We start from the raw sequence: 72,089 nt of genomic DNA, 5'->3' as shown, positions 1-72,089 counted from the left end.
TGCCATCAAGCAGTGGTAAGTGCTACTACTTCCAAACCTCTGTAAAAGTGGCAAATGCCATCATAAATACCAAACTATATTTAATATATTTAATATTAGGGTTTTATATATGAATTTTAATATTTCATATTTGGAGAAGGAAAAACAAAATTTGTGCTTTTATTTTTGTTAACTAGATAGCTTTGATATTTGCAACAAAGAAAATATATGTGGGGCTGGGAAGGGTGAGAAATCAATTTGACTCAGTATTGCAGCAACCCCAAAATTCCAGAGAATGGTAAAATGGATTAGTAATCTCCCTGGTTCTGTTTATTTCCAATCATTAATTTGGTCTGATCCCTATACTTTAGGCTTGATGATAGAAGTCCACCTCAGCAAAAGTTAATTTTATTTAAGAAATAAATAAGTTCCTGAAATTTGAGTAGGCCTTGGCTTAGCTGTTGGAACTTTGCCAGGCTTGACAAACAACCTACCTGCATTGTTTTTAGGCATTTTATTCTACAAAGATACTGCCTGGGAATATTTGCATTGAGGAATAGAGAAGTGACAGCAGCAACACAAGATTGTGCTCAAAACCAGGAGACTTAAATGGACTTGAGTAAACCAAAAGCTCATCCAAATTCCAAAGTCTCCTCACAGGCCACAGGATGCCATCAGTAGACAGCAAGCCCCTTCTGAGAGAAGGTTAAAGACATTTGCAGACAGTCACTTTCTGCCACTGGCTGACAAAAGCAGAGAAAGGAGATTGTGGCAGAAGGAAGTGAGAAAGAAATTATATTTTGTCTCAGTCCTTTGACCTCAGAGATTTCCATGTAATTAAAGCAGGAATATGGTTCCCAGGGATTTTGGGAAATGAATGGTTGCCAAAGCAAATACCACCCCCATGACACCCTCCCTCCCTCCCTCCATGTAAACAGTCTGTAATCACTTCATAATAGGCTGCACCGATGGGAAATGGTGATTAATACTGTTTACCACGAAGAAACTCCTGTTGCTTTTTTACCAAGGAGTCATTAGAGCCTGGTTATACTATGGATGTAGGGCTACCTTCCTTGGAAATCCCAACTCAGGGAGTGTTCTGCCTTCAGTTACTGCTCTGTCATGGGATTAAGGTGAATGAAGCAAGGAGGAGGAGGTTTCCTGCTCTCTGTGGCTCTTCCTTTCATAGCTCCACAAGCTCCTTAGAGATTAGTCAGCATTTGCAGGAGCAGAGGTGTGGGACAGATAAAGCTCTTTCATTTGTTCAGTGCTCATCAGTGAACCTTCCCTCTCTTCTGGTGTCTGTTGGAAACAATGACACAGAACATTTCTTAATTGACATTGTAAACTGGGGAACTGGAACTAAAAACCACTTTGGTAAAATATTTCAGTTAAAGAAAGTAATAGATTCAAGAGGATTTTTTTTCTTTTCTGTGATAGGATTAAGCCCAAATTAACTGGGCAATTCAGAGGCTGTGACTAGAGGCTTGTGGAACATAATCTCGGTGCCCTGAACAGACAGAAGGCAAATTTGCTCAAAGATCCCTTACAGTGCCAGCACTCCTCCAGGCAAGTAAGCTCCTGTTTCTATGTGTCATATCAGCCCTTAGGAAACACTCTCAAGCTGGGCCGCTTGCTCTGTCTCATTTTTCCAAATCAGTAGGATTTAGGCTGAGCTCATGGAGAGAACCAAACAAATATGTTGTTGGAAACATCATCGCAGACTCAGACGGGTTCCAGTCTGAGGCAGAAACCAGGAGCCCAGTCTCAATTTGTGCCCAAGCAACTGTGATGCCAATGGAAAGTACCCATCTGCTGGACAATTGTATTTGCCTGCTCACTGAAAATCCTGCAAGCCTGTCTTGTGAGAATGCTGAAATATCTTTAGACCTTTCAGTGACCATTAGAACTCATAGGGTCTTACTTCCTGCATAACACTAAACCACAAAATTTCATGGGGAAATCCCCTCTTCAGGCCCATAACCTCTCACTGAGAGTTAATAAATCTTATGATGGCAACATTTGGCCCTTGCAGTAACACATCTGAGAGAAAAAGGCTCACATGTTATCATGCACCATCTCTTCCTTCTCTCTCTTTCTTTTATTTTTTTTTAATCTTTTTATTACTTTATGGATGGTGGGGGAGCAGGGAACAAAAATGGTCCCACATATCTTTTTTTCCCCACACCTTCTGTAGCACTTTTCTTAAATGACGCAATTGACTCGAGCCACAATAGGAGAGCAGCGGTGTGCAACATGCTGAAATACACACAAGATCAAAGCTGAGATGGTTCCGAGCCAGAGAGTGGGAACGTGGGTCTGAACTTTCCCAGAGTCTGAAGAAGCTGGTTCAGCCCATTGTGAAAGTTCTGGGTAGATTCCAGGTGCACATTTTCCTAAAATGTGGAGATATTTAGATCATTATCTCTCATTTGAACTTATTACAATGAAACGTCTTCTCTGTTCACTACTTCTGTAACTGGTTTCATGATTTTATTATATTTTTTAAAGAGACTTTTATGGCAGTGTGGTATTTGTTGAATGTGAATGGGAACATCATGTTTAAAGATTGATGATGCATAACACAAGGTGAAGAGGGGTTCATAACCTTACATGGGATCTTACTCTTCTCTGGCAGCTCCAAACAACACAGCAGTGTCTGCCCAGCAGATAACATTTCTTCCAGCAGCTGCTATGAGAGAGAGAATTCCTAAGGGGCAGTAAGCCAAATCCACCTCTGTGAATAACAACCCCTACCCGTTCATTAATACATTATGTAATTAACATTGAGAATAACATTATGGGAATTAAACTTTTCTTAACGGTCTCCAGTGGAAGTTCTTGTCTTCATGGATTTATAGCTTTGTCAAATTTTAATTATTTGGACTGAAACTTTCCATGTTCATGCTCTGCCTCAGGCTGGCATTTGTATTTTTTTTTAGTGGGGGGGATTTTTTTTTTTTGTGGGGTATTTTTTTTTTGTAATTAATGTTTTAACAGTCTGGCCATTTCTGAAAAAGGAGATGGAGGAAAATAAATTACTCTTCTAAGCCAGACATTTTTTCCCTAACTGTTTTTCTTGAAACAGTGTAAAATCTTAGGGCTTTCAGGAGGAAACCTGAGAGGGAATGAACTGGGAAAGAAGGAGGTGCTGTTATATTGAGTTTAAGCCCATGGACATGGCAATGTGCATGTGGTCCAGACAGCAAAGTCTCTGCACTTCTGAAAAATGCCAGTCTGTACTACAAACTTTTTACATGGCAGGCAGATGAGTTGAAATCCTAAACAGGAGGGCATAACCACAAAAAAACCCCAGCAGTATAGGTGGTCACAGCACTATTTTTCTTTGAGCTATAGAAAAGTGCAATGAGCTGCCAGCCTTATGGAAGGTCATGGTTGTTAGTCTCAACTCCTCATTTTTTCAGTTTTCCATTTAAGTCAGCCCAATATCATTGCCTGTGGAGACAGATAGAGACCATTTACACATTTAAAAAATAAGAGTTTAGAAAGGTTTTCTGAAAGATGTGTAAAAGTTAGAATCCCTTTTAAGATAATATGCCTTTTAGAAATATTACACACTAAATCTAAGTGATTGATTGTGTTGAGTGTACTGGCTTAAGCCACATTTCCTCCCAGAATCAGGAAGAGGAGCCAGGATTTTGAATTTCCATATATTTTTCCTGGCTATCAGAGACATGTATGTATCACATCTCCCTTTAACCATCTGTTCTTGTACAATAACATACTACCTCTGCCAGTTGCTCCTTCAGTTCCCATGGCAGATAGCAATGTACACCCAAAGGTAGTGGAGTTTGGCTGATGCATAAGGTTCTTGCTCACCCTCCCATCTCACCTTTTCCCTTACTAGTGTGAACTTACCTGGAGTAATTAAAGAGCCAAGTCTACTGTATGGTTGGCTCCAGCTAAGTTTGCCAGGCAGCACGGAGGAGAACTCTCTGAAATGCTCTCACATCCATCCTGAGTTACCTCTGCAACATGTTATCCATGGGCTCCTCTTTCCAAGTACTGGTTACTCACAGCCACTGTCTGAAAACCATGAGGAAGCCACTCCCAATACAGGCTCGTTCCCTCTGCTGTGTCCTCTGCTGTGTTTCTTATAGGAAGACTTGAAATAGGAGGGGGAAGAGGGTAATCCAGACTGCTTCAAGAGTGCTTTTGTTAATATGCTTATTATAGAAATATTTCTTCTCTTGAACATCCAAAATTCCTGAAATCTTATTCTCTTAAAAAGCAAATGTTTGTAGTAGCTGAAAATAGCTCTATGCCAACTTAGATGGCTGGGACTAGAAAGGCTCACACTTGATTCTTCCCATGATTTCCTGTCACAGTCCCCAGTCGGTGGAGCTGGAACATCACGAGAGGCCTTTCTGCAGATCTGCAGTGACAAATGACAGTGCAGCTCTGGAGACGTACCAGGATGTGGTAGTCTCTAACCTGCTGTGAGCAGAACAGGTGCAGCTGCTTTTTTGGGGTTTTTTTGTTGTTCTTTGTTGTTGTTGTTGTTGTTGTTGTTTGGGGTTTTTTTTGTTCCAAATTGGTTACCTCAATTATTTATTATATGAAACCTAAGGAAAAGATAAAGGGCACTAACTTCTGTTGACCTGGCAGTTGCAGCTCAACCATCTGAAATTAGAAACTGATGTATGTATTGTTCCACGGGAAGATTTATGTCTTTATGTAGCCAGTGCTGATGGAATAAATTAAACTGGGCATGTAAAAGTAATCGAGATTTACTTTTGCATTTGAAAACTGGCTTCAATGTCTCATGGAAGAGTGTGGCAAATATTCCATAGACATGAAAATATAGCATGCTAGCAAAGAAAGCCTGGGTAACTTGTCCTTAAAGACAACATTTCACCCCAGGGCCCTCTCATTCACAGAAGTCTTCTAAGCTGCTGGGGAAAATTTTCCAATGAAGAAAATAAAAGCATACTGGGCTTCACAGACCATCAGATTTTAGAAATGGACCTAAAATAAGACTCAGCCTCTATCCCATCCTTCTTTCAAGATGAGCTATGTTGCCCCAGCCAAGGATAAACTGGTTTTGATTTGCTCCACAGTTTGCTTTCATGGGAGTAATGTGTTTGGTTGAAATCTAGACTGCAAGTTTTTGGGCCCATAGGGCCAGAGACTCTAAGAGGAGCATGCAGACAGTGTATGGTGCTGGAAAACTGCTGTGGCTTTCCTTGCAGACTCTCTGGCAGCGTCACCTAGACTGCACTGTGCTTACACCATGCAGGGCTTTTCAGTAAACATATTGGCACACTGGTATTATTTTAATTTTAATTTTGAACAAGGGACTGCTCAAGGAAAGAGACTAGACTTAAACAGATCATCTTTCCTCCAAGCTTGCTGCCAGCAGGAAGAGAAGTTGGTTTTCATCCATGCCCATTTGGCAAGCCAGGTCTGTGACTTAGCCTAGATTATGTGTTCAGAGCTATGTACAGGATTTTAGTCATTCTTCTTGCACTGCTTGTACAGCATTGGTCATTTTTGCCCAGACATTCCCCAGGACATAAAAAGGACAGCAATTTTCCAAAACTGTCAACATTCCAAAAAAGTCACCAGACAAATCAGGGAAAGGACGGATTTAATGCTCATGTCTTGCCCAAAAAATATAAAACAGCTGAAGGTATGGCAGGGGTTTTTTTCTGCATTTTACATTAAGGGTCCATTCAGAAGCTTTAGTCCCATGTAAGACTTGAACCTGAAACATGCTGCCTCATGCAAGAATTTTGCTATTTGAGACTCCTTGTTGCAAATACATTTCTTTGTCAATGATTCATAGCAGGTTCTTTCTTGGATGACTTGCATTTCAATTTTTGCTTTCAAATGTATATATTGTGTGAGTCCAGCTGTGAAGTCATTGAAATAAATAGTCCTTTTCCCTTCTCTGTTCATGGGCAATTTGTTGCTGGGATTTATATCTGTTCTCATTGGGCAGCTTGGCCACATGATTAATTTTAAACTCACTCTTTGTTAGGTTCTTTCTAAATTTACTAGTTTCCAGCCTAACACTGGTTTCATCCTTTCAACAGGTAAAAGAATGCCAAAACTTGCAGGATTGGATAAGCACAGGACTGAATGCAAAGTCATTGGCAGGAACATTTAATGAGGAGCAAAGAGAAAAGGACTGAATCAAAGGGAAATTACTGATTAATACCAAAGTGTATGCATAAAAATACATGTGCATGAGTCATCCACAAGAGAAAGAGAGATTCCAGATAAATCCAACTTGCTCTCTCTTTAAAAAGCAAAAAGTAGAAGGACTGTTCTGGAAAATAAACTAACAATCACTTGGATGCATTCAGATCAATCTGACTCCCACCATCTGCTGAGGCTTTGTGGGAAATGCATCAAATTCTCCTTCCTTACACCTTAATTTTGTAATCTTCCTGCTCATAACACTGCTCCTTAGATATGTCCAGTGTAATCTGTGCTTAAGGATCAGGACCTGCCAATGCCCAGACCATCCATTCAGTGTCCTTGCTGAAGAAATAACAGGGACAAGCCACCCTGAGGCAGACTTTAGTCCCACTGGATTGCAAGGTTATTACAAATTTTGAAGACCACGAGAACTTTAGAGATAAAAGCAGAGGCTACAGCATGAGTGCACTAGAATCGGTTGAGTTTTAAGACTGATATGAACTTGTCATTTACAAGCTTGCCCCACTAATAATAAAATAGAAAAGTGTACTGGAAGAACAGATAGAAGAACAGATAGATGTATCTGCTACCTACATTCTAGTCTCAAGCCCATTTAAGTAGCAAAAGTGCCAAAAGACAGCTACTGAAAAATATCTTAATAACCTGGTAATTTCTTATGACAACTCTTAGGGAATCTGAGGAGGAAGAGGATAGCCATGTTTGCTGACTCTTAGACTGCTCAGTGAATTTGGAAATTTTGATCAAGATGGGCATTCTCAGCCTTCCTAACAGTTATCTCACAATTCAAGAAATGGTATCACTTGAGAGTGACATCAAGGCTAAAGGGACAGAGAGAGGAAGAAATGAGGGACAGGACATGACATAAACAAGGAGAAGAAAGCTGTCCTCTCTTTTACACTTTAGAATCTTGTTTTAGAGAATATGTAGGTCTTGTCTGAGGACTGTAAAATTTCTACTGCCTGGCAGTGGGAACAGGCAAACTACTTCCATGGAAAGGCCATGTTCAAAGAAGAGGTCATGGGGTCACATTACCTTCTCCTTCTACCTCTTCTCCAACAACTCAAATGGAAATTTTCATCAAATCTGGAGATGTCACCATCCAGTGACATAATTTCTTCAGTTGTAGCATGACTGCACATATTATATGATGTAAGAGACTAATAAAGACTCACTTTTTGGGCAGCAGAGGGTCTCAGGCTCTATTCTGATGTGAAGACATATAAAAGGTGGTGCAAAAGTCAGGGGCATGGTCTTGTTTACATGAGAAGCAAATACTAAATGTGATGATGAAGTGAAGTGTCCATGACAGAACCTTTCTCAAAAAGTCATCTCATTGACTATAATAAGTCTTCAGTGAGACTCCAGAACTGCAATGGGTATTTGAGTGAGAATTTGAATGGAGCATTTACATGGAGGCCTAATCTCCTTTTATGTCATAATATAGAGTTAGTCATCTCAGAACAAGTTGAGGGAATGCATAACATATATGGCAAAGGGCACATTCTGATATTTGTCCCAAGAATAAGCCTCACAAAACTACCAAGTGTCACTTTTCCTGTAATTTTCTTTGTTTTACTATTATTCCATTTTCCCCTGAGCCATCCTTGAGCTGACATTAACGGGATGCACTCCATTAACCTCCATGAAGCCAAGGCCTTCAAAGCTCTTAATCTGACATTGTTTTACTTTACTATGGGGTGTAAATCAGCTTTAATGCCAGGACTGGAGGCACTGTAATCTAAGCCTGGAAAAGTTCAAAGGGTGTTGCAATGCATGTAAAATCTATATGAAATAGAAGGATGCTTTTTTCCCCTGAAGGAAAGAAAATGCTTTATTGGTTAAGCACTCTGATGTTCCCTTGGAAAGGCTGGTGGTGGTTTTTCCTTTTTTTAAAAAGGAAAAAAAATAAGTACAAATTACTTCTGCTAGGAAATACCAGCCAATAATTGGTAGATGTAATTCTGCAAAGTGTTAGTGGCGAAATCTTTCTGCAAGATTCATCAAGCCAGTTTTGAGGCCAGTTTCTTCTGGGTAACCCAACCAAATCCCACAGCTCAATGCTGCAGACCATTCAGCCTGTCTCCTGCCTCCTGCCTCAGAGACTGGCTTTCATAGGAAAGTGTTTTACTTCTCTCACCCACCTCAGAAACTCAGCTCCTGCCACTAAATGGCCAAAGTGGTTTTGACATATTCCGTTAAGGCCTAAAGCCACTGACATCAGTGCTACTGAATTTCAGGCAAGATGTACCTTCTGGTTTTACCTCTCTCGAGCAGCCTGAGCTCAGAGGCTGTAATTGTGGGTTACAGGCATAGAAACAGTGAGCACAAGAGCAGATCCTTGCAGAAGGGAGGCTTTGAATGTGATAGGAAGGGAAATGTCTGGATTGAACTTGGTTTTAATTTTTATAGCTGGCACCAAAGTGAATTTGGATTCTTTTATTCTCTTATAAAGACTCCATTTGTCCACTGAGTTGGGGGAGGAAGAGAGATAATGAGTGACTTGGAACATCAGCACTAGAAGTTGGAAAGAAATGGTGTCCAGCCCCATTTTAGAATGGCTGTTTAAAGAAATGCTGCAAAGGATTAGCTTTGATATTTTAGACTTCCAGGGAGGAAACCAAATTAGCATCAGAAAGGAAGATGTGTGGGTTGCCTCAAGTACAACTGATGGGTTTAATGTTAACATTATGAGAGTCATGCCAGAAATTTTCACTGCCACAGAAACCCTACAGCAGGAATAGGTAGGTGCCCAGGAAAATGGCACTGAGAATTTGAACTGGAGTCCAGATGGCTCTTCCAAAAGAGAGACTGGGAAATCATCCTGGCAAAATACAATCCCTGTCTTTGCTGCCTCTTTACAGACAGGGCTACAACTAATAATCAATGCAATTAGCTGGATGACCTAGAAAAAGGCAGAGAGAGCCTCTCTTTTCAGAGAGTTTCTTGTGGTTGGACCAAAGTCCCATTCAGGAGAAGCATCCAGCAAGAATTTCACAGCTTACTGAAAAGTGGTTCAATGCAATGTGGTTGAATTGAATACAATGTTTCACATTAGTCCTGTGCTCAATTGGAGCCGGTCACTTTCCACCCAGTGACTCCAGGGAGTCCTTAAATTAACGAGGTAGTGAATCTTGATTGGGATTCTAAGGAATGGCAGCCACACAACACAGAGTAACATTCAAATTGCTGAATTTCTTAAAATCTATGTAATGAATGTTAATGACACAATATGACAGAATAACTTTCCACTACCTGTGGTCTCAGACAATGACCCACAGTTCAGAGAAATGTTTCCAATTATGACAGCACCCACAGGGTTAAGATGCCAGTCATCTTAGAGTTATTTGTAGCCCTGAATCATTTCCCTCTTTTAAGAACTATTCTTTCTCTTTCAAAGTTTGGCATAAAAAGCCCAGCATCTAGATCCCAATCTCTGCTGTCCAAAAAAACCCCTAATTCCTTGCCCTTGTTTCCCTTCGTGGTCTCATCAACTCATATCCTTTTGCCCAGCCAAGAAGGCACATGCAAATGAGACACAAGGGAGCCTGCTGTAACAAGACTCCATGAATCTCTTATCCCTAAAGAGCTTTAAAGCCATTTTCCCTCCTCCAGGGACTCAAATGCAGCATCTCCAAAAAGTACTTAGCCTCTGCCAGCCTAGGTCCTGGGAACTTGAGTTTATTCACAAACTCACATGTTCCAGTTGACAGCATTAAGCAGTGGCTGCCAAGCTAACAGGCCAGTGAGTGTTTTTTATTAAAAATAAATAACATTTTTAAAGCAAAACTCAGTGAATTACATCTTCACCTTTGAAATAGGATGGATATCAGATCTCTGGGCTGGAATTCACGCTTTACCTGTTGGACCTTCCAAAATTGACAGAAATCACCCCTCTGCTTTAATGTCTTTGATGTTTTTTGATTTTTCTCTCCTAATGGATATGGAAGAGAAAACTTCGTTTGTTTTTACATAAACTCTAGAGAATTGTTTTTAAGTTTGAGTACAGTAATGCAGACAGGTTTCTAAGATACGTGCTTCAAATACACGTTAATGTTCTTATTTGAACGCCTACAAAGTTGGCCTGATATATGAAGATACAAGATGTACTGATACATGTGCCAGTTGTGTTTGATACAAATCTAGAAATCAAGCTGCAAGCATTTTGTTTTGAATCTCTGGGCCAAAACATAAAGACCTTATACCTAGGTGCAAATGAAGCCTGTTTCCATTCAAGTCTTTTTTTAGTACTTTTTTTTATTAAGCCATTAAGAGCATTCTCAGACAATAAAAAAAAAAAATTAATTTACCTAAATAGGGTCTTGCACTAGTAATTTAAGAACCTGAACCAAATTTCTACACATGAATAGGAGAAAGAATGGTTTTACTTAAATGAAGGATTTTGGTTAGTCTTACACTGAAAATTTGCATTAAAAGGTGAGTATTATTTCTAAAAAATAAATCCTTACCAATTATATGTTTTTAATAATTTTTGAAAAATGTTTTAAGGGTAGTTTCTGGTCATTCAAAGCATTTTACTTTAAGAACATCTAAAATACTTTTTTTCACTTTGGAACCAAGCAGATACCTGCTGAGAAAGCTGTCTGTCTCCACTGCATTCAAAGGAGCTGGATTTTTCCTTCCTGTGAGATTCTAGCCCAGGCTTTCCTGAACCAGAGAGTGTGAATAGCCAAGAAAAAAAGTGTTCCTGGTAATGAAGAGAGGAAACAAAAAGCTTTTTAAAAAAGTTTCTGCAATCTTGTCTTGCTGACTGTTTGTAAAATGTAATAGAGTTTTTAAAGGGACTTTAAAGGAAGTCATTCAACCAGGTTTGCTGAGTCACTTTCCACTTCATAAGTTTTTCAGAAAAGTCTGAGGACAGCTGAGTAAAACATAGGAGTGAGCTTTGAAGGATGTGTAACCCATCACAAGAAGGAAACATCTTCGCCATCCAGTTCTGAACTCATAATTTAGCTAATTTCACCCTGTTTGGAAGTTTCCAGATGAGGTGTGACCATAGCCAAATTTTACCTGCAACCCCCTTTGTACCAGCACAAAAACTAAGTGACTCTTGCACATCCAGCATGCTGATAAACCTCCCAGGAGTTTCAGAAAAAGCATCAAAGATGAGATGTGCATATCACACAGATCCTTGTATATTAAACTGTTATTCTGAGGTGACCTGGTAAAATTGTGGTGGAGCTGAATAGTGATGTAGGATTTCTGAAATCTTAGGGCTAAACTTAAAGGGCAGAGTGATTGGTGCTGGAGGAGGTGTTCTTGAACTGAAGTTGTCAAGATCAAATTGATGTTCTGCAGTTTAACTTCCAATCAAATGTTACTGAGTGTATTTGTGTGGGGGTGTATGTAACTGTTTAAATGCAATGCATACACATAAATATGACAGATTTCTAATTAGAAATCTATTAATTAAGATTACTAACTTCCTACTTTCTTAAGCAGTTTGGGACCATTTACTGTGAGGAGGAAGGACAGAGTTTGAAGCCAAGTTAGGTTTTCTTCAGTTAATATGACTGTGTAAGGTTTTCTAGCTACAGAGCTGGAGTAAGATCTAGAAGTTGCCCAAACACTGCAGAGGCCTTCCTAAAAAAAGAGAGAAATACCAGGCAAGGAACAATAATATCAACATAAAACTCAGCTGATGGCTTTTATTAATGTATATCATGAATATTAATTCAGAATTGAAAATCCTTCCCTCCACTGTTTGTTGCTTCTTCAGGCGTGGGGTTTGAGGGGAAGAGGTATTATATCTATGTCAAATAGAGCCATTTGAAGGCCTTGTGGAAGGGACTGGTTTGTCTCCTTTCCATTCCTCTTCTGTTTATTCATTCCTCTATATTCACTCCCTTCCTCTATGTTATCATCAGTGAACATAAAATCATAGAATAATAGAGTATGCTGAGTTGGAAGGGACCCATCAGGATCATCAAGTCCAACTCCGGGTCCTGTGCAGGACACCCCAAGAGTCACACCATGGGCCCGAGAGCATTGTCCAAATGCTTCCTGAACTCTGTCAGGCTGGGGCTGTGAACACTTCCCTGGGGAGCCTCTTCCAGTGCCCAGCCACACTCTGGGTGTAAAACCTTTTCCTCATATCCAACCTAAGCCTCTCCTGACTCAGCTTCATGCTGTTTCCTCTAGTCCTGTCACCAGCCATGAGAGTGAAGAGATTGGTTCCTGCCCCTCCACTTTCCTTTATGAGGATGTTGAAGCTTGATGTCTTTTTTATATTGTGATGCCCAAAACTGCTCACAGCACTAAAAGTGCCCTGTACTGGCCCCACTGCTGTAACCAGAAAAAGATATGCTCCCAGGGACCCTGTGAAAGTCCTAATAAGAGTCCTTGGAGAGAGATAGTGAACTGATCAACGTCCTTGCTGATAAGCGGAGAATCTGTAAGTCTCTTGCCAGAGAGGAGCTAGAGAACTAGAACAGCTTTCAGCTATGTCAGGTCAGGCAACTCAAGTCTGAGTATCTTCAGATATTCCTTGGCTTTCCAAGTAAGTACCATCTAGTCTCTGCAGCTTCTGAGGATTGTTAACTCAGATTCTGACCTTAGGCTAGGTTCTTTTCAGTCCTGGTCCAAAATAACTCTGCTGATTTCACTAAAGTGACTCTGGATTTGTGCCACGCAGTACAAAATTGGAATTTGTCCTCTTAGAGACTAGCTGTCCCAGCAGAGTTTATGTGTGGTGCTCATTCAATCACTGTGAATAAAGCACAGCAAGCTGGGGGTGCCATGACCTTCTTACTGCCTCCCTTGTGTCACCCAAATCAAAAGAGGTCCTGCAAAGTCAGCCATCCAAAGCACAGAGTGGGCTATAAACAATCCAAAGGACCCTGTTTTCCCAATGCAAGGGAAAATGCCTGGGCAGCTCAGAGATCTATGGATCGTGTTTAGTCTACATGCTTAAAAATAATAATAATAAAAATATTGTTCAGGCCAGAAGGAATTTACAGGCTTAGAACACCATGGAAAGCAACTACCTTAGTCTGCAGAGTAAAAATATTCCAGAGAAATCCAAATAAGCTGCTTCTCATCCTATTAATTCATCAAACTTGGCCATGCATTGTTGTCCATCACAGCACCCACTCCTAGGCAATAATCTTCCTCTTCATGGTCAGTCATAAGCTATGAGAGATTCCTCCCAGCCTGTGTGAACTCGATTGGCATGGGACATTAGCCAAACAGCCAAATTTTCCTCATGAGATTAAAGTTCCCAGATACTAAAGACCCTCTTCCAGCAGTATTATTCATAGGGGGCTGTACTGTTATTTATATGAGGCTCAGATCCTCAGTTTCCCTTTCATGGGGAAGGGGATATGTCTGAAATCACACCCTTAGGAGGATCACATCGCTCTGGAGCAAGGCATGAAGATAATTAGGCCAGACACGTTTCAATGGCAAATCATATTTTTCACAGTCCGGACAGCCAGACATGTTTACCTCAATTCCCAGGATAAGCAGAAGTTAGAACACTGAGACACTCACCATCATTCAGCTTAGAGGCTTAAGCTCTTTGCTGGGAGCTAATTTGGGAACACTAGGCAGCATATCAAGGCCGTCTCAGCACCACCATGTGCAGCTGCAAAAAGCCATTCAGAATTGCAGCTGGACGCCTTTTGCATCATCTTAACAGCTGCCATAAATATTCCCATCTGATTTCCTTCATGTTGGGACAGCAGGCTAAAGATTTAACAACATTGATGGCAAGATCTGGACTGGAATGTTGGATAATCTTTATAAGAATGATAGCTTTGATTCTCTGCTACTTATCTATTGAATCTTGTGTCTGTTTGCAAAAGGAAATTCCTGGATGGAAACTTCTATTTGTGATTCTACATAATCCAACCATTCCACAGCATCTGTCACAATTGTTACTAGACAGACCACATTAAGTTTTGGACATGTCTTTGAAACTTTCAGGTGATAGGACCTCATTATTTATTCTGGAAAGAAAAATGTACTGACTCCACTAAATTCACTTTATGGATGCTCACTCATGAATAAGGAAAGTCCAGGTGAATTCACTCTGGGATTTGTACCTCTATATGCATAGAAAGATACTCACTGCTGAAGAAAATGCGAAAACCTCCACTGAAATCAATGGCTCCACCACCACGGATTCTAGAGCCTGGCTGCATATATGCAAAGAAAGTGTCAATCATTCTCATTTTAGAAACCTACACCCATTCCATAGCCAAAAAGTATAAAGTAAGTCAGCCAAAGGAAGTCATGCCCCTCCTTGAGTGTGGGTTAAGTGGCTTTGCTAAAGAGGCAAGCACAGCTTATCGAACAGAAGCCATTGATTTTTACTGAACATAGAGTTTCTGTTTAAATGGATGCATGTTCATGAACAGTATGGACTGCCCTACAGTTTTCTGAAGCACACGGAGTTGGAATAAAGCCCCTTTAATCAGGGGTTTGTTGTGATCTCATTGTTCATACATTGTCTAGGCCCACCACTGGGCACATCCTCCACAGCTGAGCTGTTCAGCACCAAGGGGTGTCCTGCTGCTCTGTCCTAGGTAGGTCTCCAGACTGCCCAGAGGCAGAAGAGAGAAGTAACCTGAGAGAAGATTCCTCTGGGGAACATATTCACTTCATTAGTCATTAATGTTCTGCCTTGAGATCAGAGTGGCTGTCAGTCAGCAGAGAAGACAGCAATGCAAGCAAATAAATTATAACATTCACCCCAACTCAGTGGGTAGGGAAGCAAGGTAAGACCCTGTGTTTCCCGTTCACTCCTAGCTCAGCCCTATTGTTTATTTCAGAACCACAGCTATGACCAGTGAACAGGACAGGGATTGTTTTCATTTTATCATGTTGAGTATTTCACTCAGGCACCAGCTGAGAAGTTGTTCCTGAGATTTTTAGATCTGCTGCATGAGCCTGGGCTAAACAAGTCATGGTTCATTTGCATAAGAGCTAGAGTCATTGGCATTTTCTGTGAAAATATGTATCTGGTTTTACCTTCTTTTCAGATAAGAGTCCAGAACACTAAATCTGATGCTTGATAGCTTCACAGAACATGCAACCAGAGTATACACTTCCTTGGATGATGCCTGATTTTTTTCATTTGTTGGGTTTTTTTCCCCCAAAAAGCCCAACACATCTATGAGGGTCAAAGATCCATGATGCTGGAGATTTCAACCAGCAGTGTGATGTGCAGGGAGGCATTAGAAATGTGTTCGCCTGGAAAAATCTGTGTTCACTATAACGCTGGAGACAGAAAATGCTTCAATTTTACTCTTAATCTTTCATCTGACTATCTCATTCTCCTGTGCTGGGGTAAAAGTAATCCCAACCACAAACAAAGCCAGTCTTCTCCCAAAAAACCTATCTCATCTTGTCCCACAGTTGCTCCTCTGGAACTGAAACCCAAGATAGTTTCCAAGGAAGGTGTGGGTGTGGCTGTAGGTATCTGAGTGTGGAGGGAAGTAGCCACAACTCAGAGCTGTAATCTCAGCAATTCAGATACTAATTTTTGTTTATCATGGATCCTTGCATATACCTATCAGGACCAGCTCAAGCATCTTAACTTCAGTATACAGAGCAGCCAGGAGACATGCTGTGACTAAATGCAAAAGACTGTGCTCTAAGGACTTCTTTTGACCCTGGAATGGTGGCAGAAGATTATTTTGACCTCTTCATTTGTCCCAGCCTTGGTGCTGTAGAGCATAAGATAATACTTTGCTACAGATTATAGTTTCAGACTATTTGATAAACAGGAGTCTATTTTTAGGCAATAGAATTGCCTGGGGCTCTTGTAAAATCTCCATCTCTGAATGGTTTTAATAGCAGGTTAGACAAATCATTTCAGCAGAGGCAATCTTGCCATCAGGCAGGCAGATTCCCTCATCTCTGTTTTATGTGACTCAGTATACTATAAAGAGAGAGGAAGAAAAGAAACTTAGCATAAATTGGCAATACTTGCATCTATTTTGCAGCAGGCAAACAGTACTGTTTGGGGACAGATGGAGAGAAAGGAAACAGGAACGAAGCTGAAGAAATGATGCACCAGTGAAAAAGAACTAACAAAGAAAAAATGGGTAGAAATTAGATTCCTGACAACAATTTGGAAGCAAATCAGTGGTGCCTCTCCCAAATTTAAGAGACTCAGCAAAGGCAGGATCTAATGAATACTAAATTTTAACACACTGATTCAAGAAACATGTTAGATCCCCCTCCTTTGAACCAGCCACCTCCATGGAAAAGTGAGTGAGCAGCTAATGCTGGGTTGACACAGCTAGTGCACTTTTAACATGTAATCCATATACCTACTGAGTATTTATGCTCTCTCATCCGTCCCCAGTTCTGTTCCCTTTAGCTTTTTCTTGATGGTGAATATCAGCAAAACCATAGCTACAAAACTAGCTGGAATCCTTGTGCCCTCCTATTTCTGCATACACCTGTTTGCTATGTTTAATACTTTGTTCTTGGGATATTTCTGGATCTGAGCTTGTGCCACCCTTGGGACAAATGAGAGGAGAGATCAGCAAATGGCTGATCATGAAAGTCATACAAGCAGGTAGGACTCTTTTTGCAGGTAATATTCACCTTGATTTTCAACTCTTTTTTAGCCTGATGTGGGAAGACACATACTTTCCAGATCAAGGGTGGAGCAAAAAGCATAGTAAAATTTGAAGACAGGTTGTTAGCCTGCTCTGACCACGCTGTGGGGTGGGAAATAGGACTCTGTTTTAGCTGTTTTCCTCCAGGTTTGGCTGCACTGTCTGAGCTGTCTTTGGTGAGGGCTTTACCAGCAGTCTCCTGCTCTGTCCCACTGTGTTGACAGACCCTGCTGCACCTAATTAAGAGCTAGACACTGCAGACAGCAGCATAGCAGTCCCCAGCAGTATTACAAAGGAGCACATGTGTAAGGGAAAAGAGAGCATTTCCCATGCAAACCAGGGTTTGCATGCTCTGCCAGGTCAATTACAAGCTTTTTCAGCCACAGAGGAAACAGCTCTTTCTCCCTTTTATTAAAATGGCTGCTCCATCCCATTGTGGATTGAAAGAGCTATTTGGCTGCCCTTGCATCCCAGCTGACCTCCAACCACAAGCCTAGGTCTTTACCAGAAAGGAGGGGGAACCATCACTCACTAAATGAAGACATTGTCCTCCTGATTATCTCTTTGTTGCCAGTGTTATGTGAGGTTATAGAAAGGAATAAAGCAGTTCCAAGATGGCTGTGGGTGAAACAGTGTGTCCCAGTATGCATGAGCATTTTCTTCTGGCTCTGCTCCGCTCTGTCAGGAAGAGCTGTACCTATGAGGCATGAATTTTCTGGAAAAGACTGTAGTCCCCATCTTCTCCTGCCAACACCATTTAGTGTAGCACACCGTTCCAGCCCGTGTGTCCCAATATCATGTTGTGTCTGGAGACCTCTACCAGTTTATTTCCTTGTCTGGGTTTGGATTAACCTGGCCTTATCCATCTAGAGAATTAGTTTGGAGGAGGTTTTGACCAATACAGGAAGGAAACAGCTATCAGTGACTGGGGTTCACTGAAGTAAGGAGAAAATAGGACATTCAGAGGTGCCTGGGTCAGGGGTCAGGATAATGAAGGGGACCCTATAGGAAAGAAGGCATAGATTACATGGTCTGGTCTTCTGCTAGTTGCCTGCAATGACAAGAAAGAAGTTTGGTGGATTAGTTTGTATGGGAGGGCTTCAGTTTGGAGACCAGGAGGATCTGTCAGAAGCAAGGTTCAGATCAACAGCAAGACTGGAAATTTTGCACCAGTGAAGTCTATGGCAAAGCTCCAGCTGGTCTCACTGAGCGCTGGACAGTATTTTTGGTCTTTCCTTTCCTAAAAAAAAGGGTCTAATCTGTCTAGTGAAAGACATGTTCTTAGCATCATCTACTGACTTACCTACCAGCTGGGAATTCAGTGCTAAATTTTTGGAGAACCAGTTCATCCGAGAGGAAAATCCTTTACTTGGTTGGAGCTCTTGACCCTGGTGTATAGAATTTCTGTCTGTGAAGGCTAGAGGATGGGGGGTTATTTTGGCCTAAGCAACTGGTCGTTTCTTTTTATATGTATATTTCAATTTTCCTTCTTATCTCCATGTCATTCCTCCTGACTTTGGTGTCTTCATTGCAACAGCCTGTCCATTTAGCTAGGCACTCTCTTAAATGAGTAGTGTATCCATCTTTTGGCTGGGAGGCTCTGCTCTTTGTGGGATGCAGGATGTGCTCTCTGGCTCAGTGGTCCCTGAGTTAGCAAATCACCTCATCCTCATGAAAGTGTACCACAGTATTGGACTACTCCACTTTTTCTGGAGATGTATCATAAAAAGAGGACTTTCTATTTCTGTCACTTCTGACCTTCCCGAATTTCAGAATACTTGGGGGAAGATATCATGGGTTCAAATTACTTTTTGCTGTCAATTTGCATACCTTCTGCCAACACACACTATCTCTCAGTGTCCAAACACAGTGAATCATACCTTGCAAAATGCCCCTTCACTTCCTAATTAGCACATTCTGTCTGAGCAGCCTCAAGATTTTCAATTTATCTTGTAGGAAACAGGTTAATGATAGTAAGACAGACACTGTAGGGGAACAGAGCAGCAAGAAAAGGCCTCCACTTTGCCAGCTGTTGAGTAACATGACCTTAAGAGTGAAATAAATTGTTCTTACAGTTTCTGTGATGATTTGGTTGTTTTGGGCTAACCAAAGTGTAATTTATTACACAAAGTATAGTTTATAATTTTACTTTGATGTGATGCTTCTTGTTCCTTCCCTACAGAAGTTCACTGTGCTGGTCAGGCCATCTTCTCCCCACTAGGTGTTTCCTACAATTCCTTCCATTGTCATCCATGTCTTGCTATTGTCAGCAACGGTTCCCTACAGCTTCAAAACATGAGCTTGGCTTTTAGGACTTCAGTCTGAGCCAATTATACTAAGGAGTCCCTTTTCCCCTCCACTATCCCAGGCCCATGATGAAATGCAATTTGCATTGGAGGACAATATCTGGAGTAAACATTCCCCATTGAGTATTTTCAAAGAAGCTTGGATGTACCCCTTGAAAGACAGCAGTGGTTGCTCCAGGGCTTTCCAGTCTGTCCTCTGGAACGGATCTACACACACAACAACATGGTCCAGAAACATGGGATTAATTGAATATGTTGGTTTCCATATGCCCACAACACAAAGGGACCCAGTGTCTGTCATATGCATGATGATCCCTGTATTAAGCTCCTGTCATTACAGACACAAGCTATTTACTCCAGTGTCACTCTGAGGCTCCAGCAGCTGCTCAATTTCTTTTTGGGCAGGCCTGTCTTTGCTTTCCACTGCTATTTCATCTCCAGTCCTGCCCATGGGTGGGATGAGTAAGTGATGGGGAGGAGGTAGGCAGCGATGGCTCTGACAGAGGCATGTTTATGCTGGACTTTTGTGTTGTTCCTCTGTATCCAATGGAGAATCGTCCATCTCCCCTGCACAGAGAGAGCTGCATAAAGCATCTCTGTGTGTTTGGAGGGAAAGGCTGAGTTGTGCTGGTATTCCAACTGGTTCATCATGTGCAATTGGGAGGCTCTGATGTACTCATTCCTTTCTACCACCCTCACTGACTCAGATCCCCTGCTTGCCTGTGATGGGATTGAGCAGTCATGGCACAGTTCTGATGCAGAAACCCATATTCAGGCCTGAATCACTTTTCCTTTTGTTAGTACTTCAGCACCTCCAAGGTATTGTCCATGTTATGACAGAGCACTGGCTTAAAATCTGAAGAAATTCCTCTGTGCTATTTATGTCCTCTCAGCATAGCTAGGAAAATTGCTTCTTGTGGCACCCACTGGGATCCAAGAAGGGAAAAAAGAGTGGTGCTGACACCCACTTTCCCCAATACACAAAGAAGGATTAAAACACTCTGTCCCCAGCTTTTTAATGTTTTTAAACTGTGGAAATGTAATTTTTTCCCCAGAGAAAATTTTTCACATGGGATTTTTTTGCAAGTTTACACATTTCTTTTTGGCTTTGCCACACTGTTCATTTGTGGTTGTTGTGTATTAACTAAAAATCTACAAAGATAAAAATTAACATTCTTTGAAACATTTGGATTCTCCTGTTCAAAAGAGCTCTTCATTTTGAATTTTCTGTCCTGTCTTATGCTTTAAAGTACTCAAGAGTGACACAAGTTGACCTATTTCAGAAGAGATAAAATATTTCATTGATACAAAGTGTGTTTTCCCATGTTTTGCACAGTAACTGGCATGTAATTTTTCTTCTTCTTTCCTTGATCGTTTTTCCTTTGTGCCAGAGTCTCCAGGAAATAAGTAAATCCCCAGAGTACTCTCGAGCCTTTGCTGCTGACACACACATGTTTACTAGATTGCAGTGCATTTCAAGATCCTATTGAAAACTGTCTCTTTTCTGAAGAGTGGATCCACATAGTGGAGGCACTCCAGCCCACATCATGGCTTCTTACACATCTCTCCCACCCCAAATTGCCATTATCTGGCCTCTCCTTTGCTGCTGTTACTACTGTGAAAGGGAGCTGCATAAATGACAGGTTTTCTGTCCTTTCTCCACATTGCTTTCCTTGGAGCTCTGTTCCAGCAGGGCTGCCACTGGAAAGAGTTCCTGGTCCCTTTGTTTCCTTGTCTTTACCCACAATGGAGGCTGGAAAGTATCTTGTATTATGTTCAGCAAAGTTTGGGGGAATAAAGGCAACAAACCAGTCACTTCTGGTCACAAGGGATAGCCTCATTTGCCAAAAACAACCAGCTTAGACGGGATTCCCATTCCAAGCTGGTTGTGATGATTCAGAAAATGGAGTAGATAATGAGCTGTTTGTGACCAGATCCTGTTTGTTTACTTTGCTGCAGAGCTCTGAATGGCCTGTTCATGAGAAGTGTCCTGGATTCTGACCTTGTAGAGGGAACCTACCTGAGATAAGCAGAGCAGAACCCAAACCTCCACCTCTGCAAAGAAAACACTGTTTTCTTTCAAAGGCCACCTGACAATTGCCCATCCCACGAAGCCACACAGAGGACATTTGGCTGCATGGCCATCAAATGAGTCCCTGTTGTTAGAGCACTGCATGGAATATCCCCAAGCCCTAACACATCAACTGGCCCAACACTGAGTTTGATGAAACGCAGAGCAGATATTTTCCTTGAAACCAGATTTCTAGCTGGAGTGAAAGAAAAAGAACATGTTTTCCCTTTCCTCCTCTGTGCTGGCATCTATCCAGACAGCAGCCAATGAAAGCTGAAAGTCATGATGCAGTTTTGGGGAACTGAAATACTTCCTACACGAGAAGTTGAAAGAGGCTACTTTGTTCTAACACAGCCTTTAAGAGTCTTCTCATCTAATTCCAGTTTGAAATACTCTTTCTTCAGGGAATATCCAGCCTTGAATTAAACCTTCCACAGGATGTAGATACCTTCTCTTTTAAATTATTCCTTATTTTCTCCTTATTATACCTTGTTATACTTGTGGCAACTTGACTGAAAAACCCTCCACTACGATGTTAGCATATGGAGTTTATGGCCACAAAATACGAGAAAGGACAAGCACTTAGCAGGATTCAACCATGGGAAATATGGCATATCTTCCCGTAATTTCTTTGTCTTCAGTGGTACATTCTGGGGGGGGTTCTTCCATGGAGGGACACAGTTCATTTCCTTCAAAAAAATACCCTGGAGTCAGGATAGTTTTTCAGAGGCTAATTCTACAAAATGAATACATTACATTGCTTGAAAGAAGGGAAGGTGAATTGCCTTTTATGAAAAGAAAATGAAACTGGGGAGACCTCAGGGTTATGACATTGTGAGATTCTGGAGAAAAATTAGGGAATTTTCTTTGGATATTGAGGAAAATGGGGAGGAAAAAGGAACCAGCAGTAAAATATATAGGAAAAAGAAAAAAGAAGAATTCTGAAGGAAATTCAAGTGGGGGTGGTCTAATAGCAAAGCAAGGGGTTTTACTTTGAAGACTGAGTGTTCTGTTTTATGCTTGTGAGAGCTGATGAAACAGGCTCCAATACTAAGAGATTCTAGTACTGATTAGTGAACTTATACATTAAAAGAGTGAATTTACAAGAAATTTTTGATTATTTATCATGTTCTATATACCTAAGTGTACACCTACAACTACTTACAGGCAATATGTTTTATAGTAACTTGGAGGGGTGGGCAGGGTCAGTGCTGTGAGACTGGGAAAGAGTGGCTTGAGACCTGCTCAGCAGAAACAAACTTGTAGTGCTGGTGGACAGCCAGCTGGATATGAACAGTGTGCCCAGGTGGTCAAGAAGGCCAAAGGCCTCCTGACCTGTATCACAAATAATGCAGCCAGCTAGACCAGGGCAGTCGCTGTACTCGGCACTGGTGAGTTCACACCTTGAGTCCTGTGATCAGTTTTGGGCCCCTCACTATGAGAAAGATGTTGAGGTGCTGGAGCACGTTCAAAGAAGGGCAATGGAGCTGGTGAAGGGTCAGGAACACAAGTTCTATAAGGAGCAGCTGAGGGAGCCTGGGGTGTTTAGCCTGGAGAAGAGTCTCAGGGGAGACTCCATTGCTCTCTGCAGCTCCCTGAAAGGAGGTTGTTGCCAGGTGGGGTTTGGTCTCTTCTGTCATGTCTCTAGAAAAACAATGGAAGGAAATGGCCTTAATCTGCACCAGGGAAGGTTCAGATTAGATATCAGAAGAAAAATTTCCCTGAAAGAATGGTCAGGCATTGGAATAAGCTGCCCACAGAGGTGATGAAGTCACTGTCTCTGGATGTGGTGAAGAGGTGTCTGAATGTGGCATTTGAGCATATGGGTCGGGATCATTATGGTGGTGCTGGGTTGGTGGTTTGCAGTAGATAATTTGAAGGTCTCTTTCAACGCTGATGATTCTGTGATTCTGTAAAAAAATAATATCCAAATGGGCATGTTTTGTTTGCATGGGCTAGGTAGGGGATATATAAATTTACTGAGTATTTTGCTATTTGATTTTGCATGTGACAATGCTGGCTCTCCAGTCAGTTCACCAGGCACTCCAGTCAGTTCACCAGGCACTCCACCAAGCACTCCAATCATTCAGGAATTGCAGGAAAACTTCAGGCAAGACACAACCCCCCCCCCCCCCCCCCTTACAATTGATAGCTGGCATTTTAAACTTGTTAAATTTTGCTCTTTTGTAATGACAGGAATGCTCTATTACTATGCTTTTCCCCTGAATAATCTTTAAGATCATACATTTGTGGATGCTACCTTATATAACGTGGAAATGGAGAACATCAGTTTATGTTAAAATATAGAACATGCATTGACTGCTGCTCACAATGGAATATTCCATGGCTTTCTCAACCCTGCTTTTGTAAATTAATTGATAGGTTCTTGGAGATGGATCAAAGCCAAACAACTTGGATATTGGCTTGAACCCACCACGAGGCAGATCTGAGATATTTGTTTGTTCTATTATAGGGAAGCAGTTTGAGTACAAACAGCAGGACAGGGTATAGGTTCTAGTGTCTGTAGGTAATGAATCACATCCACGTACACACAGACAGTGCTATGGGAACAAAACGTGGCAGCCATGACAACAAAAACACAAGCCTTTGTTACATGACTTAAAACAAAAACTCTGTTATCTGTGCATAGAAGGACTTTATTTTTTCTCCAAGGCTAGCTACAAGAGAAGAAAACAGAATTATAAGGCAAATCAAGGCAGCACGAAAACATCTCCACAACAAAAAAACCTGGGGTTTTTCTAGTATATGATAAGTTGGTGATGATGATAGGCTGGCAGTAACAAGGATAGAATGATGAGTTCACTAGATGAGAACCTCTACCATAGAAAGCATTGTTACAAAAGCTATTCCAAGAACTTAAGGTAAACCAAGACCTTCCCTAGCTGGTCCATGGCTATTTAGTGGGACAAAAACAGACCAAAAGGTAGAAATTCATTACTTAAATGCTTTACATTTCAAGCCCTCTATCTTTCAAGAAGACAGAATTTAAATTGACTGAAAACTGGGTAAAATTTTTTCACGTAGGAAATGCAGAAAGCTAGTATCGACGGTTCCCAGTCAGCAGGAAATAAAACTTCAGCATGAAGGACTAAGAACAAATGCAAAAACTACTTTTAAGACTTGCATTCCAGAGGTTCATACTGGTACTGGCACCAGCATGCTAAATGAAATATAAACACAAATCAAGACCTAATCTTTGCACCAAAGCGGGTACCATCTCTGGCTTTGGCAGGACAGCCTCATTCATGTGGCACCAAAAGCTTTCTTAATTCTTTGCCCCACTCTGATCCAAATTCCTGGCCTGAAGTGATGCTTTTCAACAAAGGCAAATATCTTACTATGGGTCACTGGCATTATGGATCAGTTATGTCAACATTCCCCTGTCAAAGTCCAAAGTATCCAAAGGAGGGTCACGAGGATGGTGAAGGGCCTGGAGGGGAAGTTGTTTGAGGGGAAGCTGAGGCCACTTGGTCTGTTTATCCTGGGGGACACTGAGGGAACACTTCATTGCAGTCTGAACTTTCTCATGAGAGGAAGAGGAAGGGCAAGTACAGCGCTCTTCTCTATCATGACCATTGACAGGACTTCAGAAAACAGCATGAAGCTGAGTCAGGGGAGATTTAGGTTGGATATCAGGAAAAGGTTTTCACCAGAAGGTGGTTTGGGCATGGGAACAGCCTCCCTAGGGAAGTGGTCCCAGCCTCCCTGTCTGGTGAGGAATAGAGACACTAAAATCTGTAGAAAAACTGTGTTATGAACTTTATACTCCCCACATCCCACCCAAAAAAAAGAAAACAAAACACTGATCAATAACCAGCTCTGGATTAACAAGCTTGCTTGATTCTTCTTATTCAACTGCATGTCAAGATACAAGGCACAGCTTGATCTCTTGTGCAGTGCAGCTGCATGGAGAACTGAGTAGCTGCTACAGCTCAGGGCTAGCTGGTGTGAATTCCCCCCTATGGTCTCATTCATCTTCAGCCCCAGATGTTCCCTGGTGGAAGTGCCCTGCTTACCATAGAAGACAAGTATCTTACAGCACCACAGAGCCAACCTTGGGGATCTTCCCTAGGATGTGTGCTAGCCAGCTTTCAAGGCACAGCTGAGCAAGGAAGTACAAAGGAGGACTCATGCACTGCTTTGTGGTCTCAAAGGAAGTCACGAAATAGGATCAGCACAGAAAGTCCTCCGGGCGTTCACACATGTCCCCCTGCTTTGTGTGAGAAGCCCATGCTCTGTGCTAGCCATCTGGGACAGCATCACCCACATTCATGCTCTGACATTTGAGAGTGATTAAATATATTCCACAAAAGTCAAAACCAAAAGAGAAGCCAGTGAAGCAGCAGAGATAAATAGATACATTTCTAATCTTACCCTGCAATGCCTCTATAAACTATTGACCTTCTAATTTTTGTTCTTTTTCACCCGCTGTTCCTTCTCACTAGGACTTCTTTTAAAGCCGCTGTAGAAGGAATTATGTTCCAATAATGCCAAAATCAGTGGGATTTAAGTTAACTTGGTGTTGAGTGTCAAAAATTTTAGAACCCTATTTCCCAACAGAAATGCTTCACAGATATGAGCCTGCCCGGCCTGAAGATGGAGTGTGAGTTTCTAAGTCACCTAAATACAATCTGGAAATGCTACTTTCCAATGCTGGGGGGATTTGCCATCATTGTAGGCAACTGCCCAATTCATTTCTCAAGTGCTGGCCCACCACAATTTCATACCTGCAGCATGTCCAAGGATTGTGGAAATTGCTGCAGTGGAAATCCCAGGTGCTGCTGGTTCTTTCATCCAGGGTTCAGACTAGTGCAGCTGCAGAGCTGACTGGTCATGCTCTTTGAGAGCCACTGAGTCCCTACATTGTACCCTGCAGTGGGTCTCTGCCTCAGAGCAGCAGGAAAAACATGACCTAAGCTCAACCACCAGTACCTTGAACACAAAGCACTGTAAATCTTGGTGAGGCCTTGACCTTCATTTTTTACATAAGCTCAGTTTGGCTGCTGTCTCCTGCACCTCTCCCGTCAACCCTGGGTGCACTCGGAGCTCACTGTGATGCCCTGTATTGGGAAAGGCCATGGCTCTGGCTGCTGGCAGCACACAGAGAAGATCACTGAAAACAAACAGAGAGCAAGCAGCTTGGTTTTCATAACCTCGGTTAAACACAGGGGGTGAAGGATCCGAAGCAGCAAAGTCATGTGAATTCAAGAAAGGCGGAGGGTAACCTCTGAGGTGCTCTTTTCTTTGGCAGCACAAGGGAGGATGGTGCACAGAGAAGGGGGGAAAGGAAAAATTATGGAAATTTTTGGCCCTCCGTGCACAGCACTTCTGTCTTTTTCTCCTCCTGGGGCTGTAGTAACAGAACTGACCTTCATTACTGACAGTGACAAAACCACTCTTCTGGGCTCATGTGACAAAATGGTCCATCACAGCTGCTCCCTGCCCACAGAGCAGAGCAAATTAAAACTGAACTTATCCCGTGGACTAGCTCACTTCTGCCTACCTTCAGAGGCCTTGAATCATCTTTCTTCCTCACTTCACCCGAACCATAATTTAGCTTATTTCTATTTGGAGTGGCAGGGAGAGATTTCTCCTCCCCAAATCATGCTGGGATGGCAGGAGGTCTGCCCTCCTCCACTGCCTGTGGCAGGGATTGGGTGACAGCTGGTCACTGCAGCCTGTGGCACACAGGCTGTGGGGATGGTACCTTCCTGTGGGTAAAGGTAGGACATAGCTGGGTCTTCTGTGGCTGCCAGGGAAACAAAAAGTCTCTATAAATCACAGGAGTAAGCTGCCACCCCCAGAGTGTTTTGTATCGATGGAAGAAAGCACCAGACTCAAACGGGGTCAAAGAATATGCTTGCAGACCTAGAGCTTCCCACCACTTAGGAAACAATGCAATAACTGAACCCACACCTCTCAGCAAGGACCGGCTTCCAAGTCTCAGCAACCCTGAAAGGTCTCCAGCATGCTTTCAAATGGTTCTAATACAGCATATATCATTAAATGCAGTATAGCAACTGATTACTATTACTATATTATTCTATTACTATTCTATTACTATAGTATAGAGATTACTTCCATAGAATAAATCAAATAAATGCCCAGACAGGGAGCCTGGATGAAGATTTTAGTAGTTCCTCTCCAACCTGAGGTATTTACCCCAAAAGGTAAATGCAGTCTACCACTACCTTGGGCAATGCTGGCAACCTATGCACCTTTCAGGATCCTGTCCATAGCCTGGTGACACTTCCAATGTTAGCAAGCATAAGATAGGGACCTATGAAGATGGTCTCTGGTCTCTCCCAAGACTCAGGAAATACAGTTTTCTGTCCACAGGGGGGTGGTTTTTTTGCACTATTCAAGTTTGTCCTCTTATTCTTACTACAACATAGTATCACGAAAATGTAGTAAAGGTTTTTCAAGTATCAATAGAAATTCAGGTTGTGTTGAGCATTTGGATTATGGTCCAGATACTTATTACTTTGCTCAATGCCTCATTTATCCAAGGGTAGAAGGAAGCATTTTGGCCACTTGTATATGAATTTGTGTGTGCACTAAGTCTGGAGATCTGAGGAGATGCCTATGCTTGTTGTTGTGACTATGACATTTTGAAGGTACAGAAGGGCAAAAACCAACAGCCTGAATTACCCATCACTCCTATGAAATTCCATATTATCGTGATTATCGTATCTCAGCAAGAACTTGTCACAGTTGTTTGTAGACAGTGCACAAAATAGAACTGCAAGTGACTTTCTTCAGTGCGATCAACTGTCTGCTGCCCACAGACAAAACCTGTCCTCCCTCTGTCATTCCTGAGACATGCTATGTCCAACCTGTCTCTAAAAATCTCCCACGAAGTCCAAATCTCAGGCTATTTCAGGATTTCATTTATCTTTTCTATTAGGAAAGTTTTTTTTCATGATGTCCCTACATGTCCCTTATTACAGTTTAACCTTTCTCCTCTGCATCCTGGACATAAAGAACATATTGTTCCCTTCCTCTTCATTCAGTATTTAAAGACTGTTGTCATATCCCTTCCCAGGCTGATCTTCTCTAGACTAAATAACTCCCATATTTCTATCTCTCCTCCTTAGTCACATTCTCTGGACTTCTAATCATTTTTGTTGGTCTCTTCTGGACATTGTTCAACCAGTTCTATCCTTCTTGAGCAAAGTAACCAAAACTGGAGAGAGGAATACAGCAGAAAAATCCCATCCTATGTCAAGCACATGGTACTCTGGTTTATATATCCCAGTATGGTGTTTGCTTTTCTCATGGCAATCTTAATTCTGACTTCTCTTCAGCTTGCAATACACAATTGCTCCGGATCTTTCTCTACTAGCTACTTCACATCCCTTATTTGTACATCTGATTGTTCTTACCTAAGTCTAGAACTGTGTATCTTGCATTTCTCTTTATTGAACTTCATCTTGTCCCTTCACATACCTCTGGATTATTCTTCCACTTATATTTGATAATTCTGAAGTACAAGACTGTCCTCTTGTTATCTTTTTAAATTTATGTTACCGGCTACTTTTAAGAGCATATTTTATTTTCATTCAATCTAGGTGAATAATAAAAATCATAAATAGTAACAGGTCCAAAGAATATCACTGCAGAAGCTTACCAAATGTGTTCCTGCAATATAATGATGATCTGAACCGAGCTGGTTGACATTTGAAGTCAAACATGAACCTACAGCTACACACTGATTCTCAGTGTGCTTCAGCATCTGAAGTTCTTCCTGACATTAGTGTGACCTGAAGAAAACTCAAAAGTGCCAAAGATCAAGAAATAAAATTGCCTATCAAGACATATGTGCTCTGTATTCACAGATCAATGAGTTTGCTGTGTATCATTGCACTTCATCTGTGTAACACAGCAATGCAACAGAAGACAGACTGCACACTGGTACAGCTGAAATATCTAAACTAAAATACCATAAGCAAACTCTGATGAAAGCTAGGTAGCAGGCCATTGAGTTTTGGGGAGGACATAGGCCAGTTCTCGGTGTCTAAAGCATTTGTTCAGTATGTCCTGATGAATTCAGCCCTTGTTTTCTTCTCCTGTAGCTGGTCCAATTTCAGTAAATCTGCCCTTTACTCACAACTATTTCCTGAATACTTTTGAAATTTGTCTATATGTTTCTATTGGTCTCCCTTTCTGCACACCAGTCTCCTCCCCTGTTTCCTCCTCCTCATTTGCAAGGGCATCTGATCACAAGCCATTTCTGCACCATTTGGGATGTGAAGAGTCCAAAACTCACTCAGACTTCCCAAGGTAGGCTTTTATACTCACTATTGATCATGATAACTGTGTGGTCCTCTGATGCATCATTTCATCTGCAAATGCTCATGTCATGTCTAAGGACAGGTCTGAACACATGCTCCCCCTGTTAAATAGGAAAACAAAACAAAACAAAATAGGAAAAAAAAGATCAGCCAGGGAAAACAAGTCACACAGAGCGATCCCCTTTGGCAACACGGCCTGTGTGTGTGTTTCTATGTAGAGCAGCTTTTTGCTAAGCCCTGGAGAGACCCAAGACCCATTTTTGTAAACACAGATGGAGAAAGCTGAGATGCCTGGGAAATTGAGTCCTTTCAAATTCAAGTTATTCTTGATGAACTGCTGTTTTGTGGGCTTTGACCAGTAAATTCTGAGTCACAAGCAGGATGAGACATCACCTTCCTTTTGTGACTGCAATTCCAGCAATCAACAGTCTCTGCAGCTCAGTTCTCAAGGCCAAAAGTCTTGCAATCTGCTTCAATTTAATTTTTTTTTTGCTTTTCCTCCCACAACTCCTACTTCTTAAAGTCACTTATCGTTACCTCGGGATTGTTGCCAGATTCTCTTCTGGCATCACTTCTCCCTCTTTTCTGCAATCTTTGCCTATAAGGTACTTTAATCACTTCCCATGTCAACTACCGCAAAGCTCTTTTTTATAGCTCTCATAAATACTTACAGGCTTTATGTATATTTCCTCTCCAAACTTCAGGGGATGCAGATCATTGCTTAGCACTGAAGAGATGGAAAGGAGGGAAGCCTGCTTCAGATTTCCACATGACCCAGGCATGGCAAATTTTCCTGCACACTTAGATGAGATTGATTCTTGTATTAGAATAGAAAAAGGGTGGTTTGCAGCCTTGGCTCTCTGTTACTTCCCCACTCCCAGATATCTCATTCTGCTTGATGATTGTTCCTTCCCAAGCATAAAGTCATCAGGTTACACAGAAATCTGGCTTTATTTCTTCTTTTTTTATATAAGTTTAAATACACTGGTGATAATTTTGTTGCTCACTAAAGCATTTTTTTTCTGTAAAGTACTTTCAATCCTCCCAGCAATCAGATGATTTGCCTTCTTTTCTTCAGTCTCCTAAAAGAGGCAATGCACAGACCTCACAGGTCCAGGCATTACCAGTCAGAACCAGCCAGACAGATTTCTTAGTGACCTCTTCTGCAATTTTTCATTCTATATGGTATATAGTTTAACGTCTCAGGCTAATGGGAGAGGAATTTCTTTTTCTCATGGTTACAAAAGAAGAACAGTGTTTTATTTTTTTTCCATCTTAGGGCTTATATCAGCTGTCTGTTGGGTGTTTCAAAAGTAATTTTTTTGTCTCAGTGTAGTAAACTCACAAGCAAATTCCCATAACGCTGGCAATACAAAGCAGTCAGACCAGCCAAGATATTTGTGCTTCAACATTTCAAATGCACTCTTGACTGCCTTCAAGCAATAATTTTATAGGGTTTTCCTTCCTGAAAAATTGTTCAGTGATGACCTAGAAGTGAAAAGTTCTGTCTCATTACCATTTCCATCCAATTCCACATTAAATTTACTGAAATAGCTGGCTTTGACTAAGCCAAGAGTCAAATATAAGAGTTACAAGGCCCTGATTAAGAAAGCACTTAATCACTTTCTGTGCTTTCAGTTGGACAGATGCTTTCCCCTGTCAAGGACCATATCAGTAGCTGGGGGAGGATTGGGGAAAAGAGCTTGGCTCAAAGCCTATGAGAATTCACAACCCAGAGATACAGCTGCAGGACCTTACTAAAAGCACTGGTACTCTAAGACTATCAGCTGTCTCTCATTTTGCTCAGGACTTTCCAGGATACTCACTCAATAAAACTCAGTGGCTTGGGTTGCATCTGAAAACAGAAGCCACAGAAAGCCCTGGGAACCATCCCAGGAGCACCTACCTTTCATGGAAAACAGAGAGGCGCCCAGAACAACTTCTGCCTAGATTAGATTGCCCTTACTAAAAATAGGAAGCCCTTTAGTCCTCCATCTCTCTTGATAAAGCTTTATTTTTAAGCATATGTTTTGTATGACCTTGAGGTTTTTAAAAAAAATGGAATGAAAGAAAGAAAAAGAAGGAGGAAAAAAAAGCCTCCTTGATACAATTCCAAGCAACACTGAAGATAAAGCTGTGCCTGTGGTTATTTAGGATTCAGTGACTGACAGGTTTTATACAGTCTCACAAGGTCCCATCTGCATTGTTCAAGTTAATATTTTTTGGCTCCAAAGGGATGTCGAACAACACTTCATCCAGAATGTGTCTAGTTTTGGTCCACAAGGTATCCCTGCTCCTTCCTCTGGCTTCTTAATAAAATTTCTCTGTTTATGTAAACCCCTTGACTATGGCCAAGAAAAGATAGCAGTGAGAATGGTCATCAGCATTTAAAGATCATAGCAATTTGATTTACTGACTCTAGCACCATCCCACCAGCCGACAGGCATTACCATACCTTGCAAAAGCTTGAAAAGTTCTCTCAGTAGTCCAACCAAAGCAACCCAAAAGGTCAGAGTCCAAGTGTCTTTTGCAGTGACAGGAAACAAATCTCCTTTCTTAACCGAAAAGGAAGACTTTTTGGAGCAGAGCACACTGTTAAAGGTGCATACTGGAAACTAATACTGTCATTTGCAAAGTGTGAATTTTATTTCAGGTGTCAAGAAGCCTTCTGAGACAAAATTTGTGACAGAGCCTGAAGAAGCTGTTGTGGATAACTTCCATCTAGAAAAATCACAAAAGCAGCACTAGACATGTCCAAAAGAGAACAACCCAAGCAGCAAATACTTTTCTAGCTGTGAAAACAGCTCCACTTCAGTACTGACTGTTGCTTATTAAACAATTGAAAGTGTGCACAGGCACAGCGACAGAGGCACAGGGCTAACGTAGTTTCAGGATCAACAGGCAAGAAGGATGTGAATGAACCTTGCACGACCTTGTGAAAAACAAGCTCTCTGGTGACTCTGGAACTCCGGCTAGTGCTGTTTGTCAATGTGAAGCTGGTGTGAGCCACGCAACCAATTTGCCTTCCATCCCAGGAGGATGTTCATTCTCTCTCCCCCCGCTCTGCTCTCAGTACCAGCTGGGTCCCCACTGGCCCCCACCTGACTAGGGTCCAGGGAACCCGTGCAGATGTTTTCATGGACATAGCAAAAGCTGTTTCTGCCTGCCAAGACTCACACTGGGCTTTTCGCAGGAGCAAATGTATCTGTCACTTCTAAAGCAATGTGGTTTTGGAGCAGCTCTAATTTAATCTGAAGTTGAGAAATAAAATCCTTCTGACCTAGTTGTTGTATTCTCCTTGCTCTAAACAATTCTGACAGTACAATGGCTATTATTTGTCTCTAAACCTGGAATCTCAACCTGAGGCAACCACCTTCCATAGTAAATTTTACACCTGGATATGGTTTTGAAAGTTACTTTTGTTGTTTTTTTTTTTCCAAACCAGAAATTCACAGACTCATGTCATTGTTATTAAATATCTCAACTCTCAAGCTACTTATAGTTCAAAATACATAATTTCAGATTTCCAGACTTGTTGGCTGAAAGCCTTTGGACACATATGCTTACCCTGGGGCTTTGAGGTTCCAGTTCTGGACCACAACCAGTTTCATTTGATAGCCAGACTGAGATATAGGGTGCCATGCTTTGAGGGGCATGTGGGGTCCTTGAAGTGAAATGTTATTGGAGGTTCTTAGAGATGCTGGAGTTTTTGTAGTCTGGATTTGCACATCTCTTGTACAAGTCTATGCATTCTGTCAGCTTTCTGTCAGATCTGTGCCACGTGTAGGATCTCTGAATGAAATCATGACCCTCTGGATGGCTCTTTTTAACACTCCAGTGCAAATCACCTTAACAAAGCAATGAAAGGGGTTTTCTATGCCGAAGGGTTTTCTTAGAGGTGAATTACAGCTAATACAGCACCTCCTAGAATGATGCCTACTTTCTGGTTATTGGCAGTCACCAGTGAAGATGGGGAAAGGAGACCAAGTCCTTCCACACCCACCTGGGAGCATTAGGTTTTGTTTGGAAAGTGACAATCCTTCTAATAAATATTGCTAGAAAGAGTCAGCAAGTTTTATTTCAGTGTTAAGTTCTGGATTTTGGCGACCAGTCCTCAAAATACATCTTTTGAAATTTTCAGGAAATCTTCCTTGCTGTATGCCTGAAGGCTGCAGAAATTAAAATTTAAAGCAACACAACCAAATTTTTGCAACCAGATACATCATCTTTAATTGCAAAATTGTTTGTCTTTGGAGGCCTAGGTACAACTTAGTATATCTTCATTCTGTTTCTTCAGAATTAAATGTCAATGTGGGATGGTACATCTGTAAGCTGTATTTTTATTAATAGTTTTTAAAAAGAAGAATGACTCCCCCTTTTCTTCATTTAAAAATTATCTTCCAGAGTCACATGGAGATTCCCCAACCTCAGAAACCAATTTGCAATTCTGGAGACTTTTATTTTTCCCATGTCAATAGTCCTGCTTCTGCTTTCCTTGGTGCAGATTTGTTCAGACCCATCACAGAGACAGGCCCTGTGCAGAGAGCACTACTCCATGATTTCTCGTAGAGAGAGAGCAGAATCAGATCAGATATTACATTTGGGACCAGTGTTATTCATGGAGATGTCAAAATGGTGAAGAGAAGTCACTAAAACTCACCATCGCAAGCTTCTGCATCATGGTGATATGTATCAAGCATGCCTGCCAACAGATAGAAGAAGGTTCTTTTAGTGTAGCCTTTTCCACATCCTGTTCTGGGCAACCCCTCAGTATTCCAGCATTGCTACACGAGGAGTTTGACTAACATGGTGGGTCCTCCCTTCTGCCTTATGAATTGCCAGAGAGCAGAAAAGAAAGGGTTAAACAATATGCCTATGTGCAAAGTTAGGAATACTGTGCAGCCATGTAGAAAACACCTGACTGATAATTTACTGTGTATTTATAGCTCAGAACAGTTATGACAGAAACAAGTCCTGTAACAGCTCTTACTTTAAAGAGTCTGCACTTTGCAAATGGCTCATTGAACAAATCATCTTAGCTATTCATTGTGGAATGTGCCATCCTTACAAGAAAGGAATTTACTGGGCTTGGCCACAGGCTAGTCTAACTGTTCAGTCCTCTACAAACCTATTTGCCAAATTATGAGTAAGAGAATTCTGCAGCATCACCTCTACAGCTCATACCTCTTGTCTATTGAGAGATCATACCTTTATTTAGCTTCCAAAAACTAAGTTACCTCCTTTCTTGAGCATCTCTGAACTACCTGGATTTGTCCAACAGAGCAATGGCAGAATTTGACTTGAACCTGAACTTCCCGAAGATAAGCAGGCCTTGAATTATTTTTGATTTGTTATGAAGAGAGGCCCAACACGTTGTTCTAGTCTCCATTACAGTTCCTAGAACAATTTTAATCTTGTTTTGTGGGACACTGCAAATACTATTTCACTACAGCAGTGGAGCAGTGTGAGATCCAGGATAGAAGGTTCTGGTTGTAGGTGTATGAAGCAAGATACCAAATCCACAATGAACACACATGTGGGCCTGAGATGTTCCTTACAAAACTGGCACAGTATAGCTGAGAAGCAGAGAAAAGGTTCTTCTCTGGTGGTGTCTTCAGGAAAGACATTCATCACTTGACCATACAACTTTACCTGTGCATCAAGTTCACTGAAAATACTTTACTGGATGCAAACAGAAAAAGAGCCAAACCAAACAAACAACAAAAATCAACAGCAGGCAACAGCAAAAAAACAGGCTAAATTGCTCTGAAGGAGCAGACAGAAATTTGGAAACTGAATTCTTAGCACTCTCCTGAGAGAAACTGCCTTACTTTCCTTCCTGAAACCTTTCCTTGGCCTTTTGGAGGTGGTGGGAATATGATTCATCACTTCAGATCCTTCTCTCACTTTAAAAACCTATCACTAAGATGAGATTTGGCAAGTAGAAGCACAGGTAGTAAAAAAGATCTAGCCATTGACCTCCACTGTAAAGGCTGGATACTACAGGCAGCTTTACAAGGTGCTTCCAACAACCTCGTTCCACTGATTACCTCTTCTCTCTGTTTTATTTACCAGGATAAAATTTTACTTTTTGCTTTTTCCATTTTTACTCTAGAGAAGAACACTTCTTTTCAAGGACTGGAAAACCTAGAGGGTTTTTGCCTATCCATTCCTCTTCTGTTTCAGTGGAGTTCACTCCTGCAGTAGCCTGGGGGTCCTCAATCCTTCCTCCAGCATGCTGAAAGCATGCATCTGCCTTGCCAAAGAACCTCTGAAGTGCACCCTAGAAACTACTCAACTGCAGCCAGGTCAATTTTATCTCCTTCAGAGCAGAGACAGCACCTGCTCTAAACAAACAGCATCATCTTGCACAATAGAAGGATTATATGAGAAATTCTTGACCTCTTGCACCTAGGGTTTTAGTCCAGATGTTAACCTAAATGGGCACAAGGCAGAGACAAATGCTTTAGAAATTGACATATATACATCAAAAAAAAAAAAAGGTGAAGATGACTGCTTATAGCTGGTTTACTCTCAAAGAGGCAAGGGATAGGGAGAAGGGAAAGTATCTTGGGAGTAACACTGCCCCTCTTTACACCACTGATGTGGAGGCACCAGGTGACTGTCACTCCTGGACAGCAAGAACTGGTCACTTCTCCCCATTCCTAGCTATAAAGAGCTCAGCTCTGTGGAGATATAAAGGCAGCTAGTCATGAGCTTGGTAAGCACAGCCATGGTGTGCCTCACTCCACATCTTCTGAGTTTTCCAGCACTGCAAGTACCTCTGGATTTGAAAAAGGTTTAAAATGCCCAAAACCACTGAAAGGGACAAACTTTGAAGAGATAAGCCTGCTGCACTCCTGGCTGTTTGGCTCACTGCCTTTGGGGAGCCACAGGTGTGGTTACAGCTCAAACCAAAACAGGCACTCTTTCTTTCTTTTTCTTTCTTTCTTTCTTTCTTTCTTTCTTTCTTTCTTTCTTTCTTTCTTTCTTTCTTTCTTTCTTTCTTTCTTTCTTTCTTTCTTTCTTTCTTTCTTTCTTTCTTTCTTTCTTTCTTTCTTTCTTTCTTTCTTTCTTTCTTTCTTTCTTTCTTTCTTTCTTTCTTTCTTTCTTTCTTTCTTTCCTTCCTTCCTTCCTTCCTTCCTTCCTTCCTTCCTTCCTTCCTTCCTTCCTTCCTTCCTTCCTTCCTTCCTTCCTTCCTTCCTTCCTTCCTTCCTTCCTTCCTTCCTTCCTTCCTTCCTTCCTTCCTTCCTTCCTTCCTTCCTTCCTTCCTTCCTTCCTTCCTTCCTTCCTTCCTTCCTTCCTTCCTTCCTTCCTTCCTTCCTTCCTTCCTTCCTTCCTTCCTTCCTTCCTTCCTTCCTTTCCTTTCCTTCCTTCCTTCCTTCCTTCTCTCTCTCTCTTTCTCTCTTTCTCTCTTTCTCTCTCTCTCTCTTTCTCTCTTTCTCTCTTCTCTTTCTGTCTTTCTCTCTTTCTTTCTTTTCCCTTTAAAGTACTAGCAGAACTCTTACCCTGAGAAGCATGAGGCAGTCATCCATGCTGTAGTGTGGGGGATGCTGTGTTGTATCTTCTTTGCTAAAGTCCCAACTAGAGCTGGGAAAAGAGAGAGGCACAGAGAAGGTGAGAAAATGAACTGAAATTCTAACTTCATTGCTGCAAAAGAAGGCAAATGAAATTAAATTCTGAAATTTGAAATATGTTTACACTTCTTTTAATTCAAAACACTCTGTGATTCACAGAGCGCCTGCTGGGTAGCCCTGGAGAGAGGTTTATGCATATGGCTGCACACTGGTGAGCTTTATTGTACCATCTTGTTGAACCTGCTCCTAAAAATGTGCAGCTGTGTAAGAAGTTGGCATTCTACTGCCCAGTAAAGGTGAAAAGAAATGACTGTCAGGCAGTTATTGAAGCTCAAGGGCAAGATTAATTTTTCAGACCAAGCTTTAAAGCTCTCTTGGAAAGTGGCAATTGTGACACCAAAAACCAGTCACCCATAAGAGGTGCCTAAGGCTGGCATTCAGGGGGCCATCTGGCCTGTATCTGGTCTGCATCAAGCCTCAGCAACTGTGACATTGCAGGAGGATACTTTGGAAGGAGTTAAGTGAGGCAGGAAATGTGGAAGATTTAGGGTGGGAAAAGAATTACAAAAAGATTAATTACAAGTTCTCCCCATGCTTTGGACCCAGTCCAACTGTTTGCTTCTTCCTCAGAACACTTGGTCCAGAATCTGGGGCAAAAAAATGTGTGTTCATGTCTTTGTGGATGACCTTTCACTGTTCCAGGCTGCAGTGACTCCTTATTGGCAGTCTGAACCAAGTTTTGGCTCTATTATTACTCGCCTCCTTGCAAAACTTGATGTCGCCTAAAGTCTTTGGCAGAAGATATGAAAGATACTTCACAGAATAAAGCAGGAGGGGGTTCCCACTGCTACTAGAGAGAGATTCTTGCTAGCTCAGCATTTCCTTTTGTAATGTGCTTTACATAAGGTATGTTACTCTTCTGGCAACACCTCCAGGCCTAAATTTTCTCCTTTGTGCTCATGTGGATCTGGGGTAAGGGTTCCTCAGGGAAAGGTTCTCACACTTTCTTGCAGAATAGCTGCTTCCATATCATATCCCCTATGTATGGTTTTTGGGCTCAGCCCTGCGTAAGCCTGTACTTTCAAGTTTGAGAACCTGTTCTGCATGGGTGTCACTGAAATTATCTTTTCTCTATGCTGTTGCTGAATTATTCCATTGAACCACGACTCTGATTTTTAATGCATTTGTTCAGGGTGCTTTTGTATTTTTTTTACAGTACCAAGAGAAAGACACTAAATGTATGAGTGTGAGCCATCACCTCCTGTGGAGCAGGGATGCTTGGCACATAGGTCTGAGACTGTGATACAGCATAGGGGTATTCATCACTCCTGAAGTTATTCATCATACTTGAAGCACAAAGAGAGGGTGCCGACATGTAAGTACTTCAAAAGGATAACCAAAGCATTGATCTGTAGTACCTTTTCTGAAGGACAGTTTTGTTCTTAAAAGCAGCACTGGGAGTAAAGATTTTAAGATACTGATTTTTGCCTCAAACCTGACTTCCAGTCTTTGAGATATCACACTACATTTTCCCTCCATCTATTAAAAAAAAGGACAATACCTACAGGTACACTGATTTAACCCAGACCATCAGTCTCCTTTACATCACCTGCCAGTACCTCTCACAAGTATTTCTTAAATACAGTCCAAACATTTTGATTAGGCCAGCTGTTCCAGATGTTAAAACCACTGGGTGCTCTATGAAGAAAACACAACCTTAAAGTTTGTCTGGAGGTCTGTGATAGCAGTGAGCAGATGAAGTGGGCTATGAAATAAAGACTCTACTTGAGACTATCCTTCCTGCCAAAAAAGCAAAACCCTTCTGAGGTGCTGCCAGTGGAAATTAGGGGAAAACTGCCATAATTTGTTTCAAGTTTGGGAATTGCTGCAAAGATTTCCCACTTGCCACTTTCCTTTTTTCTTTCCAGTTCCTTGATCTTTTCCTACTCTACAGCCAAGGATCAACCTCTTTGTCTCAGAGTGTCAAGTTCCCATATATTTGCCTATCAAAATCCTTCTGGGACTAGCACAGGCTCTGTGGCATTGGCACAAGCCAATGACAAACTCCCAGTAGAGCCCAACATAGACAATAAAATGCCAGGCTACAGCATAAATCCTTCCACTCCTAAAGCAGACTTTACTTCTTCTGATCTTCTCTGAGCTCGTTGTCATTTGCTGTCCAATTTTTTTAATGGAATCTGAGGTCAAGAACTGCATTGTGTCTTTTGGATCATATTACACATGCCTAACTAATACCAATAAAACTCAGCAACCTAGGTAATTTAGCAGCCCTGAACTCTTTGGACATGAGGGCAGTAGAAGATCCCATTTTCTATTTTGTTCAGCAACATGATGCAACAAATATTTTCAGCACTCTACCAAGATTTTTTTTTTTTTTAATTATGAAGCAGGGTGATTTAAGGCTTTGTTTGTTTCAGAGTTACACATTTTCATTAGGTATGTACAGGACAGAATGTGAATGGTTGGTAACTTCATGCAAGACAGATCACTGAGTTGGGTCACCAAGTTCCTCAAGTTTATAAACAGTGTCTCTGTAGTATTTTAATGACTGGTCTTCTGTCACAAGATTGGACAACTGGAGGCATGTACACCAACATTTACACCACAGCCTGTCTCCCACCTGCTTGAATGTACTGGTCCCAAATCAATCCAGGACCACATCCAGGAAGGTGGATGTTATGTGTACCTTCTGCTGTACATCCTGTCATGGGCAGGAGCTGATGGCTGGTGAGCTGACACACCCCCAAAGCCTTGGGCAAGTATTTCTCAGCAGTTTTTGATGACCTGAGGTATCACAGCATTTAAGGCATCAAGCTGCTCAACAACTGTTTTGACACAAGCCAGGAAGTAAAGCCCTGCTTTTCAAGTAATGACACTGAATGAAGAAAGATTCAAAAACTCTTCTTGCAATACCCCTTTTTGCCCCATGTCCAATCAATGTTTCTGGTTACATTTCTTGACTAACCCTTCCTATGATCACAAAACTCCATATGGAAGAGCTAGTGGGTGGGAATTATCTTTTTCCCTGAAGGTTTCTAATGGTGTCTTTCAAGAGATTTTTCAAATCTCGTGCTCACATGGGCCAAGTCTCTCACTAATGTCTTGGAACTGTTTTCACCATTTTCTTGCCCACACAAAATCGAGCTGAAAAGACATTGACACCAGCTGATGAAGTGAAAAAACCTACAGGTTTTTGGATTACGTTGCTAGATTGTATCTGGTTTGAAGTTCTTTTCTCAGCTATGATTACATTACATGTCCATGATCATACAAGTAAAGCTTTTGAAGAGTCTTGCAGAAAAGCCCTGGACTGCATGAGAAGCAGGTAAATCTGTGATACCCAAGATGCATTTTGTTGCGTGGAAGGGAGATTTGTAGTGCCTGCCTCCACTTTTTTAGAACAGTAAAGGAAAATGCTGTCTCTTTTGATATTGGTAAACTGCCTCAAAATGGGATCCTTAGGACTAAATTAGAAGGACCTTTCCCTCACTTTGTCTGATCTGCACTTTGGCAGAAAAAATGACATGAGATTTCTAAGAAATCTGCATCAAATTCTCCATGGGATTCAGTGCATTTGGGGTGGCATTCTTTGGATTGTTTCATTCTGTACCTTGCCAACCTCTTTCTCTGCTGGAAAAAAGTCTGTAAAAGCTACTGCTTTACCTTCAGGCCAAGTCTTGAAGTGTTAAAGCACAACTCCTAGTAACATGGATTACAATAAAATCTGGGTTTCTTTGGTTCACTTTCACTGCTAGTTTATAGCACAAATGACCCAAAAGGTTGTTTTGCAATATTAAAGAGGACCAAGTGTCCTGTAAACTTTTTAATACCATGTGAAATCTGAAAGCCTTAACAGCAGAGGCTTACTAGTAGTGTCTCACACTGCGTGGGCATTTAATGAGTTGTATTTTATGAGTCTGTTTTTCTTGTGGGCAATAAAAGGATATATGAAAGGGTCAAAGTTAGGAGACTGTAGGACAATGTGTCTTGCCAGGGTTAGATTCAACCTACCTAGCAGTTTCCCAAGGGAAGGATGGCTTAGGTCTTCAGCCATAGAATATTCTGTGTGATTTTTAAAGGTCATCAAATAAAAGAGAGTACTGTAGACCTTCTTTTGTGAAATGGAGGTGAAGGGGAAGCAGAGACAGACATTGGCAGGCATCTGCGACCTATACAGTTCAATGCACAAGTGTAATCCCCAGGCAAGCTGCTAGTTCTGGGCTCTAGTGATGAGCCCTCCTTTTGTCTCATGACTTTTGCTTTCCACCTTTTTCCCATCAGTGGTAAACATGTGACATGAGATCAAAACTTGTATAGCTATTCTCCAGGCTGTCACTTGAACTTCCAATTAGCTAATTTTTGGCTGTTATTAGTATTGTTGCAGTTATCACAGAGATATCTCTGTTCTGGAGACCTTATCTATGGACAGCTGAAGTAGAAGTGTCCCAGAAATCCCAGACAGGCAGCTGGTTTCCTAAGTCAGTTTCCATGAGTCCTTACTGAAGGTAAATTCCTAAAGAATCCATTGGCTATGAACTCTTACCCAAAGCTTTCTTAATACTAAATTTCCTCAGAAAGATGTTTCCAAAGTGTATTTGGGAGATACAAGTGAGAAACACAACAACAGCTTGGGAAAAACAGCATCCTATTCATGTACCTCTTGCGTGTTGAATATGCTTGTGTAATACCGGATAAGCTTTTTGAGCCCTTTTTGTTGTCCTTCACTTTTGGAAAGGGGGTCTTTTTGTGTATGCATACATTTTGTGTATTTTTAAGTAAATCCAATGTGCTTTCAATGTATTTTGTTTGTTTTTAAAACTAAAACTTTTGGAAATATCTGGCATGTGGAGCTATGGCAAACCATGCTAAAAGCAGGTATGGATTGTCATCCCAGCCACCCTTTCCCTCCTGTCAGTGTCCCACACCTTCTGCACAGCCACATCCTGCAGTGTGCATGCTATTGCCGTCCCCGATGTCTTTGAACATGCACTGAACAAATATCATGACAGCATTAAGCTTGTGACTGCTGACTCTTGGCAGCAGCCCCATGGCTTGTGGGGAGTGGGGAATGTGTAGCTGGATTGGAGCAGTGGCCCTTCTCTCTTCAGGGATCAGCCCTGAGCACTGCTGACCCTGTCTGTGCCTTGCCGAGCAGCAGATGCTACGAGAGTGCCTCCCAGCTACCAGCGGGTGGCCGATGACTAACTGGGACATCTCCCTTTTTCCAGGACCAGCCCCTCCTCGCCAGTGACGATCCCACTGTGCTGGGGCTGCTGCCCCCGGCGTTCCCTGCCTCTCCAGCTGAAAGCAGCCGGACTTTGCCAAACCCCAGATTCATGCGGTTTGGCACCCTCTGTTCCTCAGGAGCAGGAGCTCCATCCAACACACACTGCTGTGTACAAGTCGAGCAACAGCCGCAGCGAGGACTGGGACAGGAGCTGGCCCACAAGCTCCTCTTTAAGCTTTAGGAGGTGGGTTAGTAGCCGCAGGGACAGGGTAACGGGAATGCAGTGTGCTGCATGGGAGAAACGAGCCAAGCATTCGCCTGAAAAGGAAGGGAGACAGCAGGAGTTTTACAAGCTGCGAGGGAGGTAGGGAAGAGGCCAATAGAACAAATATGATGTATTTTAAATACTCATTTATACCAAAATATGTCACCTCCCCATTTCCCTGTTTGCAGCCTTGGTTTTCAAGGCTGGAATGATAACCTCTGTGCCTGCTACTAAAGAAGACAGCGCACAGCTTTTTCTTCAGCCCTCAGCATGACCCGTAGGCAAGTGTGCATGGGAACTGAGGGAGAGGGCTGGGAGAGGACAGACAGCTGCCTGAATTGTCCTTCTGAGCCACTCCTGCCAAGATGTGGTGCAACATTTTATTTTTCTTGTCATTGCTGCCATCTATTACAGGAAATCTGTTCATTAAACATCTTCAGCAAAACCTAAGGATGCAAGGGATGGTAACACCAGGCAGGGGTCTGTCCCCATGGACTGAGCCACAACACGGGCCCAGCAGCCTTCAGGGATCCTTCAACCCTTTTGGGAACCACAAACCCTGAAAACACCCATGTGGCTGAGGCTAGGGTGGGGAAGTGTCAGTGCCAAGGGAAGGAGGTAGGGTTGGGAAGAAGTGAGTTGCAGCATTCACACACCCCTAGAAGCTGGAGCTTTCTCAGCAGCAAAGAGAGCCAGCTTCTGCCTCCACCCCAGCCCGGCAAAGCTGTGGGAAGCACAGCGAACTAGTTTCCTGTAAACAGGCTCTTTTTCCCAAAGCCATGGCAGTAAGACAAGCCACTGAAACACGAGTCCAAGATTGGGACAGGTGCCACTGCTGGTGAAGGGTTGAAAGGCTTCACTTCTCTCCATCCTTCTGCAGCATCCTTCTGTTCCCATGTTGTCACCCCCTTTGCCCTCCACATTAGCTGTTCTCCCTTCTTTTCCCTTCCCACATACATCCTTCTCTGTTCTCAGCATGGGAGGGATCTCTGCAGCTGACACTTTATGGTAAAATCACAGTCTGCCCCTGGCTGACTGACGTTCAGGACCTCTGTGTTGAGATAGCTAAACCTGAGTTGGTCTTTTCTTAGCCCCTCTCCATTTTTGGAATGAGGTGGAGGGTTATGTGGCTGTACATATTTCATGCCATGCTAAAACTTGGCAGATAAATTAGCTTCTGAGGAATATTTTTAAGAAGGAGCTAACTTAGAATTACACAGGGCCAAGCAAACCCTCCTGTCCATGCACGTTCTCTGTAGCTTTTCTCAGCTTTAGTCTGATAATGTACTCAGGCTGTGTCATTGGAGGAAAGGAGAGATGATGCCAAAGTCATGGTAATGACCCTTTTAGTCCCATATGCAGCTCCCAGCTTGGTATCAACGAGTGATTTGGGACCACTAGCTGGTATCAGTTCCTATGATTTTTCATACCTTCTTAAGTCAATCTCAGCTGGAAACATGAACCGGGTGAATTGGCCTCAGACACCAGCTGTGACCCACAATTTAGGCATTTCTGTTTTAAAGGACATCAGGTTGTCAATTCCTGTGATAGCTGCTGTTTTCCTTAAATCCTCAGTTCTTGAACTCCTCACTCGTACCAGATAGTTTCTGCACACAAACATCAGAACTTTTGTCAAAAGTCTGATGACGTAAACAAAAAGGATTCAAATATCAAAGTGCAAGCAAACATATCTTGTATAAGCTCATTTCCAAAATGTTTCTTTTTCTGTTGTATCTTGTGATTTTTTTCCTCGTCTGTCTCATGGCAATTAATCACTTACTACTTGGCAACATTAGGAAGATGATGAGCTGGCAGGAATACTGGTGAATTCCCCAATAGAATGACATACAGCCTTTGTTTTCCACCAAAACCTAAATTCAGGATATGTGGTAACATTACATCCTGTGACTGCAATACTGTACAAGGTGCTTGAAGCCAGTCAGTGTCAGGATGTAAGAAAAAATAAAATAGGCTTATCCTCTAGTCTGCCTGCAAGGGAGGTGGATTTTTCTTTGGGGGGGTGGGGGGGAAGTCTGTTTTAAAATTCACTGATTATTGAATTTTAATCTTGTCCTGTACATACACAGTTGGTAAAAAAAGAAGCAGGTCTTCCTTTCTTGTTTAGAAACCAGAATATAGATGGGAAATAACCACAGAGAAAAAAAACTCAACCAGCCACAGAAGATTTGTGTTTGTTGTATTGATTAAAACTCTTATTTGTTTGTTTTGGGGTTTTTTGTTTTGTTTTGGGGGTTTTGTTTTGGGGGGTTTTGGTTTGGGGGTTTTTTTTGGGGTGGTTTTTTTTGGTTTTTTTTTTTTTTTTTTTGTGAATCTAAATGCTGCTCTGTCAGTAGCTACCAATTTTTGAATGACACTTTCTCTCCCTGGACTAAGTGGTCTTCCAAACTCATGAAGAAGTTTGTGTCATCTCCCAGGCCCCTGGGTCCATACTTTCCTTCTCTGGCCAATAAGTCCCCTAATTTATGTTGTTTGGGAGAATTAAGAAGGGCTATGTCACCATGGCAAAGCAGAGTTGTACCTGTTTTTGGAAAATACATAAGCACCTAATACTAAACCTTTCCAAGTCAAAGCTTGTCATGATATCCTCAGCTCTCTCCCCTTGTTGACAGATATTGGGTGTGAAATACATTTCAATACGACTAGAGTACAAAAAAATTATCAGAGCATGGTCAAAAGGCCCTCCTGGGGGCAAACTGAGTAGTGATCAGTGAGGAGCAACCAAAACACACCCAGGCTCAGAAGAGGCCAAGAAACCCAACCCTTAGACGTGGGTGAATCACTGCAAGGTAGAGTTATTTTAAGATCAAACCTGAAACCAGCAGAGGTGGAAAATGCAACCTTGAAAAATGAGGTCAGTGGGAAAATCCAAAGGCCCACAGCCAGCCTGTTGTCAGGGGCTGATGACCAATAGGGTGCTAAGTCTTCCCTGAGAGCTGCAGATCACCACTCCTGGAAAGGAAACAGCAAGGAAAGAGACACAGCAACACCTGGAAGCCTTCATAGAACACCCTAAGTAAAATAAAAGACTGTGGGAGAGCCACTCGCTCTAACTGAGGAAAGAGTATAGACAGGCTGAATTTCTTCCCCATCCTATACCATCTCTTCCTTCAGAAGGACCTCTTGAGCTAGCTAATTCCTTCTTTCCTATCTTATGATCCGGCATGGATCTGGGGGCCTTCCCTTTAACGAGCTTTGTTTGAGAGGATGTCTCATATCCAGTGCATTGGAGGTTCTCCAGGTACCTCTTTGCTTTGCCTTCCATCAGGGATTACACAGAATACCACAGTTTGATCTGGGTCAGCACTGAACGCATTAAATTGTGAGTGGCCCTTAATGCATTTTCTTACAATGAGGAAATTGGGGCTTATTGTTTGGGAGGATTTAATTTACTTCATACTCACCTAGAATGTCAAGATGCTGTATTGCCTCTTCCTTGGGAATTTTGTGAAGTTAATGATGGTTTTTTGGTGGTGGCGGTTTTTGTGGTTCTTTTTTCTTGTACCCCTAAGAGCAGATGACGCTTTGCAGGAAGGATGACAATTTTGTTTGTTTGTTTATTTTATTTTAATTTTGAATGCCACAGTCCACTACTGGAAATTCTGGATGGTAAAATAACCCTCCCTGTGCTCTCACACTATGAATCCAAAACCAAAACCCATGACTGGGAAAACTCCAGAAATGATGTGGGTGTCTGAGACTAAAAATAAGCAGTCAAATTGTTGACTGGAAGAAGCCCTTCCTCCTGCCTTACATCCCTGAGTCACTAAGCCAGATGGGGCTGGCTTAATGCACAGAAGCTGCTGATTATCAAACCAGTGCTGTCAAGGTGGGTCGTTGAGAAGGAGGACAAAGTCTGTTTGTGTGCCGCCTTTTTAAGTTTTTGGAGTTCCTTTCATACCTGTGCTGCTTTCTGCCATGAGACAGAGCAGATCCCTTTTGAAGATGCTCTACAGCCAGCTAGCACATAATGAAAATTGTTACCAGCTCTGCAGCAGCACTGTATAAACTAATCTCATAAACAAATAACTCAAACTCATCCCAATACCACCTCTGAAAAGCTCTGCAAAGTAACCTCCATCACTCTCTCTGCATCCCTGGAATGCCACCAGAGCTGTAATATACAGGCCGTGAGAAAACACGTGTCTGGATCATTACAATAAAAATCCTGAATAAGACCTGAAAGACTTGGCCTTTGAAAGTCATACTGGCTCTGGTTTGGAATGGCTTCATCCCTAAGTAAGAATTGGCCATGCCTGGCAGTATGCAGAAATATACTGTTCTGACTCAGGAGGCAGGAAAATAGCAGGAAATTACTCTGTTTGAAAATTGACCCATAAATTCAGATATGGGCTGTTCTGATCCTGGCACAACTTGTTACAAGTAGATCAATGTATTTTCAGCAGAGATCATGAAACAAATAAACAAAAAGAAGGAGCAAGAGGGAGAGAAAAGTAGAGAGTAGAAATAAGAGTTTTATAGCGTAAACTAAACAGGTACATGCCAGTTTGTGTTAACTGTGTCATAGATATCAAGCCACTAGTGCCCCAGCCTATTGACAGTTGCCTTCAGGCATACTCAGCACAATCAGGTGGAAGGAGCTTGGAACAGAGGCTCTAGAGAGTTGAATCCTGGTATTGCATCTGGTCAGAATTGCCATTTTGCAGCTGTCACTGCCCTTGGCCCTTTTCCTACCTTATCTCTACTTAAAGGGCAGTATTTGGGGCAATTTGGAGAAGGGGCCAAAGCTACCTCCAAGACCAGAAAGCTGCACATACAGAAGAGGCTGTGCCTCTGATGCTGCGGCTCAGGGAAGCAATGCCTGGTGCAAGCACAGAAATGCAAAGGCTTGGAACAGGGAGTGAAAGTCACTGGAACCTGGAAAAGGAGTCAGGAGCTGAGCAGCAGGCCTAGGATTCATGTGTGCATGGCAACCAGGGGAGAAGTATCTGTAACTAAGAGCCTGCTGCCCTAACCAAAAACAGGCCAATCCCAGTACCAAAGGAATAAGGGTATCCAGACTAAACAGTGCCAGAGGTGCACTGCTCTGCTCATTCTGCTCCCATTCTGAAGCCCCCCATATCAGCTGATCAGTTATATCTCAACAGGAAACAGCACTGTGGCAGGTCAATATGGTGAGGGTGTGTTATGACAGCTGGAGAGGAACTTCCTGAAAGCTCCATTTTGCTGGACATAACTGGACAGGCTGAGATTAGGAAATCCCCATTTATAGTCCCTGCATCTCCAGGCTGAATCCCACAACAGGAAAGCAAAGTACCACTTAAGAAAATGTCCCAAATCTGGGAGGAAACTTGGCAGAGTAAATGTTTCTGAAGATCAGACTCCAGAAATCTGTTTAAAGTAAAGTTCTTGAAAAAATATCCAGTTCTGCTGATGTGCATCATGAAAAAGTGGCTTGTGTCACCCAGAAGGGTGGGAAAGGCAAAGGAAAAGCCTAGAACATGATTCATTTGGCACTATCTTTGCTTCCTCTGTTGGAGCCCTGCTAAAACCTGCGCAGCAATCAATGCTCTATGCCTGCCTCTGGTCCCGTCACAACCGACCTTCAGGAGCAGTGCACTCCCTGGCCTGCTGCAACACAGCCTGCAGGGAAGATGATGGAGCTGCCCTGATCCACAGCAAGGAAATACCTAGGCAAACAACTGCTCAAAAGTGCAATTCACAGTCCAGTTTCTAAAAAATTGATTACAAAGAAAAGTAAAGAAGCAGAAAAATTGCTGGGGAAATCTAGGTAGGCAGAATACTATTCTATCTCTTTGTATTTAATGAAAATACTGGGTTTAGACTGTGAAAGCAGAATATTTCTAGCAGCCACATGCAGATAGGTCTTTGCTTTTCTGTCCTCTCTGCTTACCAGTGTAGTCCCATGTAGCTGTTAGTAGAAAAAGCCTGAAAATCCAAATTAGACCCATAGAAAGATGCTTAGATTGCCTTTAGGCATTTAGGCCTGTGTAATGCAAATAGCACCAAATGAGCAATAATATTTGTAACACAAGCATTTTTAAGGCAACAGACAAGAAATACGGCAGTGGAAAGAGCTTCACAATCCTATTGTAGAAAGAAGGAAAGCATTTTACCCTCTTAGAGAGCCTGTCTTTCCTCATTGATGGTCACGTCATACCCATCTTAAATAGACCCAGCAATGCTAGAGGAAAATAAGGAAAGAACATAGCATTAGAGCTGAGGTCAACATCTGGATGGACTTAGGCTTCACAAAGGAATTCACTGACTCATTGGCACATGTGAGGACTGTCATCTCCTCTGCAGCATTTAGTCTTTAATCATGAGAACCCATTGGACTAGAGCTTGGCTTTCAGGAATATTAATGGAGTAATAATGCTATGAAAAGTGAAAAAAACAAGGCAAGAAAATGAGTGGTTCCGAAAACATCAGTATTGCTCCCTCCCTACACACACAACACATACTTAAATACACAGGGATGGAGCAGCCAAAAGACCAAAACTGAAAACTAACAGTCACCCGCTGGGTGTTTGAACAGGAATGGGATGGGAGCCCCACCTGTGCTCTGACCCTGCCTGACCCTCCAGGATTCCACCAGTGGTGTGAAAGGTTTGTGGAGTGGCTGATATCTTCCTGTGACCTTGGGGCATAACATGAGCTGTCCTGACAGGATATCCACATGAGCACGTTCCCACTGCTCTCGGGCAGTGCTGCCCAATCCGGGGAGAGGAAAGGAAGGAGAAATCAAGTGAGAGATGATGGGCAGGGCTTTCCTGTTGCAATTGTCTGGAAAAGCGTGGGCCATAGTGTCACTTCTGGACAAAATGTAGCTTGAATGAGTTGCAGTGGGCACAATGCCTGACACACCCAGCATACCCCTCTCCTGCCTCATCAGAGAAGACCCCCAGGTAACCTGGGGCAACAGCTTTCACATCTGTGCCAAGGCAAGTGGCATGAGTGTGGCACTAACCTGGGCCACATCCTTGCCTTGTCACTTCTTGGAGGCTTTTGTCTGGATATGAAGCCCCACTGGCCAAGGATACAGAGAAAGGGCCCAAAGCTGATGGGCCACCACATGTGCCTGGGCCCACAGTCCTGCTCTCCTGCAGGTTATGAATGAACTTCTGAACCTCCTGAGGTTGATAGATCACAGGTGACAAGAGAAAGTGATGGGGAATTCACTTGCTCATGACTCCTCAGTTGCTGTTACTTAAACAAGTGTTTTATTAAGTTCACTCCTTGTGACCAGGAGGATTTAGAAATGCCTGGCGTGATTGTTCCATTTCAGGTGACCTCATGATTCACAAGGCCCCAGACTGTATTCCTCACAGAGCTAAGGAATTTCTATTGGCAGTTCCTGTGAAGTAGAGAGGATGAGATCTGCTCATGTATCCCCTGTTCCATGTGGAGAAGGCCTGAATAGAGGAGGAAATTTAGATTTTTACTTGATTTTGAGTAATCAGTTCCACCATCCCCTTCTGGCATCCTGCATCCCCCAGCAGTGGTTCCAATTTATGGAGAAGGTAAATCACTAGCTTGCTCCAATCTTTCCGGTCTGTTTCAATCACCACCCTGCTCCTATCACATGTTGTTAGATGAACTTGAGAGCCATTCTCTCAGCAGCAAAAGGTGGCCTTTCCTAGAAAACGACAATTAAAGGCCTGGATACTATTCACAATAATCAGCTGAGCAATGGATTAACAGCTAATGATTTCCAGAGATTTACGAGGCAGTTTTACAGACTAAGGTTGAACTGCTACTCTAAGACAAATCTTAACCATTTATTTCCCTTGTTCTAAAAAATCCTCCACAGTCTGGACAACCCAGAAGATATCTATGTGCACTAAGAAGGTCTCTGACATCACATTTTAGGAATACAACAGAAAACAAGGAACAAAATGCATCCAGCTCTGTTCATTGCAAATCAGATTTTATGTCAGGCCTTCCCAGAAAGCAGAGCTGTCCATCATGCAGTTGTTTCAAGCCTGTTTCTATGCCACAATACGTGGCAAAGAAGGCAGTCAGGGTCCAAATACAGCACTCACCTCCTGTAATGGTACTTCTTGCTCCATGTAGAAGGTAGGAGAGCAAGGGTGAGAAACACCCTCCTTAGTCTGAAAGCTACTGAGGGTGTTAGCGGTAGAGCTTAACTGTCCCGTCTGCTCATGCCACATGTTACATTGATGGGGTTTGATTTCACTTTACATAGTGCTCCCAGGCACCTCTGGAACTAAAAATTTAGTGGGACACAGGGGAAGGTGTTACTCTGGGTTTATGGTTGCCTAAATATTATTATGTAAGCCCTTGTCTCCTTCCTATCTTCCAGCCTCTCTCTATTAATCTCTGAGCATTTCCTGTTGTGCTGCTAATGGCACTGCCTCTTTGTCACTGCTTCTGCTTTCAATATCTCTGCAGCAGGACAGCAGCAGCCTGGCAGACCTGCCTGCTGGGTGTCCTCTGTTGGGTGGTCTTGTTCTGTATCAGATGGTGCCTGGACACGACCTAGCCTATCTTTAGAGATCAGCCACTATGACATACTGGGTAATTGAGAGGCAAGAGTCACATTTGCTTTTTAGTTTTCCACCAGAATAGAAACTGCTTTGTGATTGGTCTGTGACTGTGAAATACAACTTTTTCCTACTGTCTCAGAATCCATAAACTTAAACTCAAGGCTAAAAAATTTACCTCTGGGATGTCACTTCAGTGTTTTCACTGTGTTAGGGAGAGAGCAAAGACAGTGAAACTGAGGTCTGTGATCTCCAGAACAGAAGCTCAATAGTCCAAAGCCCACCCATGTAATGCTATAAAGCCTGTCTCTTATAATCATCTCTGACATGACATGACAATAAAAAGGAAAAAAAAAAAAAAGAAATAGGGAAGTTTGTCAAGGATAGGAAGTACAGACTCATAACTGTTTTCTATTAATGATTTTGTTTTCAGTCCAAAAATCTCACCCATTAAAGCATTGATGCCTGCCTTGTAAGAATTAAATGTCAGAAAAACCAAACCACCCTGTAACTACAAGAGTATTTTTTTTTTTGCTCTCGTGTTGAAGTGACATATGAATACTGTGAGGTTACTCCTATTGTGCAACTGACACATTGTTATACCACATAGCAGGATGGAGCTGACTCTAGAAACTCCCAACACACAATAAATTGAGATCCTCTTTTGGAACTGATGTTAACAGTATGCATCTCTGTAATGATAGCCTTTGGGCCTTGCTCTGGAGTCATAGGGAGTTTATGAGATGTTATATGCTCACATTTCCTCCCTGCTGAAACTTTCCTGGGAAGGTCTTCCAGCATTAGGATGTGTCACTTTCAAAAGGATGTTTGGGCAGACTCCACAGCAAAAAGAAATTCAAACTGCTGATCTGGAGCTAGGTAGGCAGAGCAATGCATTTTGGAGCTGCAGCTGTTCCCAGGCCTGTGCCACCAGCCTGATTTCCAGAACTAGATGTGCAAAACCTTGAGCTGCACAAACAGATTCCAATATGTTAATCACATTGGTTGGCCTTTATACGTAGAATGCAAATATAATGCAGTCACATGGCTTTAAATCATAAAACATTATCCATATTGCACTTTGGTCTCAATATGGCCAGGAAATATCAAAGTAAGTACTAAAAAAAACACCAACATTTCAAACAGCCCAAAGAATCTGATATTTAAAGTCAAAGATGTAGAAGGCATAGTTTGTTCCAACCCACAGTATTACACCAGGGTATGGATACCATAATGATGATTTTATAATTGTGATAAAGAAAAATGCTTTGCTTTTCTCTCATAACCAGAAAATTTGAAAAGCACAGTGAGTTAATTAATATATATTTTTAATAATTCCATGTCAGATATATGGTGTGATTGATCCAGGTTATTGTTTCCAATAATGCAGCCAACATGAGATGCAATTGTTCATAATTACATCTACAGTATTGAATTGTAAATGCAATAGCCAGTCTCACGCCATATGAACATTCACAGAATTAGACCACTGCCTTTTAGTACAACACAGCCACCCTTGTGTGCTGAAGAAGGTCTACTGGCACATTGGATCAGTCTACTTATCACCTTTTATGAAGAAGAGTAAAGAGGAATACAAGACTAACTGCTCTGCAAGTAAGCCAGAGACAGACTTGTTTGGAAGAGCAAAACAGCTTCATCAAGCTACAGAATCTTTACAAATCTTTCCTTTTTTTGCTAGTGAAAATTTGAGAGACTGTCAGTCTCTCAAGTGCACTTGATCTTCTAGAGAAAGAGCGACTACATTAGAACAAGGAAGAAGTTTACTTTTTGGTAGGCAAAAAGTGGTTTGTCCCTGTCTTTTATACTCCTCTTTCATTTTCAAGGCTATACAAAAAAACCCATGCATGATTAAGTGCACCTCTGTGACCACGACTGAGGAGGTAAAACAGAACTCCATGAACTGGAAACTGGAAACACTCCCTGGTTGTTTGCAGATGGCAGGCTCAAAATGGATAAGAGATAATTATGCACTGCGTGAGAAAATTGAATAAAGAATTTTCAGCTGCAAACACTGAGGGTGCCAGCAGGTACATATCTATATAAATCAATTTGATAAACACTAGGACAAAAATCTATCAAAAACAAATAGATACCGTTTCTGCTGAAGTAGTCTGACCAGTGGGGTATGATTGGCACTGAAACAGAGCAAGACCAACATGAACAATCTCAGAAGCAGTGATGGAAAATCCTATTGTCCTCACTATCATATATCTCTTGCCAGAAGAAAAAACAAACTAAAATAACAACAACAACAACAACAAGCCAAAACAAAAAACCAACACAAACCCCAAAACAAAACAAACAAACAAAAGCAAACTAAAACCTCAACAATCAGTTTTTCCAGAGGACAGGTATGGTCAGTATGTCTCTCCTTAGGGGCTGGCATGAGCAGAAATGCACTCTCTGGTCTTTCAAAAGCACCATTCTCAGTATGCCACCACAATGAGGGTTGGCCCAATTTCTTGGCTTTGTCCATAGCCTTAACACTATTTCTTAGCCCTAAATAATTGTTTTCTATTTAGATACATCCTTCTAGGAAAGAGGGCCTCCAGATGGGGTAATATGTTTTATTCTGTTAATAATGCAGTTTTCTGGAGTCCCTGGTTGATTATGCCTGTTTACCTTCTGATAGCTGTGTTTCCTGGCTGGCTGCCATGTGTTTTTCCTTTCTAGTTAATGATCATGGCCTTCAACAGATATAGAATGCTTATCCTCCTGGAGTTCAATAGGACTCTAAAACAAACATTTTTTCCTATGTTTCTTGGTACACCAGCATTTAGAAGCCAAACTCCTTTATGAGTATCAGTCACATCCAACACCAAGCATTTCCAAATCTCTTCAGAGGCCTGAATTTCCGGAGACCTGAATTCATTCTCTCTCTGCCTTGCAAGGCAATAAAGCTTACAAACGACTCCCCACACTTCTGGGTAAGAAAGCTAAAAAATTAAGAGCTCCAGGCTGCTGGAGCAAAAACTAATCATATAAACAGATAACCAAACATATAAACAGGTAACCAACCATCTAAAAGGCACCCAAAGAACCTTTCTGGCAGAGGTAACTTTTTGTAGCAGGAAACCCTTGCTTTGTGCTGCAGCAGGAAGCTTTGATCTTTTGTCTGCATGTCTTTCCTCAAAGTGCATGTTACTGCTCTCGGAACCCCTCTGACATTTTTTAGCTCTGGAGCCCAATCATTTTTTCCTTTTTGGTTTCATTTTGGGTTTGGGTTTTTTGTTTGTTTTTGTTTTTTGGGGTTTTTTTTCTTTTTCTTTTTCTTTTTGGTTGGTTGTCTTTCTGTTTGTTGCTTTGGGGTTTTTGTTTGGTTGGGGTTTTTGTGTCATGCTGTTTTGCAGGTTCAGCTTGTGTATCTCAATGAAGCATCTAAGTTTTCTGTAGCTCCCTCAGTTCCACAGAGTGCTCTAGGAATGCTGTTAACTGAGTAAGACTTTTCCCTGACATCAACACTCAGCAATGTTGAGCTGAGAAAGCAACAGACCGTGGCATCTTATTGTATTTGTCTGAGATAGGATGCAATACGAAGAATCAGCACATTGTTTCAATGTCTGCACACCAGTTAACTATTAATGAATTCACAGTCAATAAAATATACTTTCTGGATACTATCTGGTCAACAGTTAACCTAGTAGTTATGTTTGGAAAAGAGTTTATGAACAATCCTCTGTTGCCACAACATTAAAAGTTCTGGAAAAATCACTTGTTAGTCTGAAACTTGCCAGAAATGTTAGGGTGGCAAAATCAAATCCTACATGAGCAAAAGGAAGAACACAGCTTTCCAAAAAATCTGCTTCAAGTAGAATATTATAAAAATAATATTTGAGTTTGAATATTTTTGAGTCAGTACAAAAATTCATATGCATCAGTTTGGGATTAAAGTTTGCCAGGGCAGGTATTTTTGCACAAGTAATAACTGTCCTGCTTGAGGAAAAAACGTGGATGGATATACCAAAATTAGGAACACTGAAAAAAAAATCATTCTGAGGATATAATTTTTGATTCTCTTCTTTGTACATGTACAGCTATTGGATCACTTCTGGAAGAAATTTTATGTCCATAATTCTCAGGACTGCTTTGTCAGACTCCACTATTTCCAAGTTTTATTTGCATGACTGCACTACAAGTCTTCAAAATTGATTGCCTGGGTATCTCACTGGGACCTTTAAAAGAATATAACTAGTTAGAGCTATAAACCAATTTCAGTTATCGACATTACATGCACCCACATATATAGATATAGCATTACACAGTCACATGCAGTCTTCAAACACTTAAAATGTTAATAATGCTGCAGTGGTTGGCATCACACTTCATGTCTAAATGCCTTAAAGATGCTCAAAAACCAGACAGCCAAACCAATAAAACCCCCACAGTTCCTCGCTTAGTAGTTTTAAAATGACTCATATTTCAGCAAAGGACTCAAAACCATCTAAAACTGAAATCAAAGCACTCAGAGTCGGGTCCATTTTAGCACTGGTGCTGCCTTTACACATCCAGCCCTGTTACCCAGAAGTCATGTACACATGCATCTCCATGGGGAGGTGGCACAGGAATGGGTACAAAGCAGTTTAATGGGCTGGCTAGAAAGCTGTGATAAGGAGGGGGTATAAAAAGGGTTTCTCCTATGTTGAGGCTTTCTCTACACTAATATAGAGTGACTTGATTTTGTTTATGGTGTGGGACCTGGGTTGCCCACAAAGTTCTTTTTCATGGGATGCATTTTCTCAGTCCCCCCTCATTAAAGTAAATCTGATTACATTTCAGTCTCATTTTTTAAAGAGAGGGGAGCTAGCAGGGGGAGCTGGAGCCACACACTTAGATAATTTCCATTCAAATCCAGCACAGTAGTCCTCTCAGCCAAGTCACACTTAGGGGAAGGAGACAGAGAGGAAAATGTTGCACTATTCTTTGATGGGCTTCATTGGGTGGATGAAGCATGATCAATCATCCATAACCTGACAAGGCCTCAGAGAAGGCAGAATCATGACTACGTCATGTATACTTCTAACACCAAAACAATAGGGGATACTGTTTTGGGTTGCAGGGGTGGAAAGGGAGAGCATTTAAAGCAGGAGTAACAAAGAACAATGATTATCTAGTGGGTGGTGGTAGGTAACGGGGGTCTGGAAGAGGACATCAGAAGAAGCTGGGAGGGATGAGGTATCCCATCCCCTCCCTGCTTTAGTCTCCATCCTGCCTGAGACATTTCAACTTTTGTTATCCTAGCAGCAAACTCCTTTCTGTGATGGGGAAGAAAGAAATCAATTGTGTTTTTAAAAGCCACTAGGAGTACACAAAAGGTGCATTGTTTCAAAATGGGTTGAGGGGGCTGGGTGCTTTGGGGGGAAAGAGCTGAACTTATACCATCATTTTGTCTAATTATGCCTGATGTTATTCCTGTTGTCATGTGGGTTACTACAAAGCCAACTGCCAGCTTGTGTCCCTGAGAGCAAAGACTAAACTGTTACGCTTACAAGGACACAGGGCTTCTTTTCCTCTCCCTCCTCCCCCTCCCACACTACTGCAGGCACTGGCTCCTCCTTGGGATACCCACATGTTTGGAAGAGATGTTGGGAAACATGGGGGCAGAAACTCCCTGGGAGACACCAGCCACTTCTGCCAGTTAGGAGAAAACCACTGGGCTTTTCCCGTACAACTCTAGGCACATCCTGAAACACATCCAACCAGACACCTAGACAGTGGCCTTTCCGTTTCTGCTTGGACAATGCATTTGCCATATGCAGTTCCCAGTCCAGGCACAGTGGAGCTCATCACAAAGCAAACTATTCTGTCATCTCGTCCAGCTTTCCTCTCAGACAGGTATCTTTGACAGAAGGGAAGTGGGAGGCCACCAGGGTGTTGCATACTGCCAGCAAGGAAAGGCACAGGCCCCAGGGCAAAACAGAATAGATCACAAAATGAGAGCAGCTACAGCTATCAGCAATGCAAAATCTCAGATCCCTCAGTATGATCCACCTCCTCATCTGAAGGCCAGATCCAGTGGCCTGACCGTGTCTTGCTTGCACCAGCCTTCATCTCATCAAGTTTGGGAACCTTGTTGGCTTTCTAAGACACCCTCTAGCCATGTTTAGAAAACAAGCAGAGCTTGGGCTGTCCCTAGGTCTCAGATGTACATCTATAAATGCTGTCTCCTGCCAGTCTGGCTCAGCTTGGCCCAGGAAGGGTGTATCCCAAAGGGCGCTTGGGGTGAGGGAAGGCTTCCAGCTCTGCCCCTGGGTTTACGATAGCCACAGCCAAAATAAACGTGGTCAGAACCTGATCCTTTGGCAGACCCTGCCAATTCAGGCAGGGTCACACCTCATAGCTGGGAATGGGTGAAAGGCTAGCATGATGTTCAAAGAAGCTCAGAAAACCTTTTGTTTGCTTTAATTTTAATTTTGTAGGCTGCACTCCCTGCCCTCTGCTGTCATCTTAGCCTAACAGGACACACCATTTCATCATTGACTTGGACTGGACATTCAAAACAGAGTCTATGTGTTTCTTCAGTACTGGGGAAAAATCTCTGTCTTGAAGCACTGTGGTGCACTGTACGTGCTGCCAAGGCCTCTCAAAGCCCCACAGGTCCAAGCAGGTTTTTACAATGTTCTTCCCCTGTTCAGGCATATTTACAGAAAAAAAAAAAAAAAGAAAAAGCCAACAACAACAAACAAACAAACAAAAACACCAAACAAAAGAAAAAACCTACACCCAGTAAAACACACAACCTCCCCAAAAAAACAAAGAAAAAAAACAACCAACTGAACAAAAACCAAACCAAAACAAACTAAAAAGCCCAAACAAAAGCACCAAAAAAAAGAAAGCAATCCAAACAACAACAACAAACACACTCACAAACAAATCAAAAAAGCCACACACTCACAAAAAGTAAGAACATAAATAACATCTTTCAAGTCACTATTCTTCCACATTCAAACAGTGTTCTGATTTGGTTAGTGTTTAATATGTAGGGACACATGTTCCCATACTCCTACAGTAGAGATGGCAAAGTCAAAAAACAGATGCTTAAATCTAAAAGTCATCCTTGTTTTACACTCACCAACCTCAAATCCTCCTTGTCATCCCCTTCAGTCTTTCTTTATTACAGTGAATTATGGTGAAGGACTTGGAAGACAAGTGAGTCTCAAGCTGACTGGGGAGCTCTCTGTCCTGGTTTCTGCGGGTCAGAGCTAGACTGTAAAGCTCACCTTTACAAAGCAGCCTTCCCAGCTCCAGCAAATGATTGCTGGGGCAGACATGCTGGAGGCTCTAACAATGGCTGTATTGATGGAAGGGAAGATTTTATTGTAAGTTGGATTTTGGAATGAGTAATTATGCAAACAAGCAATTAACTAAAATAAATACGAATGTCTTCCTCTTTCAGGGCATGCTTTTACTTTGACTTGCAGCAAGGCAGATTTCTCAAAGCTGAATCAAGCCTTTAAAACAAAGATAAAGGAGACATTGGGAATGAGGAGATAAATACTACTCCATCTCTCCTCTACAGCATTAAGGGCTATGTGCATATATGTGCAGCAGGGCAGCTGTAACTCACAGAATCAGGAAATACATTAAAATACCAAAGATTTGAGGGTGGGTAAGGCCCACTTCATTGACCTACCATCTGTGGAGCAGCATCATTCTATTATTCCCATAAATTTCACTCATGCAAGACAGGACACTTATTTTTCTCTTGGTGGTGATGGTGGCTGTTTTCTGATTTCTCTCCCCTCCCCTGAAAAGGTTGGCTGCAGGCTGTTTGCAAGACAGCTGAATATGGTGACACTGCTCTCTGCCCTATGGCTTCAGCTAGCTCAGCTCATTAGACCAGGCACTTTGGAAATCCAAATATTTTAAGGTCAGCCTTCTCCTCCTGTAGTGCATCACCATCTTGTTTACAAGGCTTGTTCTGCCCCACACTCCTGCATGGATGTAAGGCAGCTGGGATGAGAAAGCAGTGCCAGATTCCAGGAAGGGCAGATCTTCCAGTGAGAAAAAGACAGTCCTGTAAGTTTCTGAGTGGGAGACGAGGTAGTGACAGATAATGTGCATCATCTTTCCCAGCTCAGTCACATTTTAGCAAAAAGGATCTAAGCTTCCCTTTGGGAATATCATGGAATGAGCCTGAAGAAAGGAATTTGCTGGGGATTCAAGAGTAGAAATCACTGAAGTAATTAAGTCCAACTTGAGGAGCAGAGGAAAAAATATCATGCCCCACCAGCCACCCCTCCATCTAGCCACCCCCATCCCAAGATTCTGTTTTTACATTTTGGAATCAAAATGTATATAAAATGTGCTCCCATATGACTTTGACTTTGTATTCCCAAACGATTTCTTTAATTTTGAAATTCCCCAGTCTTTTTGTTAATTAGCATTTTTAACAAAAGCACAAACAAACAAACAAACCCCAAATCAAAATGGCTTGTTTCATTTTAGGTTGAAGGAATAAAATATTCTCTGTAAAACAGAAACAATTATCTTCCCTGTTATTTAGGTCAGCTGTAAAATGAACCATTTGCTATTTACAAATCCTTTTGTTATCAGCTGAGGTCTAGAGCCCCATTTCCTGGACTCAGGTGATTATGTTGGAAGTTTGGTGTGATTGCTTTTGACATTTCTTGCCCTTGTGATTTGGAAGGAGATCTTGAAAATGTATTTTCAGCATAATGAACAGTGTGACATGAGTCTCCACACATCCAGAATCAAAAGTTTAATGTAGAGCAATCTGTTCCAAGTTTATCAAGACAATTTTAACTCCAAGGCTCATGTACGAGGTTACACCAGCACCACTCACGGAGAGCTTGCATAGAACTGGATGCTTTTATTCAGAAATATTTAGCCCAGTCCCTCAGCTGATCCACTAGGGTATATCAGGAAGAAAAACCTATTCAACCTGAGTAAGCCTGTTCCTCTGTCCTGTGCAGTACCAAGACCATCCATTCACTGCTCAACATCCAATCCCAGTGCTGCTATAACATTCTAAAAAAAGCCTTTTGCTGTTCCCCTCAAGGATTTGCATTCAAGCTTCTAGCTCACAGGCAATGCCAACACACATTGATTACAGCTCAGAATCTGAAGAAGAGGAAATGACACCGAACAAGGGCTCTCATGTTTCCTGTGGCTCCAATGGTGGTGAGGTAAAGCTCAGCCTGTGCTACAGCTACAGGCGTGCAGTGAGCTCATTTTCAGAATGGCCATCTGCAGTGGTAAAGTCAAAAGAGAACCATAGCCTGAGCCAGGACCTGATCCAGGGACAAAACTCATTTTCTCTGTAGCCTTGGTATTTATGCCCTTCAGCAATCTGGAGGTTTATCAAGACTTTGCCACTGCCTCAAACAACTTACCAGCTATTCATGAAGCTGTGGCAACTTGATTGTCACTCTGAGCTCTTCACTGTCACTTGGCCAAGCCAGGCAGGCTTCACTTTCTCAATTGCAGTTCAGAAACCAAGTTAGCTCAGCCACTTCTCATCATTTTGGTCATTCTTCCTCTGAACTGCCTCCTCTTTGTATCTCTCTTTTCCTGGCAGTGACCTGAAACCAAGCTGACTTCTTACCACATTTTCACAAGAAAACATCAGTTGGAAAGAGGTCTCTCCCAATCACAGAGGCCTGGGAGACTGTTGAGGGTTTTTGAGCTCCATGTTGGTCAGTTACCTGGTCTCCCACAGACTCACTGTCTGGCTTTTAAAACCAAAATCCATCTCTGGCGCTTTAGGTGCAACTGTCTAAGGACAAGAGCAGTCCTTTTTTTCTAATTTGGAGGGCAGGTAAAATATTTTATTCACACCAAACTGAGCTCCTAACCAAAAAAACACACACAAAAACATTCAAAACCAAAAAAGAAAACAACCAAACAAACAAACAATCAAAAAAGCCATGCTTTTGTTTCCTTGCTATTAATCCTTCTAAATAGAGCAGCCTGAGATGAACAACCTAGAGATGAAGGGGTCCTGTCCATCTCTTCTTCTGTCCCCTCAAACTCTTCACTACCACTCACCACAGATCTATTGTAAGCAGAGCCGCGGAGCTTCTTTGCTGTTCATTTGGACTCCCAAACTTTTCCATGACAGGTCTCATCAGGACTCTGCCCCTCTTTGATTGAGTTTATTTATCCCTCTCCTGAATGTTCAGCTCTTCCTGAGTTTGTCTCTCCTTTTTAGTCCATTTCTCTTCCCCCTACAAGTCCTATGATCCCCTGCAAAGAACTTGATGAAAACCATTGTGTTCACACACTTTATTCAGAGCACCTTGCTCAGTTCAGATGGGGAGTTAATGATTTCCCCAGGCAGTGCTGTGGGTCTCCCCATCCCCTCTGCTGACAAAGCATCCCCAGACTTCCCTAAGAGAAACTGAACTTCTCCCTGTGAGGGAGCAGTGGGTCAGAAACCTCTCTGCTGGAGGGTCTTTCTGAGGTTTGCCACCTCCGGGTATTCAGGGGGATGCCAAAAGAAATGAAAGCCAAGAGAGCCAAGAAAGCCAGAGCAGCTGCAGAGGCTGCTGCTGAACAAGGAGACAGTGGCTTGGCACACCCAGAGAGCTCACCCGAGGCAAAGCTAGAAGGCAGAAAGGCATTGGGGGTAGAAGAAGAGAGAAGCAGGATATTTAAAGGAGAGGGTGAGGGCAGATGAGGTGAGAGATGATGGAAGCAGGGGAAATGTCAAGATGGAAAGCACTGGTTAAAGAGGAGGAAAGAAGGCAGAGAGGGCACAGGGGGGCAAAAGGGTATCTTCCCACTAGCTGCACCTGGATCAGGAATTATAAACTCATCTACCTACTGCTCCCATGCCCCTTTCTCAAACAAAATGAATAGGACACTGGGAGTATTTCTATTCCAGACCCATAGAAACAGGAGAGAAAATTTATTTAACCACTTCTGCAGAACTTGAGGGTTGCTCAGAAAGGCCCAAATACCCTGGGATTGGCACTTTCTGCTGAGGGTCCCTGAAAGAGTGAGACAAACAGCCAGTCCCTCAGCAGTAAGGAGGAGGCAAAGTCTGTAAGGAAAATAAATATTTCTAATTAAAACAGGCTCTATGTGACTTCATCACTGCAAAATTCTTACTGTCTCTGCCCCACAGAGCTTATAGTTGGAGCCAGGAGGGTCATCTGCTGGGGGTGAGCAAAGGAGACCTACAGCCCCAGTTTGCCAATTTTGTGCAAAATGTAGATGGTTTGACTCCATGGACTGTAACATCAGTGAAAGTGCAAGTGAATTTGGTTACTGGAAAGCCAGGACACCATCCATAAATTTCTGATGTTTTGGGGGATGATGCTGTTTCAAAGATGATAGGATTGTATGCCAGCTGCTGGCCTTCCAACATTTGGAAAGGAGCAGGGGACAAAGTTCCTGTTTATGCACAAGTGACTGAGTAACCAGTAATTTGGGGAAAGGAGCATTACACACTCCCAAAGAGCAGCCTTCCACTGGGAGGTTTTCAGTTTGTGGTCAGTTGTTGCAGTGTGAGACTCACGAGCTGCCATCCAATGTGCCTCAGGCTCTGGTCATGGCTGAGCAGCTCAGAGAAAGTGCCCCAGAAACAGCAGGGAATCTGATTCCCGGCAAATGGGAAGCAGATTTGGGACAGGGATGTGACACGTACAAGGAGTCATGCTATAGATGCACATGCAGGCACAGGAGTCAAATGGCACCATCTAGAAAGGCACACCAAGGCAGGACACACCACCAGGAGAGGATAGTGAAAGGAAGAAGCGCTCTACCATGAGCTCTGTCTTGCACATCTGGACCCCATCCAGTTACATCCAAAACGTTATACTTTCTCTGTCCTCCCCATGGCTAAAAAATCTGCTAATTTCTCCCAGTTTGCTGCTGTGGCATCAGTGTCCACCGCAGGAGCTGAGAGAAGCAGCCCTTGCCCATGTTCCTGAGTGAAAAGAGAAATAATAAGTTTACTCTCATTTTGCTGAGGATCTGCAGTCTCTGCTAGTCAGATGGACTGTTGGATGAGCTTGGGGTCCAGAACTGGATCATCAGTCAGGTGATGGCCACCCTGATTGACCCTCATGGTGAAAACTGCCCATGCTGAGCCTTGCTGAGCATCACCCAGTGCAGGTCTGCAAGAGGGGTCCTGCCTCAGCAGACCTTGCTTAGGGGCTCCTGAAGACAAGGGACTCTCCGCAAAGCCATGCTGAGGAGTTAGGAGCCCCACCTCAACAAACAGTAAGCCAAGGAGCCGGCAGTGTTTTGGGCCCTGTGGGTAGGAGACAGGCTGGTGAGGAAGGGTGCTTGCCAAAAACGATGGATGCTTGCAGTACAAAGGCAACCAGATTTTAGCTGAAGCAAAAGTACTGAGAGGGAACTCAGTGGCACCAAGGGAGGACAAATCTCATTTTCATGAGTCTCAGACTGGTCTCATCAGGTCATGCCACGTCTGCCATTCCCCTTGCCCTCATTGCTGCCAGGTTCTCCTTGATGTTTCTTTTCTTTACTGTGGATATGTAAGGCAATACTGAAAGATCCCCCTGGAGTCTTGGTTTTCAAAACATCAAATCCCTGCTTAAGAGCCCCCTTTAATGTTAATTTTTTTTAATTACATTAAAAAATAAATTATCCAGAAGCTCCAACATGTGCACTGATTCAAAGGATAGAGTTGCAAGAAGGTCTGGCTAATGATGAACAGGAACGAGACAATGCTCCATGGGCTGCAAAATGCTCAGGTACTAGGAAGTCTGTGTGGGAACTCAAGCCAAGCCTGGGTGGGAATCCAAGCCCAGCCTCTTAGAAGAGATAGTTGCTGGGACAGTAGTCACTTGATGTCTAAATATATGAAAAAAACCTAATTCCTCTCTCCTTGCAGAAAACAGCTCACCTGATATACCTAACTCCACCAGTTTGCAGCTTTCCTACATTTGCCCTGGAAGTTTGCCAAACAGTGTACACTGAATTTAATACACTGCAGGTTTGTGGCTGTTTTTCTTTCTTTTTCAAGATCCAGAGTCAGAGACGGGACCTTTTTCCCCTTCCTACTGATTTTTCCCAAAGGGGAGAGACAAAGCTATTCCTTACTTGAAGAAGCTGAGATCTCAAAAAGTTGTTTGCCTTCACATGCATGGCTTTACATGTCCCCCTTGCTCGGCTGTGAGAAGGGTTCTGCTTTATAAGAATAACATGGCGTGCAGATGCCTATAAATGGAAGATGAAATTGTTACTATAAAGCCTGGGCCTTGCCAAGGCAAACAAGTGCAGGGCAAACTGTGTGTGCAAAGGAAGGGCTCTGAGAAAACTTGAAGTCAGCTGAATCATAACTTCACTTTAATTTTAACATCACTTAAACTACATAAACACAGCCATCTTATTAATAACAAAGCCAGCTCCTCAGTAGAGCTGTTGTTTGGAAAGCCAAGCCTGTGCACATGAGTGCAATGGGAAGAATGTTGCAGGAGAGACATGCCTTCCAAAGCTGTGTTTAAAATTTAAAATAGTTGGGATGTCTGAGATGCAACAACTTTGCAGGAGCCTTGAATAGTATTTGATGTCTCTGCTGCAGTTCTCCGGAGTCCTGACCTCTGCAGGGGCATCAGCTTGTCACAACTGGCACGAGGAAGAGGACAGTGAGGGCAGCTGCTACCTGTCCACCAGCAACACAGCTCCATTTTCTGTGGTATATTTGTACCCTCACACTGTGCAGAAGTGAGAAGATTCTGGGGGTGCACCACTGGGAGTGCATATAGTTCAGTTCTTTGTGCTGTTTGCTGTTTACTGAAACGGAGAAAATGCCACTTTGCTAATTAGGAGGTGAAAGTGATAAAGTTACGGGAGCATCTGTAGGAGTTTTGAGGCACAGTGTAGTAGAGCAGAGCAGAGCAAAGCATTTTTACTGTTGTCTTGCAAGAGTGATTTGGTGCCTGTGGTGATCTGATAATCTCAGGGTGAGGAGTGAAAATACACTGGTACAAGGCTTGTGCTTTATTACTCCTGACATTTTGTAAAGGCAGACTGGCTCAGCAACTCCCCTAAAATATAGCCCCAAAGCAGCGGTGCAATTCCTGACACATTCCTGATGAAACTCCCCTGACTTCCATGGCCTTGTGTTAAGGCTGGATTTGGCCCTGTCAGTAAAGTACATTTAGACTTACAAACTGCAAACTGCCTCTGGATTCCAGAGGGACTTGAAAAACTCCCAGAGCACTGGAGTGCAGCAGTGAGATTTATGCTTTTCCCTGACTTTTCACTACTCAGTAATACATTTGCATGGCCAAAATAAAGCCAGATCTGGCATTCTCCCCTCCTGATTTCTCTAATACCCAGGGAACTAAATGACAGTGTAGACTGGAACAGTAATGCTCTAAGCCCCAGAAGAGCTTTTCGGGGGTATTTTCACAGCGTGTGGAAAGAATGCATACATAGGTATTTGAAATAGCAGGATTTGACACTTTATCTCACCCCAGTCTGGAGAGCTGCTAGTGACACAGGTTCCTGTGCAGAGGCACAGACGAAGCCAAAATAAGCTCCTACTGATATTTATTTGTAAAAAGTAGCACCTCTAGTCTCCAAGTGGAGGAAGGACTTGGTTGTTATTGGGCCTTCTTTTTACCCACTGCTTTTTCCCAGCTTCGGAAGAGGATGACTGCTAAACAGATAATAAGACAAGCAGATGGCAGAAGGAAAAAGGCATAAGGAAGGTCACATAGATCCCAGTAAGAGCTCAAGGCTTCTCAGCAGCATGGGAAAATTGGCTGTTGTTGCCACAGTCCTAAGGTAGCAGCATGGGGATACGGAGCAGCAGAGCTGGGACTGGGAGCCAGGGGCAAGCTTAGCACTCCTGTTGTCTGGGGTTGAGAGGAGGTGGAGGCTGCAATTTCCCCACACTCATTCAAGACTCCCTCCTTGCCTGGTGCTAGAAGAAATTGCAAAGTCTGAGTCCTACTGTCAGCAACAACCACAGCTCCACAACCTCTCATTAAGTGTATCAAGAGTGAGGGATGCTTTAGCTGCTTATGGCAGGGCTTTGGGGCAGAGGTTTGCAGTAGAGCAATATTTCTCGCCCAATTAAACACTGTCGGATTGAAGGGCTGTGAAACAACTGCAAATTATTAATTGTAATATTTCATGTTCTCATTTGCAAACATACAGCCAAAATTGGGAAAATATTAAGAGGAACATGCCAGGGACAGTCTTTGCTTTAGTAAGCTGTGAATTAAAAGTGTTGTGGCCACACTGATAAAATGATCTCTGGCTTTTCTCTTTTAGGAGTGATTGTCATATTACCGAAGGTTAAAAAACCCAAAATGAGCAGCCTTCCAGAGGCCTTCCGCAGCGCCATTTCCATTACTCTATAATCTGAAAATTACTTGCTTTTTCTTTTTTTTTCCACTTTGTATTGCTCTTTTCTGTCTATTCCCATTGTCTAAATGCATTCATGGGCAGCCTGTACCCAGCTGTTCTTGTGCCAACATTGTACTTGAGTTAAATAGCTCTATTTCCTCCCCAATATTTGTCCCCTGATGTATCTGTGGCAGCCAATCCTACCCTTTTCAGCTTTTATTTCTTTAAACTCAACAAGCTCAAGCTGGGGTCCTCCTGTCGCCTGCAATATGAATGTGTTCTTCTCTAGGCTGTTGCAGAACCTTCCTCCAAACCTCCTCTTTCTCTAACATTGGGGAGATTATGCCAGGATTAGCTATCCAGAAATTATTGTCTAAGGGAATGTTACCCAGTTGAATTTGGATGCAAGGGGATATGGAAGTTGGGGGGAAGTGGAACATCCCTGCAACAGCATTTTCTGGTAGAAGAACTGGCCATATATAAAAGGGGTATTATTGATGCCCTTCTTTATTTTGCATTGTGATTCAATAGTTTGGACAGATAACTGAGGTTACAAACCAATTCATTTCTTTATTCTAGGGCTGGTACTTCTCATCATAGTTTGCCTGGACTCCTGACTTCAAAGTGGATGACAGCATCCTACTCTACCAAGCTGTTCTACAAACACTGCAGACAGTATGAACCTGCTACCCTTGGGCTTCACATGCTCTCCAGAGATCTATTCCAAGGCCAAATCATAGTTTCCATCTTCCTCTTTAGGTGTCTCCTGGCTCGTGGCACTCTCTGGTGAGGCACCCACCCCTCTCTCTCAGATGGCGTTATCCCTTGTGATATGGCCAAAAGCTGTAATCCTCTCTGAGATGCCAAAGAGTCAGATTGTGAAGAAGGATTTGCTTGGCACTGGGTCCAGAGTAGTAAAGCCTTATAGAAGATGAAGTAAGGATGCAATACTTCTGGTAGGGCACAGAGAGCAAACACCTTGCTCTTACCTATCTGGGGAACAGCAGAGCTGTGAAGAAGAATAAGAGTAGCAGGTCTCGAAAGGTTACCATGTACTAAAAAAGTACAGCTGCTTTTAAAGAGAAAGGGGAGTCTGACACTCCCAGAAGGACTTTATTGTTTGCATTTGTGAGACACAAGGCATTTTTAATGATGTGTTAATGACCATATTCTATTCAGATGGGATTCATCACACTGTCCTTTCTCTGCTTAAAAATTCAGCATCTACTCCTAGCTGGCTATTCAGGATCCCCCTCTGCTGAAGGGCAGAAGATGTGTCTCTCTCCAAGAACATTCTCTATGACAGAGAGGATGCACTGCCATCCAGAGCTGTCAGCTTCTTTCCACATGTAGCAGCACATCCATGCTCCATCCCAGCTGTGCCTCACACATCGTCCCTTAAGAAACAGCCACATCTCCTGCCATGGCCAGGGATTTAAAAAATAACTTGAGTTGCTCCAGAAGCTAAGTCCAAATTAGATGACATGAATCCCATTGTAAACGCTGGTGAACAATAGATACACACAGACTCACAGGACCAGAAACACAGCTCACAATACATGCCACATATTGTTCTCCCTCGCTTGTAACATTCATATATTTGCAACCAACATTAGGCTTAGGGAAAGATTTGGAACTATTTTGCCCAGTAAATTGCCATCCTCCAAAAAGTGCTACTGAGTGTGTTCCACCCTCTGCTGCTGCTGTGAGCCAGAAAGGGCTGATGGAGGGCAAACGTCTGTGGGCATCAGTTGATGGGTGAACCAAGATTTTCTAAAGGGCCTGCTGATGCGTCCAGCTCAATGATGCTGAGAGAACCATCTTATATGAAATCACCCACTTTTTGCTCTCTGTTACACTGGGGCTGTCGAAACTGGAAACCTTCCAAATCTTGAGTGATTGTAGAAGATGGAAGTTGTTATTTTAAATACTTTGGGGAGGGACTGAAAACATTGACTGCTATGACTATTGCCTCTATTTTTGGTTCTTCAGCCCTCAATAAACAGGACTATAGAAAGGCAGAGCTAAATCAAGAGGCCCGGCCTCCCTTTACAGCCATTTGTGTCATTCATTGACTGATGCATATCATCTTAAAACCTGATACCAGTTTTGACAAGTGCTCTACCCATAGCTGACATGCTCCAGACCTCCTCTCCTCTGCTGCTAAGAAACCCTTTTCTAATTTCTAGTTTCTAAGTTAAGTCATGGCTATATCTGAATACTCTTTTTTTCCTTCTTTTTTTCTTTTTTTTTTTTTCTATTTTTTTCTTTTTTGTCTAAGCTCTATATAAATAACCTCCAGCAGCCTGGACAGTTTGTTATCAGTAAGTTGTCCCCCACTAAACGCTTTCAGAATCCCAAACTTCAGCAATGCATGGCATTTGCTTTTCATGGGAAAGAAGAATGAATTTTTGTGGTTCAGATGTTTCTGTGACCCAAGTGTTGTGTTGGAAGACATGTTTTTGCATAACAGCCGTTTTATCTGCAGTATTAGTCAGAGATGAACTTCTCTGTCCTTTGTCCCAAGGCTCTGTTTTTTGGCACCACCTGATATTTGACTCAAGAATTGGTCAGTATTTCCATAATGATTAACCCACTGACTGTCAGCATTAGCATATCGGTGTTAAATATGGGAATACTTTGATTGCACAGATGCCAAGTGACCATTGCTAATCAAATAAAAATGTGTCTGGAGAGCCACCCTCCAGGGCACTCTTCATGCTCCTGGGCAGGCTCAGAGGATGAGCAGGAGGGCTCATGCTTTTTGCTGTGCTACACAATCCTTCCAACGCAGTAATTACAGTTCAGAGAAAAAAATATGTGATTGGACTCATCAGCAATTTCAAGAAAAGAGTTAAAATTTAAAAATTTAAAAAGAGAAACTTTGGTGCTGAACAAATCTGAAGGAAATGTCATTTTCAAGGAAATCTTATTTCTTGAACTACAAAGTTTGGTTCAACTTTATGCCAGTTTCTGTTCCTTCTGAAGCCAATTTGCTTCTCCAGAAAAAGCCAACAGTTTTCATTTTTAGCTCCTATGAAAGGCTTGGGCATTTTTTTTATCTTCTAAATGTTTACAAAAGGAAATATGGAGCCAGATAGTTATTTCAAAACAAACAAAGAAATAAGAAAATATCAAAGTGCCTGATTATAAAATGAAACACTTCAGGTCATCTTCTCCTGCCACCTCCCCAAAAAAATTTTAACAAATTTTGAGATTTCTCTCTCTTCTTCTTTTTTTTTTTTTCATTAGAGAAAGGTCCATGTGGGAAGTGTTTCTGGGAGGTAATCAGAGGTCCTGTAAGGACTATAGGTGCAGCAGGGCAGTGAGTCACAACTGAAAGACAGTGAGCTGGGAAATGTCTTTCTTTAATTAATTAATGTCTTTGCTTTTGCACTCAGGCAGACAGTGGAAGTGTAATGCCAGGAAAAGCCAAATACCTCAACATGAGAACTGATAAGGGCATAAGTATACATCCTAATCTTTAGGACCTTGCATCCTGCAAACAGGGAAACCAGCTCTTCTCTTCCATAATTGCTTGTTTTTGATGTTAAGTGAGTCACTACATTCAATATGATAATATGATGGCGCAAAACTTTCCCAATGTCCTCCTAAGTCACAGAGACAATCTGGCAAGAGGATGAGGTGATAACCCATTCAACCACAAGAGGAAAGGATACAGTCCCTAGGCTCAGAGCATTCAAGGCAGGAAGAGTCTGCTGGACTAGAGAAAAAAACAAGTCAGAATATGGATCTGCCACTCTAGTGATGCAACTCTGACCTGGAATAACCGCATATATGGGTCCAGGAGATCACGGGATGTTTGTAGAATAGATCTTCTCTCTAGTGTAAGCAAGAGGATAAAATTATCCTGGCAGCAGCTGTTGTTTCCCAGAATGAGGATCAAGGCTGGCTGTATTTAAATATTCCTACAGTATTCAAGACATCAGGCTTTTCTATCCCCACGATCCTGTGGTTGCTCTTCTGTGTGAGTGGTCTCAAACACGCAGAAAATACACATTTCTCCCTGTCACAGTAGCCATGCTAGTGTGGCATAAGGTTCCTCTTAATGTCTCACACCATGCAAATCTGCTTCCTTACTCATTTCTGCATCATAAAAAGCAATAGCAGAAAGAATAGGGAATCCAGAGAAAAGAAAGGAAGACAGAAGAGAAAAAAACAGAGTAAAGTGACTTAGAATCATGGAATATGCTGGGTTGAAAGGGACCCATGAGGATCATCAAGTCCAACTCCCCGCCCTGCACAGGACACCCCATGAGTCACCCCCCACGAGTCACACCATGCATCCAAGATCATTGTCCTAAAGCTTCTTGAACTCTGTCAGGCTTGGTGCTGTGAACACTTCCCTGGGGAGCTTGTTCCAGTGCCCAGCCACCCTCCGGCTGAATTTTTTTCCTGATATCCAGCCTAAGGCTTCCTCAACTCATCTTCATGCCATTTCTTTGGGTCCTGTCACGGATCATGAGAGTGAGGAGATCAGTACCTGCCCCTCCATTTCCCCTCATGAGGATGTTGAAGATCAAAACAAGGTCTTTGGCAATATAATGCCATCTTGCAGCATGGCCAGGACTTGAGCAACAGACAAGGTTGAAGCCCATTTACAGAGCTAGAGGTCCCATTTCCAGTTTTTAAAAAGGGGAAAGACTTTCCTGAAGACTCTGTCTAACCCATCATCATTAGCACAGTGCAGACACATCCCATTGGCAAGGGGGGTACACACATATTCACATAGACAAGAGAGGAAGGAGGGTGATTGGAGGAACAGATTTCTTGCCACATGACACCCTACAACCTGGCAACACTGGGGGAACAAGAGAACTGGAGCCACACAGGATTCCCTGTCTAGCAGGTTGTGGGTTTTTTGAGGCTTTGCTGCTCACTGGCTGCCCGCCTTCCCTCACAACCTGTTCAACCTCATATTGGCAGGTCAGGTGTGAGCTTAGCAAAGATAAGCCTTTCCACCACTCCACACACCACTCCCTCCTCCCCTCCAAAGGAGTCCATACACTTGACTTTTTTATTTTCCTGGGCAGAGAGGAGTGTGAATAATAGATTTGCTACTGGCAGGGCTCACCACTGAAGTGTGGGTCTGCATCTGCTGCAGAGATAAATCAAAAGAGATGGCAGCGTGGTCGGGTGAGCATTTGACCAGAGCTTTAACCATGCATTTAATTTACAAGCAGGGCGAAGGTTTAATATGTCGTCCCTCTGTAAATACACATATGTGGCATCCCCCCACCTGTCTCTGGGGGAATCAGGCTAACCGGCACAGGCTGAGAAGCTGAGCCCAGACTGATTTTACAGGGCACTTCAGACAAACGTGGCTGTGAGCAGAAGCATTAGGCATTACAATATTGTACTAAGTGCCCCAGTAATCAATGGCTGAGGAGCAAGTAAACGCCTGGCTGGCTGGGTTGCATTTATTGTAAGGTAAGAGTTCACTTTGATTGTAAAGAGATGTGCAGCCAAATGCTGGCTGTTGTAGAGACATGCAGCAAGTTGTCAAGTTTGGTCCCTCCATCAAGACCTGACTCCTGCAGCATGCCATCTCTATCATCCAGGTCCAATGTATCTTTTCTGTATCCCATCCTCAGTGTGTTCTCCTGAGCTCACACTCCCGGTACCTCCTGATCAATAACCCTGGAAAAGTTTCCCTCCGTGAGCCTCAAGAAGAAGGGCATCACTTCCATCCTGTCCATAATAT

General features: G+C 42.5%; 1 long non-coding RNA gene across 1 annotated transcript; it reads right to left on the bottom strand.

Moving 5' to 3' along the window:
* Positions 1–28,988: 28,988 nt before the first annotated feature.
* On the bottom strand, positions 28,989–58,259 carry LOC119703259. Its single transcript, XR_005257602.1, has 3 exons — positions 58,140–58,259; positions 36,961–37,042; positions 28,989–29,553 (listed from the first exon to the last, which is right to left on the bottom strand). It is a non-coding gene; the product is annotated as an uncharacterized LOC119703259 (long non-coding RNA).
* Positions 58,260–72,089: the final 13,830 nt, after the last annotated feature.

Source organism: Motacilla alba, chromosome 7, assembly GCF_015832195.1.
Source record: "Motacilla alba alba isolate MOTALB_02 chromosome 7, Motacilla_alba_V1.0_pri, whole genome shotgun sequence".
NCBI lineage: Eukaryota > Metazoa > Chordata > Aves > Passeriformes > Motacillidae > Motacilla > Motacilla alba.
Note: the sequence above shows the minus strand (reverse complement) of the source record. Positions and strands in the feature narration are given on the sequence as shown.